At 45.8% G+C, this 72089-nt stretch overlaps 1 protein-coding gene across 1 annotated transcript; it reads left to right on the top strand.

The window, feature by feature from the left end:
- The first annotated feature begins 14849 nt into the window (after window positions 1-14849).
- Window positions 14850-69094, top strand: LOC144784287 (uncharacterized). Its single transcript, XM_078662970.1, has 2 exons — window positions 14850-15082; window positions 67169-69094. Exons 1-2 carry the CDS (start codon window positions 15046-15048, stop codon window positions 67975-67977), a joined length of 846 nt encoding a protein of 281 aa, XP_078519096.1. The 5' UTR covers window positions 14850-15045; the 3' UTR covers window positions 67978-69094.
- Window positions 69095-72089: the final 2995 nt, after the last annotated feature.

Here is a 72089-nt window from a genome sequence, read left to right as displayed (position 1 = left end):
GGCACATTTCTCACTAGATAATCGTACGAATTCCTCACATATAGGAGATGAAGCACTAGAAAATTCCAGTGCTTTTGGATACACATAAGGTCGTATTCGTCTTTTTAAAAAAATATATGTTTTCTTTACTTCATATGACAGTGAAGCCTTAGTGTGCTTTACGCATATGACGTAATTGTAATGGTCCTGATGAATGCTGAGCCAAGTTGGGCTCCCAATAGCAGAAACATGTTGACCTCTTTTTGTTTTCACTCGTAGGACTGGGTGGTTCAAATTAACACAATCACCAATCCGTCCGACTTTTTCACCTATTTTAATGAAGTTAGAGCTACCACCTAATAAAGTAATTTTTCTGGGGAGTAACCCCACACTTCTTTTAACTCACCTATTCACTTTTTCTGAAAGAAAAAAACCCAATGAAGACAAATGGCAACCAACTGTCTTGTTGGTGCCTGAGGGTTCTTTTTCTTCACGCCACATGATTCTGTATGAATGATCGAAATCTATTGAATGTATTCTTGTAATGTTATTAATTAATTTAACCCTCTTCTCATTGTCACTCTTTTGTTGATTTATTTTTAAGTTTGTGGCGAGTCACCTGCGCAAGCCTTTAGAGAAGGAAGCTAGGGGGTGCCTGCGAGGAGAGTGTCCGAGGCCCACGCTGGAAGGTAAGGTGGCCTTGACCCCTGAGTTAGATGCTAAGATGGCCACCTTCCTGGCGAAGTTTATGAAGGACCAGCGCAAGGGCATTGATCGCTCCTGGCGGTCATGCCAAGACAAACTGTTAGACGCGGTTGCGCCCGCCACGAAGATCCTCGACATGGCGGAAGAGGCGAAGGCCACGGGCGCAATCATCTCGCCCAAAGTTTTGTCGAACTGGGCACAGCGTGTCATAATCTTTTTAGGCAACTGTGCCCTGTCGACGGAACGCCGGCGTTCATTACTCATTAAGTTGGACCCCAAGCTGGGAGACTTGGCTTCCTCGGAAGCGGGCGCTGTGGCCCAAGGGGGTCTCTTTGGCGAACCATTTATAAAGGAGCTGGGAAAATTTGTGTCCACATTTACATCCCTGGACAAGGCCCAGTCCAACATTAAGTGTGTCTTTCAGCAACGTTTCTCCCAAGGGGCCGGTTGTGGTAGGGGCCGCTCGACCGGCCGTGGCGGACAGAATGGCACTAATAGAGGGCAAGGCTCCGGTAGAGGCCAGTATCATACCTTAGCCAACTTTAACAACTTCTACCCCACTTGGGGACAACGCTTCGGCGGTCGGGGCTACCGGAAGAACGCTGGACCCACCAATTTCAACGGTAAGTGTCATCCCTGCAGACCAAGTGCTCATTGGCGGCCGGCTAGCGGCCTTTTACGAGGAATGGGCGTCGCTTACTGCAGACGCTTGGGTCTTGCAGACGGTACGGGGGTTCCATATAGAGTTCTACGATCTGCCCATCCAGGTGGGTTTTCCCCGTCCTATAGTTTTCTCCGATGCAGACGCGCGATTGATAGACGAGGAGGTCTCCGAGTTGCTGCGCAGGGGAGCCATTCGTCAATCAACGCGTCACCCCGCGGGTTTTCTCAGCAATGTTTTCCTGGTAGACAAGACGGATGGGGGCAAGCACCCGGTAATCAACCTCAAGGAGTTCAACGGGTGGTTGGTTTACCGACATTTCAAAATGGAAGGCATTCACCTCCTGCGGGACGTGCTCCTCCCTCGGGATTGGATGGTGCGGTTGGACCTCAAGGATGCTTATCTGGTGGTCCCCATACACCCCCCTCACCGTCCTTTCCTGCAGTTTTGCTGGAGGGACAGAGTGTTCGAGTTCACCGCTCTTCCTTTCGGGCTCTCTTCGGCCCCGTGGTGCTTCATGAAGGTGTTGCACCCGGCAGTGGAGTACCTGCGTGGTCAGGGCATTCGGATGATTGTCTACTTGGACGACATTCTTCTGATGGCCCAGTGTCCTGTGATCTTGGCCTCTCAGCTACAGCAGGCGGTCTCGCTTTTCCAGGCTCTGGGGTTCATCATCAACAGTTCCAAATCGGTTCTGGTTCCCTGTCAGAAGGTTACCTTTCTTGGGTTTGTCATAGATTCCGTCAAGGCTTCGCTCAGCTTGCCCTCGCGGAAGATGGCCAAGATCCAGCAAATGTTGCACCAGACGATTACAAAAGACTGGACCTCTCTGCGGCAGGTGGCCAGGGTGGTAGGGTTTCTGTCGTCCTCCATCCAGGCAATCTTCCCAGGGCCGTTACATTACAGAGCGCTCCAGCGGCTCAAGGCCCAGCATCTTTGGAAGGGTATGTCCTACGATCAGATGGTACCCCTCTCGGCGGAAGTGAAAGAGGAAATGTCACGGTGGCTGTCACACATGGAAGCGTGGAATGGTCGGGCGATCTTCGGGTCGCTCCCGGACCTGGTGATAGAGTCCGACGCCAGCAGGTCGGGTTGGGGTGCCCGGTGCGGGGACTTCTCCACAGGCGGCGCGTGGTCTACAGAAGAACAGCAGTTGCACATCAACTGTTTGGAGCTTCTGGCTGGGTCTTTCGCAGTACGCTGCTGGACCAAGGATTCAGCGAAGTCCTGTGTGTTGTTGAAAATGGACAATGTCTCAGCGGTTCGGTACGTCAACCATCTGGGAGGTCCACGTTCCCGGGCTCTGGCGAATTTGGCGAAGGAGTTCTGGGACTACTGCCTTGCGCATCACATCTCCGTAACGGCAGAGTACTTACCGGGTCAGGCCAATCAGGTGGCGGAATGGCACTCCAGATACCTCCGAGATTCCAGCCAATGGAGGTTGGACGATCAGGTTTTCCAGTGGCTGAACGATCGGTGGGGTCCGTTCTCCGTGGACCTGTTTGCGTCCCGGTTGGATCACCAGCTTCCACATTTTTTCAGCTGGAGGCCGGACCCTCTAGCGGAAGCCACGGATGCCTTTCTACAGGACTGGAGTCAAGAGAGACCCTTTGCATTTCCTCCTTTCTCGATGGTGATGCGGACGGCGGCCCAGGTTCGCCGTCAGGAATTGGAGTTGGTGTTGATCACACCGCTATGGAGGTCTCAAGTCTGGTTTCCAGTTCTTCTGGAACTTTCTTGGGATTCTCCAATCCTACTCGCCCAGCTTCCTCATCTCCTGCTCAATCCAAATCGAGAGCCATATCCTCTCATCACTCGCGGTTCTCTCCACCTCATGGCATGGAGGCTTTCCGGCGCCGCTGGTCGCTCCCGGGCTTTTCGAAGTCAGTTGAGGGCTTGTTGTCAAAGGCCTGGCCAACCAGTACGGCGAAGCGCTACAAATCCGCTTGGACTAAGTGGATGCGTTGGTGTCTTCGAAGGGATTTGGATCCCCTGGTCGCGGGAATCGTTCCCATCTTGAATTTTCTAGTCGAATTGGCATCCAAGGGCCTCGCGTACAGAACAATTAACGCTATGCGTTCAGCTATTTCAGTGGGCCATCATCCGGTGGATGGATCACCTGTGGGGGAACATCCATTTGTTTGTAGGCTCCTGCGGGGTATTCGTCTTTCGTTGCCCCTAGAACCTCGATATTCGGTCCTTTGGGACGTGAATGTGGTTTTGAACCTTTTTTTGTCCTGGCAACCGAACAAGTATTTGTCCTTAAAGGAACTTTCAGCAAAGCTGGCTATGCTTTTGTGCCTGGTGTCTTGCCGGAGGGTCTCGGATGTTCATGCCTTGGACGTTTCAGCATGAGTTTTTTCCCCGGAGGGGGTTACTTTTACAGTGGGGCGCCGCACAAAATACATGTCACAAGTTATCTCGTACCCGGCCTAAGTTGTGTGTTGTGCAGTGCTTGAAGGCTTATGAGGATATAACTCTAGAGCTTCGCCCCCCGGGCGAGCAACAATTACTGATTGCCTTGCGAAAACCACACAAAGCAGGCTCTTCCCCCACCATTGCCAGGTGGGTGCGATGGGTCATGCAAGAAGCAGGCATTTACACTAAGCGTTTTGGAGCTCACTCGGCCAGGGGAGCCATGGCTTCTAAAGCTTTCTCCGTAGGAGCTCGTTTGGAGGATTTAATGCGAGCGGCCGATTGGTCCTCAGATTCCACGTTCAAGAGGTTTTACTTTAAACCAGTGGTGGATATCGCTCAGTTAGTGGTGAGTAAGCTTTAAACTAGCATAATCCAAGCCTCCGGTCCTGCCATAGAATCGAAATTTGCCTAGCTAACGTAACGGTAAGTTTCAATTCTATTAAGGGCACGGAGGCGAGGATTATCCCACCCAGGAGTTCGCTGATGGAGAACCCACCCGTATGGCATTAAGTACCCAGGTTTATGATTGTACATATGTCATGCCAATTTACTGCTGATCCTCTGTTTAATGGTTGTAAGCAAGGTTATTTTTGCAACGCTTACGCTGTCGTTGTTTCCTGCTAGGGAATGACGGATCCAAACAGGACCAATGAACAAGAATGCGTAATCTGCGCGAAGAAAGAGGAGGAAGAGTGAAGAGGGACTGACTATCTACCCTTTATGGACATAGTGGAAGGACTTCATTATGGACTATTACTGCGGACTCATGGGAGTTGTGGTTTTGTCTGTTTACATTCATTGTGTCAATCTAGAAGCTTCTTTGTTTTTTACATATTAGCATGGTTTGAAGCTTTTCTGAGGCTGCAGTATTGTGTAATGATAATAAATAGCTAAGAAAGAAAAGCATAATCCTCGCCTCCGTGTCCTTAATAGAATTGAAACTTACCGTTATGTTAGCTAGGCAAATTTTGATTCCACACCTTTCACAAATCGGATGGCACCCGGCCGTCCAACGCACACGCCCTCAGTGGCGTCGGGCGACTGGGGCCGACCGACCCATGCAAGGGGTTAAAATACCTCCTGAGTGTCTGGATTCTCTCCCTCTTTCACTCGCTATCCTCACACACACAAACATGAACACACAATCAGGCAAGCACCCAGACACAAGCGGACACTCACACAAATTACTCAGGGGAGATCAAGAGGTGGCTTTCTTAATTGCTGCTGTCAGCGGGATGCCTGGATTCCATTGTGTGCACACATGTACACGATAGTGTGAATGTGAGTGACAGCAGAGGGCCTGAATGGACCCCGCTCTGTCAAACACAGCGTAATGGTGAACACTGGACATTATGCAAATGAGCCCTGCTGAATAGTTTAGAGGTGGCTCCGCTTGGGCAACAGAGGCGCTTTAGCTGTCAGACAACCTTGTTCGTGCTCGTGAGTACTAGCAACAATGAGCCTACCTTTGAGTTCTGGTACTCTGCTTGGCAGCAGAAAAGTGCCGGTACTCAGAGCGATAAAAATAAGAAGTTCCGAAACTCAGTACCTGTGAGTACTGGCCAGTGGTCAAAGTGGGCGGGATCGGAAGGGCACGGCTTGCCCCTACTTCTGTTATTAAAAAGATTCCGTTCACCTACTTTATCTTTTCAAAACTGTGTCCCAGGATGGCAGAAATAGCAAAGGCATTCAGATAAGGCTCTGCTTGCTTTTGTGGATGTTCGGGGAAGGAAGAGAAGGAAAAGAACTCTATCTCTTCCTTACTGCCCAGAGAAGATACGGACAATGTCCTCTTCTTTTCTGTGCTGGCAGCTGCCGCCCCTTCCTATTATTCCCTCTCTTTCTGTCTTGCTCCTTGCTTACTGAAAGCTGTGGCTTGAAGAAACAGTTCACAACCTCTCTTTCCTTCTTTCCTTTAGTTGCTTCCCAGTGAAATGGATCCAAAAAAGAAAAACACTCTTGGGGGAAATGCCCTTTTTCCGACATTTTTCTAATCCAAAGTGCAGCCTCGGGATGGAGAGAAATAAAAGGTTTTAAATATGAAATATAAATACATAACTAAATAAAGCAAGACATAGTGGTTGCAAAGTGGTCAGATTGGTTTTATTCAAATCTAAACCCATTAGTCTCACTTTACAGACTTTGCAGTGAAGCGCTACTTTTGTTTTCTCGTCTTTCTTTGAACAGCATCGTTGTCCCCAGGTGCGGAAGTGCACCATTACTGGATGTATTGCAATACCTGGTTGGTGGGTGGATTGGAAAACAAAATGTGTATCATAGCTCTGTGTTTGTGGATGTGGTCTTTTTAAACCATATTGCTTACGTTTTGTAAGGATACAAGCAATGGACATTGAAACGGTTACCTTCAGGGCCCTGCACTCATGTCCTTAACTTGTCAGGTAAAACCACTCTGAATAGTAAGTGAGAGATCGTTAAGGTAACCCTGTTGTTTCTGCTTACATTTGACATGCTTTACTTAAACTGGCATTCCCAATGAGTGTCTGCTTTTACTTTTTTTTTTAGGCAGCATATTACTCTTATCACGTGCATAATCTAAATTGAGCCACATCCAAGTTTATAGCAGGCACAATTAGGTTGCAGCCGAAGGCAGTGCGAGTTTCTCTCAGTGGGGCAGTATGGTGTTCAGTGGGGGAGAGGATGTGGCACTATGGCCAGAGCTGTTGAATTTGGAACTGGGGAACCGGATTCAGCCTTCATGACCAGTCCACCAGACCACTCTACTGAGGGAGCATATTCCCATGCTAGACCTTAGAAGGCCCCACTAGACCTTAGAAGGCCTGATGTCTTAGCACAAGCAGGTGTACCCTAGTGGTGTCAATTGTGAGTTAACCTGAAGGCCCGTCCACCACAATTCATACTAAAGTTCATCTCCAAACTTGCGGGCAGGCCTATGAAGCAGCACACCCTAGAGCAACAGTGATCCAGTCACTGTGACCCTGTCAGTGAGGATACCTATTTCAGGTGGGTGTGTAGTATTTGCAAGTATATTATGGTTTTTAAAAAACTTGCTGCCTCCTTCCTGGCCTCCAGCAATTTTCAGCAACAATACTAATGTCATGATAACTTTGGTAATTAATGTTCTTCCTTCGAGAGAGATCAGAGTTTTGTATTGTGGAAGGGTTGACTCCTGGAAGGGTAGCACAGAGGGTTAATGTGCCTGCTGCAAAGAACATGTACCATGCAGATCACAAAGTGCACATAATGTTAACTAGGTTAGTAGGTTACTGCTTTAGTCCGAGAGATCCTTTTGTTACTTGCAGTTTATAAGTTCAAATCCTAACATAGAACAGTGAGCTATTAAACTATACTGCCTACTAGTATGGTTGTCGTGTGGCTTCTACACCTTGTAGTCCTTTGTCTTATGTAACATTTCCTATACAGTGATTTACACATGTATAAATGATTGTGTCTGTGTGTGAGTGTGATGTAAAGTGCTGTGACACCGTACACTGGTATGAGTGGCGCTGTAAATCAAATTAAATGCATCTGAAAAAGAGTGTGGTTTTGGAGATTTGAGGGGGACTGTTAAAGGGTGGTAGCAGGGCTCGAGTCGGGGTACCACGTGGGTGGACGGCATCCCCCCTCACTTTTCCGGGGGGATGCCGTCCCCCCTGCCAAACAACTGGACTTCACTCTTTGGCCTCTCTGGGACGAGGAGCTCGGCACCTTTCGTGACGTCACTTCCTGACGTGACGTCACTTCCGGTGACAGCGTCCCCCCACTTCTTTTTTTACGACTTGTGCCCTGGGTGGTAGTGAGGGAGTCCGAGGCGTAGGTGATCATTGGGGGCACCAACAAACATTGTTGCACAGGGCGCCACCAGCACTAAAGCCGGCCCTGCCATTGAGGAAAGTCTGCCTCACCCATTGGTACCTCCATTGGCTTGTTTCAGTAGTAGTAGCTGCAACTCACCAAGGATCGGCAATTCAGGATTTGCACGCACACCAAACTAAGTTTGCAAACTTCACAGTCTCTCTGCTTCATGCACAAGCACTTTTAACATGGGCTATCTGCTCTGGAGCCACTGGAATTATGCAGTAATGGGGCACAATATGATGCTGCAGTGTTGACTAAATTATGCAACAAAAAAAGGCTGCAGTGTAATGCAATATATTTTCTTATACTTTATTATTTAGACATTTTTACACATGTTAAGTCTCTGCAAAGATTCTGCCTCATTAGCATCAGTATATCATACAAATGCAGCAGTGAGAAAGGTGATCAGTCAACCTTTGCAAGGGGCCAGTCACTTTGCAGCAACTCAAGTCACCTTTTTTAGTAACTTTTTATCCGTTTGAGCTACAAAAATGATTTGTTAAAACTGTAAGATTATGCAGTGGATGATGTATTATTATGTGGCAAATGTGGCAGAGCCATAATTATATAGAAAACATTTGCAAACTAGGATATTTTGCGATTCATGTTTGAACTGCTCTTGTCGAAGATGGGAGAAGTGCTAATGAGAGAAACTACATGGCTTGGAGACAAATGGCTTGTGACTCCACTTTTAAGCGTATTTGGGACACTGTGTGATTGGAATTATATCCCACTTTGTGAATGTATTTAAATGCCAATTTCTCCTATTAAACCTTAAATAATCAAGTGTATCCATCGGTTGAATTAAATAACACAATAAGCTGTAACTGGTCGGTGAAATGCCAAACAAATACTAAAAATTGGGATGTTTTGCACATTCTGACCACACCTCTGACTCCGCCCACTGATCCAACTCTTGGGTTATCCCCACCCTCAGAGTCTCTGCCCACAGTTCCCCTACTTCGACCACTGGTACGGTACTGGTCCATTTATTTATTTATTTTTTTGCATATTTTATATAGCTCAAACTCCACCCACCTGAAGGTATTGGAGCACTATACATGAGCACCATTGTTGTACCTGTAATTGTTATATATTTTGCATGAAGTTGTATAGCGTAGTATGTTTTCCATATCCATGACCTGACATCACTTGGTGTCATCGTGGAATGTTCGTAGAGTATTTATGTGACGTCACAGTGACAGTCTGACAGTTGACAGCTGACTCTTTCGTTGTACGCTGTTCTTCCTTCTGCGCCCAGCGGGCCCTTGTTAACCTTTTAATTAAAGTAATATTATACTTCCATTGAGTTTGTCTTAACTCCCACACTACAATTGGCGACGAGGACTTGGGATCAGCGAGGGCCTGCGGGTGACATATCTGAAAAGTTAGAGGGTTTGATTGAAGAAGCTCGCTATCGGATTTTGAATCGAGGGAAGAACGAAAAAGAAATTAAGCGGAGTGAGTACCGTATTGAAGCTGAATGACGCTGCCGGTGAGAGAAGCAAGCTGTGTGTGTTAAATGGAGCGCTGCTGATACGCCTGAGATGATTAACTGCGTAAAATAAAGAACAAGCGCTGGGAAGTTTTTTAACGTTAACGCACGGTGTGAACTTGAAGAGTTCAGTGATCAGCTGGCATTTTCGGCAAAGTGAACTGAAGTGAGAGTTCGGGTTTTGTTACCTGACGATTTGGCGCGAATTCCTGTCAGTACCTGGCAGAGGCTGAAGACGCTCAGATTCTCCTCAGCTGTACGCGTGAGGCATGCTGGGATAGGTAAACAAGAATCCCATTGGACAACGTCATCATACGTCATGAGCGTAAACAACGTGAGGCCATTTTGAATGTTGTCTTTGCCTCTGTGAAGAAATTGACGAGGCGGAAAACGAGCGCTGATGTGTAAATGCAATTCTGAGAGCTAAGTGTAAGCGAAGGATAAAACCCAAGTAAGTCCGTGATTAATGTGCATATAATGTAACAACAGTAGCGGAAGTAGGATTCCTTGGCAGTATTGAGGAGTTGTAAATGGAAGCTTAGTTTGCTGACTTGAGAGAAAGGAAACATACATTTAAGATCTCAAACAAAGAGTGGAGGAAGCAAAACGGCAAAGAGGATTATAATATAATAAACAGAACTTTAAGAAATATCTGTTCTAACAATCCTGAGGAAGCATGGCTGAATGCAATAATATATGTGCACCTCCACGTTTTCTGGATGTCCCTGGTAAACCTACAATGAAGTGGAAGAAGTGGGTTAGGGCGTTTGAAAATTACATCATATCTATTGATGGGAAAGCTTTTGATGCTGAGAGAAAGTGTTCATTACTTTTTGGATTGCTAGGAAAAGCTAGGCAGGATGTATTTGACAGCTTGCCCGAATATGAAAGTCCACCAGGAACTTTTCTACCGTTAAATGAGTACCAGGAAGCTTTAAAGAGGTTAGAGAAACAATTTGATGAGGAGAATAACATTATGGTGGCAAGGCACAAGTTTGCTCTGAGGAAGCAACAAGAAGGGGAGACAGTTGATGAGTACATTGCGTGTTTAAGGATCCTAGCTGTAGAATGTGAATATGAGGAAATGACTGACGTGTACATAAGAGATCAGATCGTTTTCTATTGTTATTCTAAAAAGGTGCAAGAAAGATTACTGGCATGCAAAAGGCCAACCCTGCAAGAAGTTGTAGATATTGCTAGGGGGATCGAGAGGTCACTAGTATCTACTAAAGAGCTATCGTTGGCTGGAAATAACACTAATGTATTTTATTTGCAGGATAAAAAGAAGGGTGAATGCAAAAGTTATGAGAAGAATTGGGGTGAAAGAAAGGTAGGAGGTAAACACCTGAGTTGTTTCAGATGTGGATCTACAGATCACTTAGCAGATTTCAAGAATTGCCCAGCAGTTGGTAAAAAATGTATTAAGTGTAAAAAGTATGGTCATTATTCTACCCTATGCAAAAATAAATGAACGAGTAGTAATATGAACCTAAACACTGTGGGAAGTTTTGATGAAGAAATGTGTGCAAATATTGTTTTGTATGTCGAAATGGTGGATGGTAAGATTAAGGGTCCTGTGGGGGATGTAAAGATAGGGGAGGTCGAGCTGAAGTTCACCGCGGATTCTGGGTCTCCCATAACTACCATTTCGGATACCCTATTCATTGAAAAGTGGCAGAATGTTGAGCTTACTGAGTCGGATGTAAATCCTAAATCATTTGGGGAGAAGGAGATAAACATGTTGGGATATTTTAATGACACAGTTTGTTTCAGGGGGAGAACAATAGAAACTAAAATCTATGTGGCAGAGAAAGGGAAGATATTAGTGGGATGGAGAGATCTAGCCCAGCTAGGTGTCATTTTGAAACCTGGAGCCGAAGACCCACTTGTCTTATGTGAGGAATGGGTGAACAGTGTATGTGTAGAGGAGGAAAAAGGTGATTTGACAATAACACTGGACAAGTATAAGGATGTGTTTAAAAATGAAATAGGATGTGGCAAGGGTTTCAGTCATGACATTAAATTGAAAGAAGGAGCCATACCATGTAAGCATAAAATGAGGGCGGTTCCTTTGTCTATAAAAAATGAGTTGAAATTGGTACTTGAGAAATTAATGAAAGAAAAAGTAATTGAGGAAGCAGATGAGTCAGAATGGATTTCTGCCATTGTTGTTTCCAAGAAAAAGAAGACCGGAGACATTAGGTTGTGTGTGGATCTTAGGTCTCTAAACAGAAATATAATTGTAAATTGTCACCCCCTACCAAAAATTCAGGACATACTCCAGTCAGTGTCAGGTTCAAAATACTTTTCGTTAATTGACTTGAGAGCTGCGTATCATCAAGTTTGTCTGTCTGAGAGGTCTAAAAAATTAACTACTTTCATAACACCATTTGGAGCGTATAGGTATGTGCGGCTTCCATTTGGATTAGCATCTTCCTCTGGTGTGTTTCAAAAACTGATGGACAACCTGTTTGGGGGAATGAAAGGAGTAGAGGCCTTTCAAGATGACATTCTTTTGCATTCAGCATCTGAGCAGGAACATATGAATCTAATTGAAAAGGTGCTGGAGGTTCTGAAAAAGAAAGGCATGACAGTCTCAAAGGAGAAATGCAAATTTTTGACGAATAAGGTTGAGTATCTGGGTCACATATTAACGGCTGAAGGTATCAAGCCAAAAGAGGACCTTGTACAGGCCATAAGGGATGCACCAGAACCAAAAGATAAGGCAACTCTTAAATCGTTTCTTGGCCTCAGTGAATATTATGCAAAGTTTATACAGAAATATGCAGATAAGGTGGAACCACTCAGGAGAATATTAAAAAAGAATGTGGTGTTCAAGTGGTTGAGTGATCAAGAACTGGCTTTTAGAACTGTCAAAGAGGAAATAGCAAATGCTTCTGCTTTGAAACCGTATGACCCAAAACTGGAGAATATAGTAACTGTGGATGCCAGTGCTGAAGGAATTGGCGCTGTTTTCTGTCAGAAAGAAGGAAGTAATGAAAACACTATTGCTTTAATTTCTAGGAGGCTGAATGAGACGGAAATCAATTACAGTACTATTGAAAAGGAAACTTTAGCGTGTGTGTGGGCTGTACACAAGCTTAAAGACTATCTATGGGGTAAGAGTTTCACTTTGGTCACTGACCATAAACCTTTGGTATACATGATGGATGGCGAAGGAAGAGGTAATGGCAATGCCAGCTCAAGACTGATAAGGTTAATGTCAAAACTACAAGAATTTAATTTTAAAATAGTGCACATAAAAGGGGGCAAGAACAGTAGAGCGGACTGCTTGTCACGATTGCCCATATGGAGTCAAAAAGAGGAGGTGCAAGATGACACAGAATGTGTGGTGGCGCACATCGATGCCACAGTGATGTGTGAAGGATCCATAACTGAGAAAGAGTGGCAAGAAAGTGTGGCTAAAGATACTGTATTAGAAAAAGTGAACAATTATGTGCGATCTAATTGGCCGCCCATAAGAAACATGCCAAGAGAACTGAGAAGTTACCAACAAGTAAGTGAAGAGTTAGTGTTAGAAAATGGTTTTTTGAAAAGAGGTGAAGTTTTCGTGCCACCATATGAACTCAGACAAAAAATCATAAAGCTGGCACACAGGGGACACCCTGGTATCACGGCTACTAGGAATATTATAAGGATGCATTACTGGTGGCCAGGTGTGGACAGTGAGATAAGAAACCACATAGATGTGTGTGAGCAATGTTTAAAGTCTGATAAGCATTGGAGGATGCAAAAGAATGAACTACAAAAGGTTGAAATCCCAGATGGCCCCTGGGCAAAAATTGCAATTGACTTTGCTGGACCATTCAATTTGTTATCAAATGACTGCAAATACTTGATAGTTTTGACAGATTACTACTCAAAATGGGTATGTTACAAATTTGTGAATGCTGTCACTACAGTTGTGGTTATTAAATTTTTGAGAAAGATCTTTGACAAAGAGGGACAACCTAAAATACTGGTGTCAGATAATGGTTCACAATTAGTTTCAAACATGATGAAGAAATTTTTAGATGATTCTGGTATTGTTCAAGAAAAGACACCGTTGTATAGTCCAAAGAGCAACGGCCAAGTCGAAAGAATGAACAGGTTCTTCAAGGAAGGGATTCAAATGGCAATTGCAAATGAAATGGATGTCAAAGAGTTTATAAGGACAAAGATGAATACGTATAACAATACACCTAATGAAACTACCAAACAAACTCCATTCTTCTTGATGAGAGGTAGAGTGTGTAACAACATTATGACACCCAAAATAAGTGGATGGAAAGTAACGGATGTTGTATCGACAGAAATTTGTGAAAAAGAGCTCAAAGTTAAAGAGAATATTGAAAGGAAGCAAATGAAAGCCAAAGCATACTCTGATAGGGTGAACAGAGTGAAAGACAAATGTGTGACACCAGGAGATTGGGTGTTGGTTAGAAAACCTGGATTAATAAACAAGGGTGAATCTAAGTTCAGTAAACCTATGAAGATTTGTAAGGCTTCTAGTGGTGCTGTGTACATAGAAGGCGAAGGATGGCGTAGTAAGGACGATGTAGTAAGACTGAAACGAGGTCAAGAGGAGATAATATTGAATAATGAAGGAAAGGAGGAAGGGAGATGTGGTGATAGTGTGCTTGCGTGGGAAGACATATCTGAGACGCTAAACCTGTCACATGCTGCTGCCGGACCCAGTGGTTCGCCGCAGATGGGAAGACGGTCTAGGAATTCATTGGTCGAAAATAATGAAATTGCTCTAGCCCGGGAAGACTCTATAATGTGCCCAATTCCTGAAGAAGTCAGTTCTTCCACAGCAGTCAAGGAGGACTCTGCTTTTACACCTATAGTAGGTAGAACATCCAGGGAGGGTAGAGCTGTAAACCTGCCAAAAAGATTTCAGGACTACATAATGTGGTAGGGACTGTTCTGTTTTCAAATGTGAAGAAAAGGAGGTGTTGTACCTGTAATTGTTATATATTTTGCAAGAAGTTGTATAGCGTAGTATGTTTTCCATATCCATGACCTGACATCACTTGGTGTCATCGTGGAATGTTCGTAGAGTATTTATGTGACGTCACAGTGACAGTCTGACAGTTGACAGCTGACTCTTTCCTTGTACGCTGTTCTTCCTTCTGCGCCCAGCGGGCCCTTGTTAACCTTTTAATTAAAGTAATATTATACTTCCATTGAGTTTGTCTTAACTCCCACACTACAACCATATTTTACATTACACATTCAGGCACGGGGAAATTAAGTGATTTGCCCAGAATCATAGGATGTGGACGCAACCTTGAGGCTCGATCCCTGGTTTCCAGCACCAGCATCGGGCGTTTATGCCGACGGACCACCACCACTGGTCCTTGTGTAATGTAACTGGCGCTCGTGTAAAGCTGCGTTCGCACTAAATTAAAAAAAAAACTGCATCAAAATGCAAAGATAGAACATGACTGGGTGAACCACTACACTAACTTCAGAGACCAGACATTGTGAACACAAAGGGGACTCCATTCTGCCACATTTTCCTTCACCGGCATCCACGAGAGTGTCACACTTTTTCTTTCCGCTCAGGGCAATATTCGAGCTAAGGTCGCACCCGCCCGTACACGGAGAAGATCAATGAGTGACTAGAGATCCAATGATAGATACATGGAGCGACCCGGCTGAATTCACTGCTTGTGCTGCCTCTGCCTCTGCTGATTCGGAAGTGTAAAACCGTTTCCGCTTCCTTTGTTCTGTGTAGTTTCCGCTCCCATTCTGCTCAGAAAATCGATGTCAACTACCATATTTCTTTCTCTCTGCTTGGTTGTTCTCCCGGTTAACACTCCCAGGCACAATTTGCTAGATTGCTTTTCTCCTTCCCGTGGACATCTGATTCAGGAAGGGATAAGGACACGATTCTGATTTCTGCTTTAGATCTTGCACAGCGGATCTGAATAATTTCCTGGAAATGGAAAGGGAGGTTGTCCAAATGGGGCTCGCAGCAAGTAAGTGATCTATAATGTCGTACTGTGTACAGTAAAAGCAAGAACTCTCATATAGGTGGTTTTTAACAGTCTAGATTGCACCTCTCGTCGGTTGTGTTTTGTGTACTGAGGGTAAGAGGGCCTCCGTGGTAGGTTCTGTATGTTTTGTTTTCATGAGGTTGTGTTTGTATTGTTTTAAGTCCACTCCCGAGAATTGTGTGTCCTGCATGTAAATATCTCTCTGTTATTTGTGGATGTGCTGTGTGCAGTCCTAGTAATACTTTTCGTGTGAGAAGTGTATAGTTTAAGAGTCGGCTTGGAGTGTTCTGTGTGCCGATCCAAGCTGTGGCGTTCCTGGTGTGCTTTGAGCTGTGCACTTAAGAATCTGCTGTGGTATATTTGTCTGTGCAGATAAAATGTATCTTGCGATGTGCCGTCTGTAGTGCTGTCAAGAGATCCCTTTGTGTGCATTTATGAAACCCTATATGCCGCCATGAGCTGCTTCTGTGTACATGAGTTCTCATGGGGAATGAGGAGTGCTTTGTAAGATATAATATCCCCTTTTGTGAGTTTGTGCAATGCTAGCAAGCGTTTTCGTGAAGTGGACTGTGTGCTGTTCTACTTAAAGCTTGCCTGTAGAGCGATGTTCAAGGAGAGACGCCAAGTAAACAACAAAGCACACAGCACAGGCTTAACAGTCTTTAATTGTTGATGTATGATCTCTGAACGAATTTGCTAGTATTGTCTTTCTGCTGTAGTGTTCTCAAGTTTTAACTAATAATGTCACACGAGTGTTTACAGAAAACTGAGATTAACTTGTTATTTTTTAACACAGATCCTATTATAAAGAGCCCTTTGCAAAGACTGATCAACTGAGCTTGTATATCTGTTGAAGGAGGGGCGTGTGTGCTAGGTTTTATGAAGAATTCGCAACATTCAGACAGTGTGGTGGGTGGTTTGATGCTTGGGCTAACGAGCTTTCAGAAGCATAACCAGAGGTGTCATACAAGCACAACACCAATACGACCTGTAGCAGCACCACCACCCAAAATATGTACTGCTCCCTATATACACATTTGTTGCTCCTCAGAAAAAAAACGAAGAAATTATTGGAGAAAATCAAGAGTGCCATGGTTATCAAACCTACACAGGTGGTAGTGTACAGGAAAGTTAGAGTCCATTCATATACCAGGCCAGTTCCAAAATGTATGTAATCCAGAACGTCTTTATTTTCATTGCATTGCATCTCATAGCAAAAGCCAGCGCTATATAAAACTCTTCAAATAAATAAATAAATAAAAGACAGTCGACACGTTTCGTTCTGTACACGTGAATCTTATCAGGGCTGCAAGAAAAAAAAAATAGAAATATATAACATAATGAATTTGCAAACATCTAGCCTAACAAATGAAACTGTGAAGACCATATACAAGGGCAGAGTGGGTTATGACAAAAGAAAACTCACAAAGACATCCCCATCCATTAAAAAGATACATTTAGTGCCTTAAAACCAGTTAAACACCTCAATACATGAGATGGCAAATGCCACTGTCATTATGAGACTTCCACTGTAATTGGAGCTGTGCATGTAATATACAAAATATAAATATAACCCAATGTCCATGTGTGCCCCATCTAACAACAAAATCCTCCATCCTAAGTAATACCCACTGTAGAAACCTTAGTGTCAAATTGTATATCATACTGGAATGGAGCAAAAGTATAGAATAATTCTGAAGCTGATGAAGGACGTACAGCTTGGCTAGTTATGGCTGCTGCTAATTTGAATTTCCAAATATTTGAAACTAGCACACATTTTTCTAAAGGTATTTTAGATTTTTTATAAAACCCACTCCCAATTACATGAAATTGTTCAGTCATCTTCAACGCATCTGTGGCTACATTGTTTGTGAGCTCAGCTAGTCCCAAGAGCTCACCAGCTGCAGCCTGGTAAAATCCCACCATCTCTGACAGAAGAAACGATTATTTTCTCATTTTCTGGATGCAGGCACAACACCCACTCCCTTCCCACTGCTTTTCAGAAACTAGACTAGGGGCTATATGTTCGAACACATTTTCCATAGACACAGAATGGGTAAAAACCTTTGATACATCTGGCTCCCAGTCTATGATCACCACCTGGCAGCGGCAGCACTCGCTCTAAACGCATTCTCTGTGCTAAACTGTTTTTGATTTCTCAGTCTGGATTCGCAGAATGTCTTTCTCTCTCTCTCTTTCTCCTCCTTATTGGCTGAAACTACTATCTCCTCATTAGTTATTATTATTATTAAGCTCATTATTGCTTGATTAACAAAAATCATTGCAATTAAACCAATATAACCATCGAACAGTATATGAAAAACGGTACCACAAATATTATTAACCATTTACCAATATCATTTATGTACTATAAAATCAATCAAGTTTATCAAGCACAAAAAATGATAAAATCTGTCAGAAATGGGCTAGATCATTGCATATTAAAGTGAAAACGTGCATCAGACAGTAGTTCCATTGTGCAAACCGATTATGAAAGTGCATCAATAATTACTATAGCAGGATACCTTCTAATTATTACCCTAGCAGCATGAACACTAAGTTCAACAGAATCCCAAACAGTGCAAATGGGCAGAATAGCAATACATTTAAAATTCTTGAGGCCAAGGGATATAAATATAATACATCTCAAACAGTCAATAGCAAACATTTTTCGGCATCAGCTAAAAATGTTATCAGTTGGCATAGCAATGGAATTCACCCGCCTGATAAGGAAATAATAAGGGCCTTGCGAGTTGATCTATTCTAACCCCAATCTTCAAAAATAGTGCTTTAAAAAAGATGCACCAAATTTTAAGTAATTTAGGACACACGCATACTATATGCAATAACGATTCACATTGGCCATCCGCAAACTCAACAATTGGTATCAGGCCACTGCTGAATCCAAGGCGGCGTGCCCTCTTTTGTGGGGTTTATTCCCACTCGTAAGTTTAAAAAGCATTTACAATGCAACGGACTCGCCTTTGCCAAAGTTAGAGCTATTGGCATTGTAAATGACAACATTTTTTTATGTGTTGGTTTTGAAAACAGATAAATAAATGGCATTGTCATTTACAATGTCATTAGCTTAATCTCTCGCAAATGCGAGACCTATTGCATTTGCACACACCCACAGAGAGCCCCCCACACACACAGAGAGCCCCACACACGCAGCCCCACACACACACAGCCCCACACACACACACACAGCCCCATACACACACACACAGCCCCACACACACAGCCCTACACACACACACAGCCCCACACACACACACAGCCCTATACACACACACACACAGAGCCCCACAAACACACAGAGAGCCCCCCACACACACACACATACAGATCCCCCCCACACACACAGAGAGCCCCCACACACACACAGAGCCCCCATACACACACACACAGAGAGCCCCCCCCCACACACAGAGCTCCCCCCACACACACAGCCCCCCCACACACACAGCCACACACACACACAGCCCCCACACACACAGCCCCCACACACACAGCCCCACACACACAGCCCCACACACACAGCCCCACACACACAGCCCCACACACACACAGCCCCACACACACCGCTCCACACACAGCCCCACACACACACAGCCCCACACACACCCAGCCCCACACACACCCAGCCCCACACACAACCAGCCCCCCACACACAACCAGCCCCACACACACACAGTCCCACACACACACAGCCACCCCCACACACACACAGCCCCACACACACAGCCCCCCACACACACAGCCCCCCCCCCACACACAGCCCCCCCACACACACACAGCCCCCGACACACACAGCCCCCCACACACACAGCCCCCCACACACACAGCCCCCCACACACACAGCCCCACACACACACACAGCCCCACACACACACACATCCCCACACGCACAGAGCCCCCACACACACACAGAGCCCCACACACACACACACACAGAGCCCCCCACACACACACGGAGCCCCCCCCACACACACACAGAGCCACACACACAGAGCCACACACACAGAGCCCACCACACACACACAGCCCACCACACACACACAGCCCACCACACACACACAGCCCACCACACACACACACAGCCACTCACACACACAACGCCCCCCATGACACACAGAGCCACACACACACACACACACACACACACACACACACACAACGAGAAACAGGAGGGGCAGAAAAGCGAGCACAACAAGGCAACAGGGGGTGCGGGGGGGGGCAGAAAAGCAAGTACAACGTGGGGGAGGGGGCAGAAAAGCGAGCACAGCGAGAAACAGGGGGGGTGGGGGGCAGAAAAGCGAGCACAACGAGGCAACAGGGGGGTGGGGTCAGAAAAGCGAGCACGAGGCAACGGGGTGGGGGGCAGAAAAGCGAGCACAACGAGGAACAGGGGGTGGGGTGGCAGAAAAGCGAGCACAACGAGGAACAGGGGGTGGGGGAGAAAAGCGAGCACAACGAGGAACCGGGGGGTGGGGGCAGAAAAGCTAGCACAATGAGGCAACAGGGGGGGGCAGAAAAGCGATCACGAGGCAACAGGGGGTGGAGGGGCAGAAAAGCGAGCACAACGAGGAACAGGGAGGTGGGGCGCAGAAAAGCGAGCACAACGAGGAACAGGGGGGTGGGGGGCAGAAAAGCAAGCACACTGAGGCAACAAGGGGGGGCAGAAAAGCAAGCACAACGAGGCAACATGGGGGTTGGGGGGGCAGAAAAGCGAGCACAACGAGGAACAGGGGGGTAGGGGGGCAGAAAAGCGACCACAACGAGGAACAGGGGGCTGGGGGGCAGAAAAGCAAGCACAGCGACGCAACAGGGGGGTGGGGGGGCAGAAAAGCTAGCACAACGAGGAACAGGGGGTTGGGGGGGGCAGAAAAGCGAGCACCACGAGGCAACAGGGGGGTGGGGGGGCAGAAAAGCGAGCACCACGAGGCAACAGGGGGGTGGGGCAGAAAAGCTAGCACAACGAGGAACAGGGGGGTGGGGGGCAGAAAAGCGAGCACAACGAGGAACAGGGGGGTGGAGGCAGAAAAGCGAGCACAACGAGGAACAGGGGGGTGAGGCGGTAGAAAAGCGAGCACAACGAGGAACAGGGGGGTGGGGGCAGAAAAGCGAGCACCACGAGGCAACGGGGGGTGGGGGGGCAGAAAAGCGAGCACCATGAGGCAACGGGAGTGGGGGGCAGAAAAGAGAGCACAATGAGGAACCGGGGGTGTGGGGCAGAAAAGCGAGCACAACGAGGAACAGGGGGGTGGGGGGCAGAAAAGCGAGCACAACGAGGAACAGGGGGGTGAGAGCAGAAAAGCGAGCACAATGAGGAACAGGGGGGTGAGGGGGTAGAAAAGCGAGCACAACGAGGAACAGGGGGGTGGGGGGGCAGAAAAGCGAGCACCACGAGGCAACGGGGGGTGGGGGGGCAGAAAAGCGAGCACCACGAGGCAACAGGGGAGTGGGGGGCAGAAAAGAGAGCACAATGAGGAACAGGGGGTAGGGGGCAGAAAAGCGAGCACAACGAGGAACAGGAGGGTGGGGGGCAGAAAAGCGAGCACAACGAGGAACAGGGGGATGGGGGGAGCAGAAAAGCAAGCACCACGAGGCAACAGGGGGGTGAGGGGGCAGAAAAGAGAGCACCCCGAGGCAACAGGGGGGTGGGGGGGCAGAAAAGCGAGCACAACGAGGAAGAGGGGGGTGGGGGGCAGAAAAGCGAGCACAACGAGGATCTGGGGAGGGGGCAGAAAAGCGAGCACACCGAGGCAACAGGGAGGGGCATAAAAGTGAGCACCACGAGGCAACAGGGGGGTGGGGGGGCAGAAAAGCGAGCACCATGAGGCAACAGGGGGGTGGGGGCCAGAAAAGCAAGCACTCACCGGCTGGGGCGGAGGACTCGGCAGCTTCTCTACTTCTTCCGGCGGCGTTCCAGCAGAAATGGCTCACCGAAAAGCCCCGACATTTTCGGACTGGGGGCGTGTTTTTCATTCTTTCCTCTTCCCATTGGCTGGAATGTAAAATTCCAGCCAATGGGAAGAGGACAGAAAGAAAAGAGAAAGAAACTAAAAAACACCCCCCCGAATCCCAAAAAGACGGGGCTTAACCGGAGTGATGCCCCTCTCCTCTAATGGCTGGCCTACGTTTAGGAAGCCAGCCAATAGAGAAGAGGGGCGGGTTCAAGTCCCACTCTGGAAAACATCAGTTCTCCCCAGCGAGACTGCGCAAGCGCAGCCTTCGCTAGGCGGTGACCTAAAAATGCACCTTTAATTTTTGCTGAGAAATGATCAGTTAGGTATGGCTGAATGCTTAAAGGCTGATGTTAATTAATCACAAACCGTGCATGATTTTATGTGTCGCTGACCTGTGTTTTTAGTGTACAATGTTAAGAAATAAGGTTTCCACAAATATTTGTCATTTGCACATCACCAACTAAAGTGTTCTGATTTGTTTTGCTTCTGTTTAAATCTTTGTTTGCATCACACTTCCAAATACAAAAAAATCATAAGTTGTTGTCAAGATTTTGGAAGATCTTCTCATATATTTGTTTACGCACTGTATGTTTTTTCCAGCTGTCTTGCTTGTGTGCTTCTCTTCCTCCATAGCTCAGTGTTGCTCTTTCTTGCCTTTTTGCTTCTCAGCTGCGCCTCTCTGTGATTCATTTGCATATGGGTTCCACCTCCTGCAATGCTTTCTCACCAGTGTAGTTTTCCCACTCTGCTCCACCACATTGGCCTTTCGCCCCTGTGCTTCTCTCCTCCACCCCATGCTCTGCTTTGCTTTCTCGCGTTACTTATCTCCAGATGCGCCCTCCATTTTGCTTTTCCTCCCTTCTTGTTGATTCGCCCTACTGCCACATTCCATGTTACTTCCTTCCATCCGCTTAAAAGGATGTCTTTTGCACTACTTTTTTTCTTTTTATTTACTGATCCAATTCAGATTGGTAAATAAAAAGGAAAAAGAGCACCTGTTATTCATCCATAAAACTTTATTCGACTATAGCAGGTCATCATACAGTTATACACTTTATACAGCGAAGAAAAAATACATTAAAACTGCATAGTGTTGTGGCAGCGGATGATACGTTTGAGAACGGAGCCGACAACAAAACATGTTTGTCCTCGGCTACTAAAATGCTGGCCTGCATGCGCTAAAAGTTTTATCTTTCAATCAAGACAATCAAAATTTCCTTGCATACATTTACAGAAAAAAGTAAAAAGCAACAAAGTTTGAATTGAGACACCATCAAAAGGGCATACACTAGAACAATCCCCCTCAAATTAGCCCAGAAGGAAACAGATAACATTTAAGCAAAGAGCCCGTTCTAAACATACAGTGTAATGATCTTTTCCACTGTATACATTAAATAAAGTTCAATATCAGGGGTATTCTGTAAAATAATATGTTTTGTGTTGATAGACTTAGCTAGTTATTTTTCTTCTCTCTTGAGATGTTTAAACTAAAAAAAAACGGTACACTTTAGCCAAGATGTATCTGGTTTTGTGACACTATATGGACTCTCAAAAAGAGAAGGCCTGGTCAGTTGTCCAAATTAATAGTTAATATATTCAACCCCCGTTCATAACTAAGACAGTCCCCTAGGACCTGCTGGTTGAAGGTTGCAGGAGGGTTACTCCAGATAGCCAGTGCATTAGAGAGGAAAGTTTAATTGAGTCCTCAGTGAAAGATAAACCTAATTCTCATGGCAAATGAAGTAGGGTGTTTTGCGCAGGCGTCCCGCCCTGGCAGCTATCTTTGCTCCTCTCGCTTTCCAAGTGGGGGGAGAGCAGCCAGCGGGCTGCCGCATCACTCCTCCTGCACACTTGCCTCGTGGCTGCTGGCTTGCCAGTACCATCTCGTCACAAGTCCATTACTCTCCTCGGGTAAGCTGGTTGGGAGAACGCTATCACTATATCCATGTTGTTCCAAGTTCTTCTCCTTCACAGTGTCCTCATGATTATTTACATGACCCAATCCAAAATGGAGGCTATTCCTGCCTTTAGTGTTTTTTACCAATCCATCATGGCAGCTGTACCTTTCTGTGACGAAATTTCTGTTTTCCAGTATAAAAGGCCATTTTACATTTGGCTCCCTGCATTGCAATACTACTACTTCCTCTGGGTGTGTTCCTCGCTCCTGTTCTTGTGAATCCTGTTCATTGCTCCTGCAGTAATCAATCAGTCAAGGATTTTTAAAGGCTGGCAGATCACCCGTGAGGGTCTCAAGGTGCTGGAGTTCCCAACTTCTTTTTTTTCCTTTTTTTTTTTTTAAACGGCGGGAAAGCAAGGAGAAAGCACTCAAAAAACGGGGAGGGGGACAGCATGGAGAAAGCAGTGAAGACGAATGGAGAACAGGGAGAAGGCACTCAAAAAACAGGGGAAAAGCAAGGAAACAAAAGGAGCAAGAGTGATGCAGCAGCACAGGGAGACCTGGGCCTAGGTCCTTCTCAATGAGGACGCGCTGCGGCCTCCATTAAGTAGGTACGGGGGGAGGGAGGTATGCTGGAGGCGGTGGGCAGGGCTAGGTGGAGGCAGGAAAAAGGCAGCAGGCAGGAGCAAGACATGGCTAAAAACCACTGGCAAAGCCAATAGTCCCTAAGGCACGACCTATTGTCTTTGCTAATGCTGGTTTCCTACAGCTGCGCAGTCATCACTTCTAAGTAACAAACCTTTTTCTCCGCAACAACCAGTCAGCCTTGCAGAGCTTCTTAGTTTGGTTCTCTAAGGGTTTGCATGATTTTGTGTTTAAAAACGAAGACCATTTATTAACAACCAACAAAATTGTTCCACGTAACTTCTTTTTTTCTGGATTTTGCAAATGATTGTATTAAAAGTGTATTTCTTAAAACATTATGACAACTGCTGTCTAGGGCCTCTACCTGCAGGATTAGTGTAATCTGTAACATCCCCTTATCTATGCAAAGATGTAACAGTTGATCCAATCAACTGCTGACGCATAAATCCACATATTCATTCACTTATTCAGCTATTCACCCAACCACTTACCTACTCATCCATCAATCCATGATCTCACCATTTAAATTTCCATGCATTTATACGTTCATTCAACTGTTCTTCATTCTCACATTCACTATCTAGCCTTTCACATACACAATGTATGAAGAAGCAGTTTTGCAGATAAAATCGCAAGACCTGTTGGCTTGCCAATTCTTTTTTCTCTTTCGGCTATTTTATTTTCCTCTATCAGTCCTTTCCATCCATTCTCAAGGTTGGAATATGAATCCAGATGCTAGTTGATGAATTCCTCGTGTTTTTTTGGTTCGCTCACATCAATCTCTATTTTAAAGTACTCAAACTGTTCCCATTATTTGGTGAATGCTCTTCTTCCCCTTTCTTAATTATTTTTAATCCCCTTTATCATGGAGCTGTCATAGTTCCTGTTTGCGCTTTTTGCTTCAAAATATATTCACCTGGCTCTTGCGTATTTTGTTTTTTCTTTTTCTTAATCCCTTCGTTTGAGTGACTTTACATTCTCTGGTAGGTCAAGTAGTCTTCCGTTTCATGCATGTTGTTCTCTCCACTTGTTTGCCTTACTCGAGCCATGTTTTTTGTCGAAGTTCTGAAATTATCCATCATGGGGCCACTTCAAAATCCAGCTTCCCGTTGAGTACTCCAATTGTTATCAATGATCTCAAAATCCAGGTACCCGTTGAGTACTAAAATTGTCATCAATGATTTTGACCTCGTAGACTGCCTATTGGTTGTTTAAAGAGAGATGAGCAGCCTGGTTGTGTTAGTTACAGATCAGCTGATACATTTCTGTATTCGCCTGATGCTTGCATATCCGGCATTATCAGCACTATGCAAATACTAAACCAACAAGCAAACAAACCAAGGGCGCCAGAGCAGGCTACAAAACATGTATTTCTCTCTGCGTTTTCCCAGCTGCCTTGAGCTTTATCTTTATTGCTTTGTGTGGCAATGTTTGCATTTTATATCTGATTTCATTAGCTTTTAATGTGGATTGCTACAACTCAACTACACAGCGCTGTTTTTCTCCCATCATCAATAATAATGTACTGCCTTCCAAGTTTCCTCTCTAAGATGCCCATTTGAACCCAGTCCCCATTCCTCTTCCTCATAAGTCTTAATTCCGAAAATCTGGAATCTACTTTTGACTTCTTACAACGTTTAGATAGATTTTCGACTTTTTGTGGTTTACTAAATTGACTGAGGCGTGTTCCTGATTATCTGTGAACAGCACAGTATTTTAAGAAAATCTTGTTAATCAAAAATGTACCTATGCGGAATTTACGCCTTTCTGCTCTTACATTTGGTTGGTGGTAATTCCCTAAGTGGAGGTATAGATGTGTGGTAGTGAACAAACCTAGAAATAAATTGAGAAGTTCGGTAGAGAGATGATGTGTAGTACGGAAAGAAATGAGGTAGAGAGGTATAGAGTGGTGAAGCAGAAAGGGCCTAACAAGATAGAGAGGTTAAGTATAGAGAAAGATGAAGTAGATGGAGGAGCGATACAGCAGTCAGATGTAAACAGCTGTGAGATGCAGATAGAGGGGTTAAAGATGGGGGTAGAGTGAAGGGCAAACAAATACAGAAGTAGTGGTTAGATTTAGAGAGTGGTATAGAGAGACCTGAGTTTGTGACTGCAGGTTGGAATAAATAGAGGTCAATGGAGAAAGAGACCTGAAGTGTGGGGGGGGGCAGGGTTATGAACTGAAAGATGGTAGACAGACAGTACTGGAATCGGGCAGCGACACATTGAATCATTTATCACCCTCCACTATGGCACCCCCATTCACATACAAGTTGCTGAAGTGGATTACCCAGTCATCAGGTTGTACGCAAAAGTCCATACTGTTGGGGGACCGTTCAAACATGTTGATGCCGTACCCCAAAAAGTGTGGCTTTCTTTAGGGATCAAGGCTTCATGAAGGGTTGATCAAAATGTATCTTCCCCCTTCAGCTTGGCCTTGGACATAGCCTACCTATACCTAGTCCTATGGTTAATAATATTGGGGCGTATGTTGGATTTGACTGCCAATAGGAGCTCACTCTTTGCTGACCTGTAATTGCTATTAAGCCAAGGATTAGTCTTTGGCCTCCTCAACCCACCTTTTGATGTTTTACCTAACAAATCCCTAACCTGTGCAAATAGTTCGATGTGGCTCACCCTCCATACTTCTCTCCTTAAATGCTCGTTAAGGGATGGTAGATGATCTACTTTGTTTCCTATTCTAGCAGCAACTGCCTTTAGGGTTAGGGGTTATTTTTTCCACCCATTTCCATGAGATATTCTTCTGATTGTTAGATGTGGAGAGGCCATCCAGATCCCAGGAGCCCCAAAAACAAGGTTTTATCCTGAAATTGTCAGATAGGATTATGGTTAGTGCATATTCTACGCCACTGCATTCTACTGTGCGGCATTATACACCTCTGAATTCTATGCCACTGGACTCTGTCACTGTACTTTGCAATACACTACGCCAATGCACTCTACACCATTCCACTCTTTTCTATGCCACTGCACTCTACTCAGCACCACTGTTCCCAGGAACGCGCGCGGCCGCGCTCGCGCGCACTTCCCTACCCCCGAGCGCACAGTCCCATGTGTGGAGCGCGCACAGAGGGCACATCCCGCGAGAGTATTCGCACCACCGCCGCTTTTAAAACGTGCGCGCCGCGAAAAAACGGGCATTTCCTGATTGTGGAGGACAGCAGCGGAAGTGACCACTTGGGAGTGATTGAAAACTCTAATGAGGCCACTTGCTGGCCTTTTGTTTTTGCTGGGTTCGCTTTTGTTTTGCCGCCCTGTAGTGCACGCACTGTTGTTTTTAAATTCTTTTATTTGTAAAGCGAGGCTGCGGGCAGATTGAGTGCTTTTGTTAAACTATCCATGTTAATCGCAGCCCCTTCACAAGTCGCGATTAACATGGATGCTTTAACAAAAACACTCAATCTGCCCGCAGCCTCGCTTTACTTACACAACAATGCAGTAAGTTTAAAAACACCTCTTGTGGGCTTTTCAGCGAAATCTGCCCGGTTTGCAGACTTGCTCAATCTATGATCACGGCGGCTGCCATTTCTGATGTTAATCTCCTCCGGCTGAGCAGTCAGTCACCCAGCCTTGCCATGGCCCGGTGTATCCTCTATGCTGACTATTTCACGCTCGATTTGCGGTACCCCAATTCTCTGTCTGATGCTTTGTGTGGAGCTCTGCCTCAGGAGCAATCCTCCTCCACATGTGCCGGCACCATGCGTCACTTGTTTCTTTTGTTGCCAAAATTCTTCCTCAAAATAAAAAAAAACGTTTTCGCACGTAGTTTTAACTGACACACAAACAACTGACAGCAAAAATAAACGTGTCTCATTTTCACAACTCTTTATCATTTGTGAAAAGAGGTGTTTTAGTGCATTTGTATCTTGCAGCTTTTAATTTGCCTTTGCCTTTGCAATTGCATGAATGTTACCACATCTGGTTAGTTTCAGGCATGCCTTTTACCTACTCCATCCCCAACTTTTCGCCCTTAATCACCATGCCGCACTTTTTCAACACAGCCCATGGTGAAACTCCAAAGCGATGATAAATCCAATCGCCTGAAGCAGATTGTGGAGGAACAGCAGGAGGACAAATGAAGATTCGCTCTTCTGTGTCTTTGTGGAGCTGAAAACATTTAATTCACGGGTACTAGTGAGAGACCAGGGGCACGAGAGAGGAACACGAGTCTGCTGTATGCAATTAAGCAGAACGAGCAAAATGCACTTAAATTGTAAAAGATAACACTTGTAATTGTTCCTAAATAGAAAAGATCAATTCTACTTCGAAATGCAGTTTTAATTATCACTAGCAAAAGCTCCTCCTTTCTTCTGTGCGTGGAGACAAAACACGTTAGTAGATAGTTGGGTTTCCACAGAACCATCATTTCAAAATTGCACTCAAAGGAGTTAACTTGAAACTCACAACTAAAATAGTTTGAATTCTCGCAGTTGCAGTTCTGTTATAAATTCATAACTGCACAAACCAGAATGCAAAGAAACGCAATGACTTGGGTACTTGTGACTTAAAAATCTGGTGGGGCGGCTTGGGCACTCTGCAACTGGGAATGTTGTGCCATGAAGTATAACTAAGTTTGAATTACGCAGATAGGCTCCAAGCCCTATTCCTTTGGCATATTGTTTTAAAGAAAGTTGTCATATCCGCACCTGCAAAATTCTTACTGGCAGATCACCATTCTGTAGTTACTGGGTTGGTTGCGTATGCTCAAGACAGCAGTTTTGGAAATGAGTTCCACTGATATTGACAGTCTTGACCATCTCATTCAGTTTCTGTTTGTGAAAGTAAAGTGAGGCTGCAGGCAGATTGTTTTCTTTTATTTAGATATCCAGGTTAATCAAGATGTTGATGCCCACCTTAGAGCGGCACGTTAAAAAAAGTGCACAGGAGCACATTTTAAGGATGGAGTGACCCGGTTGTAAATTGTGGTGTACAGGACCTCCTGAAAAGTTTATTAATTAAAATAAATAAATGAATGCGATAGTCACACGTTACGTATTCAATGAGTAACCGCAATAAGCAGGGAGGGGCAGAGCGCACCAAAGGAGGAAGGTTATAAAAAGAGAAAGCACTACTTACTCTTTTTATGTAACTTGTGTAATTACTGCTATTTAACTTTCTCACCTTCAGCTACTTTATCTGTTGTGCTTCATATAATGGTATTGGATAGCCTCTCAGGGCAGGTACACAGCTTTTTCCAGCCTTGAGAACTGAAGCACAAAGTTGGAGTCTGTACAGTGATGCCTAGGCTCCAGCTTTCAGTTTCTTGCTTTTTCACCTCATCTTGTAATACGGTAGGGTGCTGAGAATGAGGCTCTTGCCAACCCCTCTCCCCGTGATGAGATGGGAGGGGATGAGCTGACATCATGGCGGATGGGTAGCCCTGGGCATGGTAGAGATACCACAAAAGCGCCTAGGGCTACCTGTACCAGGGACACCACAGCATGCCACTAATGTGGAGGTCTTGAGGCCTGGCAGGATCTTGAGGCCAAGGATAGGATTTTGCTAGTCCTGGTCAATCTCGCCGATGACAGTTGCAGGTGCCTCTATGCACCTTTGCAAACCATGATTTAGTGCCTCAGGCCGCAGCAAGGGTGAGCATATTTTTTATTATACTAGTGAATAATATGTTATTATTAATTACTGGTATAATAAGAAAGGGGGCCGAAACAAGGGCGAGAGCTACTGAAAATAACAGGTTTCATTCTAGGAAACCAGTATACAGTGAATCAAGAGGAGGAATTTCAGAGCTGCTTTTCTCTTTCACTTGTCATTGTAGGTTCTTTTCCCAGGAATCCTGACCTAACCGTTTGTTGCCCCTTCGATTTGTTCTAGATTTCTGATTGATTTTATGATCAGAGTCAAGGACCTAGTTGATTGACAGCAGTATTCTTGCTACCAGTTTTTACAGCTAGTGTTTCCAGTTTTCACCAATGCTACTGACCCTTCAAGCTTAAAAATGCTTAATGTACCACACATTTCTCCAAAAATGAGCCTCCTGATGCTAACCAAGCAATGCTGTGTGAAAGGTCACGCTCCTCAAATGTCGGCCACTTTTTTGGGGCAGCCTGGGCCTATTTTTGGTCCCAATCTGACCCTGACTGCCGTAGTTGTTTGTCCTCCCCGTACAAAACCACTATAGGGTGCCACCTTCCTTATTGGGGCCAACAAGAGCAAGGCATCGGTCGCCACGCCAGAGAATTAGTGGTAAGTGACTGCAAGTAGCCCTCAGGAACTGAAATCGGGCCAGGCTCAGGCAGCGGAACTCTGTTACAGAGCTTCCATTTTGCTTGGTCGTGTCTCCACCCCCATGAGCATTCCCTTTTATATTCCTGTAGTCTAGAAACATCTATTTCCAGATCGAGATGTCTAGTTTATTGAGTCTTACAAAGGTTGTGGCATGTTTTATGAAGTCACCTCTTATTACTTCTTTAGCAGCATCCCTGGACCCTGATCATAGCCCAGGACATTTCCTCGGGTAAATTTTCCTCAAGATAATGTTCCAAAGTCTCTCATACGCTAGCTCTCAGTGAAGGATGCTGAAATGCTATTTCATTAATCATCTATGTGGGAATTGGGTTATTCCTTCTGCTCTCAATCGAGATAGACAGTGTTACTTGGCCATGGTCAGATCATATTTTAGTGATTATGACTGCCTCTGACACAAAAACGAGTGGGACAGGGGGCAGAAGGGCACAAAAACGAGTGGGACAGAGGGCACAAGGGCACAAAAACTAGTGGAGCAAAAGGGGCACAAAAACAAGGAAAAAAACGAGGAGGGCAGAAGGCACAAAAACGAGTGGGACAGATGGCAGAAGGGCACAAAAACAAGTGGGACAGAGGGCAGAAGGGCACAAAAACAAGTGGGCAGAAGGGCACAAAAACGAGTGGGACAGATGGCAGAAGGGCACAAAAACGAGTGGAACAGAGGGCAGAAAGGCACAACAAGCATTGAAAATGCAATAGGTCTCGCAATAGAAGAGTTTGACATTTTTCGTTTTGCATATGGATGAGTGGCGTTGCGTGGATGAGTGGCGTTGCGTGGATGAGTGGCGTTGCGTGGGTGAGTGGCGTTGCGTGGGTGCGTGGGTGAGTGGCGTTGCGTGGGTGAGTGGCGTTGCGTGGGTGAGTGGCGTTGCGTGGGTGAGCGGCGTTGCGTGGATGAGCGGCGTTGCGTGGATGAGCGGCGTTGCGTGGCTGAGCGGCGTTGCGTGGCTGAGCGGCGTTGCGTGGCTGAGCGGCGTTGCGTGGGTGAGTGGCGTTGCGTGGGTGAGTGGCGTTGCGTGGGTGAGTGGCGTTGCGTGTGTGTGTGGCGTTGCGTGTGTGTGTGGCGTTGCGTGTGTGTGTGGCGTTGCGTGTGTGTGTGGCGTTGCGTGTGTGTGTGGCGTTGCGTGTGTGTGTGGCATTGCGTGTGTGTGTGGCGTTGCGTGGGTGAGTGGCGTTGCGTGGGTGAGTGGCGTTGCGTGGGTGAGTGGCGTTGCGTGGGTGAGTGGCGTTGCGTGGGTGAGTGGCGTTGCGTGTGTGAGTGGCGTTGCGTGTGTGAGTGGCGTTGCGTGTGTGTGTGGCGTTGCGTGTGTGTGTGGCATTGCGTGTGTGTGTGGCGTTGCGTGTGTGTGTGGCGTTGCGTGTGTGTGTGGCGTTGCGTGGCTGAGTGGCGTTGCGTGGGTGAGTGGCGTTGCGTGGGTGAGTGGCGTTGCGTGGGTGAGTGGCGTTGCGTGGGTGAGTGGCGTTGCGTGGGTGAGTGGCGTTGCATGTGTGAGTGGCGTTGCATGTGTGAGTGGCGTTGCATGTGTGAGTGGCGTTGCATGTGTGAGTGGCGTTGCATGTGTGAGTGGCGTTGCGTGTGTGTGTGGCGTTGCGTGTGTGTGTGGCGTTGCGTGTGTGAGTGGCGTTGCGTGTGTGAGTGGCGTTGCGTGTGTGAGTGGCGTTGCGTGTGTGAGTGGCGTTGCGTGGCTGAGTGGCGTTGCGTGGCTGAGTGGCGTTGCGTGGGTGAGTGGCGTTGCGTGGGTGAGTGGCGTTGCGTGGTTGAGTGGCGTTGCGTGTGTGAGTGGCGTTGCGTGGTTGAGTGGCGTTGCATGTGTGAGTGGCGTTGCATGTGTGAGTGGCGTTGCATGTGTGAGTGGCGTTGCATGTGTGTGTGGCGTTGCGTGTGTGGCGTTGCGTGTGTGTGTGGCGTTGCGTGTGTGTGTGGCGTTGCGTGTGTGAGTGGCGTTGCGTGTGTGAGTGGCGTTGCGTGTGTGAGTGGCGTTGCGTGTGTGAGTGGCGTTGCGTGGCTGAGTGGCGTTGCGTGGCTGAGTGGCGTTGCGTTGTTGAGTGGCGTTGCGTGTGTGAGTGGCGTTGCGTGTGTGAGTGGCGTTGCGTGTGTGAGTGGCGTTGCGTGTGTGAGTGGCGTTGCATGTGTGAGTGGCGTTGCATGTGTGAGTGGCGTTGCATGTGTGAGTGGCGTTGCATGTGTGAGTGGCGTTGCGTGTGTGTGTGGCGTTGCGTGTGTGTGTGGCGTTGCGTGTGTGTGTGGTGTTGCGTGTGTGTGTGGCGTTGCGTGTGTGAGTGGCGTTGCGTGTGTGAGTGGCGTTGCGTGGCTGAGTGGCGTTGCGTGGCTGAGTGGCGTTGCGTGGGTGAGTGGCGTTGCGTGGCTGAGTGGCGTTGCGTGGGTGAGTGGCGTTGCGTGGTTGAGTGGCGTTGCGTGGTTGAGTGGCGTTGCGTGTGTGAGTGGCGTTGCGTGGTTGAGTGGCGTTGCATGTGTGAGTGGCGTTGCATGTGTGAGTGGCGTTGCATGTGTGAGTGGCGTTGCATGTGTGTGTGGCGTTGCATGTGTGTGTGGCGTTGCGTGTGTGTGTGGCGTTGCGTGTGTGGCGTTGCGTGTGTGAGTGGCGTTGCGTGTGTGAGTGGCGTTGCGTGTGTGAGTGGCGTTGCGTGTGTGAGTGGTGTTGCGTGGGTGAGTGGCGTTGCGTGGGTGAGTGGCGTTGCGTGGGTGAGTGGCGTTGCGTGGGTGAGTGGCGTTGCATGGGTGAGTGGCGTTGCGTGGGTGAGTGAATGGTTAGCTGTTGCTTATGCGACGTATAGCACTTAATACTAAAGTAGGCAGACCTTCTTAGCCTTTGTGAGAATAATAGCAAAATAAAAATAAAAACCAGATCAAGTCAAGGACGCAAACGGCACCATGCTATTGTTTATTTACTCAGATGATATGCATAAAAATGTAACTTGTGAGCACGTTTCTCTAACTCTCCAATAATCCCATTACAACACTTTGTACAAATGAGATTGGGACTCATCCTTCCGAAGTCGAGAAAAATGTGCAACGCTGTGTTGAAGTTAATTTTTTTAATTAACAAAATGCAAATAATGTGGAGAGATTTCAAGTGATTCAGGAATGGGGGCCCTTGTAAAGAGAAAGTACGGCCGGCCTGGGCAGTGATAGGGGAGGAGGGAGGAGAAATGCGAGTCACGGCAGCAGCAGCCTTTGATGTGCCTGCCGGCCGGCCGTGAATAATTAGGGGGTGAGAAATGCGCTCGGAGGGCTGCCTTTGATGTGGTAATGCGAGGCAGGCAGGCAGGCGGCTGGTGGCATTGTGCACGCGCTTTTTAGGGCTTGCGCAAGCGCAATGACCTAAAAAGCACATGCACTTGAAGGAATCGCCAGTGGAATCGCCAGTGGATAAACACTGGATAAGCCCCTATAGAGCTTCGCCAGCTATGCGCTGAAGCGCATCAGCAGGCGAGCCCTAAAAACGAGTGGGACAGAGGGCAGAAGGGACCAAAAACGAGTGGAACAGAGGGCAGAAAGGTACAAAAACGAGTGGGACAGAGGGCAGAAAGGCAAAAAAACGAGGGGAAAGCGAAGTGGAACAGAGGGCAGAAAGGCACAAAAAACGAGGGGAAAACGAAGTGGATAAGACAGAAGGGCACAAAAACGAGTGGGACAGAGGGCAGAAGGTCAAAAAAGAGTGGCACAGAGGGCAGACGGGCACAAAAAACTAATGGCACAGAGGTAAAATACAGAATACAGAAATATAGGGGCAGCTAAGAACAGAAGGCAGAACGGGCAGAGAGGCACGGGGCAGCGAGGGGAACAGAAGGGAAAACTGGGCAGAGACATGGGCAGCGAGGGGTACAGAAGGAAAGACCGGGCAGAGAGATCACAGGGACAGCGAGGGGAACAGAGGGAAGAAAAAGGGGCACGGACCACGTACAGGCAGCGGGGAAGACAGACAACAGCAGTCAGAGACATAACAATGAAAATACAGGCAATACAAAAAATTTGTAAACTGCCTTTAAGACCCTTATTTTGGCTCTGTATGTGTGAAAATGCACCATCTTTTCACTTTTTAAAGTAAACGTTTTGAGTGCCATTTGGTGCCGCAGACACGCACGGTTTGGTTCCTGGCGCACATAGCCATGGTTGCAGCGCACAGAGCCTATCCCCTGCCGCACATAGAGGAAAAAAATTAGAGGGAACATTGCTCAGCACTACTGCACTCTATGCCACTCTACTCTACAAAGCTGCACTCTACAACACTCTACTCTGCAACATTACACTCTATGCCACTGAACTCTACGCTACTCTGTCCTACTTGCATTCTATGCCACTGCACTCTATGCAATTCCACTCTGCATCACTCCACTCTACGCCACTGCGCTCTATGGCACTGCACTCTATGTACAGCACCATACACTGCACAATTCTATGCCACTCTAATATGCACCACTCTACATTGCTCTACTCTGCACCACGCCACTCTGTGTCACTCTACCTTTTGCCACTCTACTCCGCACCAATCCGAGGTATGCCAGTCTAATTTACTCTGAAAAACTGCAGTCTATCCCACGCGCTCCACACCCCTTTATGGCATTACTTTACACCTATCTACTCTATGCCCCTGCACCACCCCACTCTACGTCACTTCACTTTACCCTGCACAATTCCACTCTAAGCTAATTCACTCTACTCTTAAACAATCTGCTCTACGCCACTGCACTCTACACTACTCTATTTCACTCTGCACCACTGCACTCAGTTCCCCCCCACTGTAGTGTACACCACTTTACTCTACACCACTATGACACTCTATTCTGCAAAACTGCACTCTCTACTACTCTACTTTGCACCACTGCACTCTGGAGCACTCCATTCTATCCCTGTGCACTCGATGGCACTGTAAACTTCGCCACTCTGCTCTGCACCAATACACACAACGCCACTGTATTCTACACCACTACTGTCTATGGCACTCCATTCTGCACCACTGCACTCTACTATGCACCACTCTAATCCACCTCACTGCTTTGTCCGCCACTGAATTCTATGGCACTGCACTCTGTAACTATACTCTGCAACACTCTATGCCAATGCACTCTACACCAGTCCATTGTACTCTACGCCACTCCATTCTTCTCCACTTCACTCTACTCTGTTCCACTGTACTCAATGCCACTGCACTCTATGCCACTCTACACCACTGCACTATACGCCTCTCTACACCTCTGAACTCTGCAACACTCTACTCTGCAACACTGCACTCTATGCCTCTACTATGCATTCTGCATACTATGCCAATGAACATTATGCAACTCTACTCTGCATCACTCCACTCTACTCCACTTCGCTCTAGGCCACTGCACTCTTCGGCACTATACTCTACTCTGTACCATTCTTTGCCACTCTACTCTGGACCATTCTTTGCCACTCTACTCTGCGCCATTCTTAGCCACACTACTCTGCATCACTGCACTCTTTGTCACTCTACTCTGCGCCCTTCACTCCGCGCCCCTCCACTCTCTGCCCCTCCACTCTCTGCCCCTCCACTCTCTGCCCCTCCACTCTCTGCCCCTCCACTCTCCGCCCCTCCACTCTCCGCCCCTCCACTCTCCGCCCCTCCACTCTCCGCCCCTCCACTCTCCGCCCCTCCACTCTCCGCCACCCCACTCTCCGCCACCCCACTCTCCGCCACCCCACTCTCCGCCACCCCACTCTCCGCCACCCCACTCTCCGCCACCCCACTCTCCGCCACCCCACTCTCCGCCACCCCATTCTCCACCACTCCACTCTTCACAACTCCACTCTGCACCACTGCACTCTAATCTACGCTACTGCCTTCTACGATGCTGCCTTGTACGCCGCTGAATTCTATACTGCTGCACTCTATGCCACTAGACTCTGCAACACTGTACGCCAGTGCAATTTACATAAGTCCACTCTACTCCATTGTACACCACTCTGCACGACTCCACTCTATGCCACTCCAGTACACAACTCGCTATGCCACTACACTCTATAACACTGTACTCTACGACATTCTCCTCTATGCCATGCTAAACAGCAGCCACGCCGGTGTACAATATGGCTAAAACACAATAGCAAAGTCAATAGCTCTTGCATAGGCAAGACCTATTGGATTTGCCAATGCTTGTTTTTAGGTCTGCGTTTAGTCCAACATTTTGATTTTACAAAAAAGATGTGCATCATACCATTTCATTTTTGCTGGCCCTCTTCATCCACCCGTGTGTTGTTCTGTCATTCACATTGACATTTCTCTTCTACACTCTACAGCAGAGGTCTTCAAACTTTTGTCGGTTGAGCTTTTTTAGATGTGGGGCCTCCCCCACCTCCTGACTGAATTTCTGGAATCTGGTGCACTACATAATCGACTGCCACATGCATATCAGGGGCCATAGTTGGCACATAATGTTTAACACAATAAGAGTGTTCAGTAAACTGCAGGTTTGTTAATGGGTGTGGTGAAATGACAGAGGCTTATTACACAGCTCAAAACACAACTATCCAAGATAAAATGTGCGCAAATTCTTTTTACAAGGATGCTTTGTTTTACACATGACCTAGATTAATAATAACACCACCAACATAAATGTGATGGGTGTGCCGGTTTTTAGCCACATAGACTGTCAATCTGTGGATGGATTTTTGCTAGTTCCATCCTCAGGTTGTGCTCCACATCCAGTCTTGAACGGTACTTAGTCTTTTATACCGCAAGTGCTGAGAACCCAATCTCACATAAATTGGGCGAGCTGAAAAGGCAAGAGAGTTTTGATAGCCGTTTCTCTCAAAGCTGAATATTCTGTAGATATTTTCAGCAAAAACAGTGACTGTAAGGGAGACAGTGTTATCAGATTTTTCGAGCACTCCCAAGCTCAGAGTTGGTACACGAGAAATAATTCTTCTCTAGAAACCATTAACAAATGTTGTAGGCAGCATTACTATGGGATAATTGCCCACCACGCAGTTATGGATCCGAAGAGAATGGCGAAAGTCCACAGAGAGGGCGCTGAAAGAACACCTAATTGAGAATTCCTTAGAGGTACGATAAATTGCTTGCCTGAAGCAGTGAGGGTTTAGGACACATCAGGCTTATTTAAAAAAAAAATAGAACTGATAATAAATTAATGATGTTGCCTATTTTACTTCAGAGCAATGTTGACTGACAGACTTTGTGGTAGCAGGGACATTTTAAGGAGTTTGGGTGCCCTGGGCCAATACTATTTTGGGGGACCCTGTTCAGAACAGCTTTGAGATTAAATGATTAACTTTCAGCTCTGCCATACTCTATTTAGCCAGGCTACTAGCAGTGCAAAGCCGCTCTGGTCGAAATTCTAAGTGTTTATATCTAATGTTCAGAGATAGAGATGTGTGTTTTCACTGTTGTAACAAAGCAGCAGCCCACTCATTTTACAGCGAATAATATCTGGGATATCCTTCAATTTCTCATATGCGAGGACCCGTTTTGATCTAAAATAAACTTTTTTATGGTTGTTGCATGAAACAAAAACATTTCTCTGCAAATAGTAATAGACTCTCTCACATCAATCACATTAAAAAGAAATGAAACAAAACAGTACTTACAAGAATCTGTTTAGGAATTATTCCAGGCCATCAGGGCAAAAATAGAGCTGTCTCTATCAAGAGACCCCCTGAAAGCCTGGATTGCAGTGCATGTAAATATGTCCTTTTGTAAATTAGGATGAAAACCTTGATGGGGTACAACATGCCCATACTTGTGTACCGGGGCGCAACTAGACCCGAACTTTGGGGGTGGGGGCTAACACTCCCATCCAGGGCTGGCCCTAGCACTGGGCGCACATAGTGTAACGGTCTGTTTTGGCGCCCCTCCCCCATTTCCTCCTTCTCCATGAATTTCCTCACTACCACTCACCAACAATGCACCCCATCTCTCTATAGCACCTTTCTGGCAAACATTTCATTTTTTTTATAGCGCTTCTCATGGTTTACCCACACTTAGTTCTTTGATCTGCATGGTACACGTTCTTTGTAGCAGGCACATTAAACCTCTGCACTGTGTGGGTGTCAGGAGTACCCATGTGAGTGCAGGGTGAGCCATGCAACAGTGTGAGAGTAGGATAAGAATAGTGACTGCAGGGTGAGTCAGGTGACCATATGAATTTGGGTGCGGATGTAAGTGCAGAGTGGGACAAATTAATGTATGGTTAGTAATGGTCTTATTTGAGTGAGTATGCACATTGAGCAGTAAGGGGGACATGTGAGTGAAGTGTTTCATGAGTGCAGGTTGAGTAATGTGCTTGTGTGACTGCAGGGTGAGGTACAGGGTGAACAGCTAAAGTGCATTGTGAGTGTAGAGTGGTCACTGTGAGTTCAGGGTGAGCGGTGATCAGTGTGAGTGCATGGTGATCAGTGCGAGTGCATTGTGAGTGCAGAGTGATCACTGTGAGTGCAGGGTGAGCGGGTGAATGGTGTGAGTGCATGGTGATCAGTGTGAGTGCAGGGTGAGAGGGTGATCAGTGTGAATGGATTGTGATCGCTGTGAGTGCAAGGTGAATGGTGGGAGTGCATGGTGATCAGTGGGAGTGCATTGTGATTGCTGTGAGTGCAGGGTGAATGGTGGGAGTGCATGGTGATTAGTGTGAGTGCATTGTGATCACTGCGAGTTCAGGGTGAGCATGAAAGTGAAGGGTGAGAATGAAGAGTGAGTTGTCTGAATGCAGGGTGCATTCCCAGACACTTGAAGGAAATCAGCAGGTCATTGACGGCAGCGTAGGGTTTCAGATATGTTAAACTGTTGCTAATATGGCATTAACCAGGAAATAAATGTGCTGGTCTTGCAACAAACTTCCAGTTTTATGATTAGGGTTGCCAGCTCATTATTTTGATGTCCCACGCAGTACAAAAATAAACAGTCACCTAAAGCTGTATTGTCAGCACTTGTCTTTGCATACTACGAACAACAAATATAAATAGTAGCACTTTTAATTGTGTTCTAGGGCTGCCTGAATGGTCCATGACTGATAATAAAATGGAACAAAGACAGAAAAGTCACATTACAAATGTATACATACTTATTTATTTGTAAGCATATTTGGTGTCAAGACAAGCAATTTGCAAGCTGTTTAAAAAACACATGGCTGGCTGACATTTTTCTTTTGGTAACTTGAAGCCCTGTGGGCATTGGGGCGCCTGCCTATGTAAATTTAAAAGAAACTTTGTCTCCTTTCTGCTAAGAGCTTCCTCCCAGGACAAGGTTAAACTGGTAGAGCTGAAATGCTTCAGCTGCTTTGGGATGTCTCCTTTGCTAAAACTGAAAGAAAGGAACAGGCAGTCATTTCAGCTGCAGTGGGAGGCAAGGAGTCTCCTCTGCTATGAAATCGAACGCAAAGGAACAGGACTGTCTGTTCGTTTGCTTTCGTTTTTAGCAGAAGAGACCACTGCAACTGAAGCGTCCCATCTCTACCAATTAACCCCCTCCTGGGAAGGTTAACTGTGAGTTCTTTACATGACAAAAGCGCAAGTCGTGCCTAATCTATTTCCCCTCCCTCCCCCCTCCAACCCTCAGTTACCGGAGCTCGCCAATAAACAAATTCCCATTTGAAATGGGTGAAGACTTGCGAAGTCTCGGGACAGTAAAATACTCTGAAAGGGAAGATCTTAGTGTGGAGTGTGCTTCCCACCTAAGAGGGTGTCGCGACACCCTGGGGGGGGGGGGGCGCGCCCCACAGATTGAAGAGCACTGCTCTTCAGCATTAAGCAAGCACCAGTGGGTCAGCCCTGTATATCCATTGGTTAGCTGCATTGTGAGTGATAGCATTCTGCTCTTTCACAAGGAGCAAATCTGCACACACAGTAGTTCCCTTCTGTGCTGAGGACAACTATGGCAGTGCATGGTTTTCAAGACCAAAAAATAGGTTTGCTTTCAGCCATTTTTAGGTCGAGACTGGTCAGTGCATGCGCAGCTCGGCGAGGCATGCTGAAATATAGACTGTGGCTTGTAGCACCATTTTTTCCATTCATTCCTGTTTGTGCCCTTCATAAATGCATCCTTTTGGTTAGTCAGCATGCTTAATTGGTCCCACCTTTTTGTGTTTCAAACCCTCCCAGGAGACCTCCCCTGTTACAAGTGGTCATTTTGTGATTCCGTTGAAGCGAGTAAGGGGAAAAAAGTGGGTAATAGGAGGGTAGGAGCACTGTAACCTCTGTGGGGTGTTTAGGGTGTGCTAGAGTGGGGGTGTGAAGCGAAATATTCACCCCTACCGGTGTGTAAGTGGTGGGCTATGGAAATCAATTGAGGTATTGCGTAGAATCTGATGTGGGTAAGGTGAGCTGGTGCGGGACTTGGGGATTAAAGCTTGAGCCCAAATTGTGTGTCTTATGCTGTGAAGTCATGTGCCGTTGCCGTTGCCGCTGCACTACAGTTGTGGAAGTAGTGTCAGCATGTTTTTATAACTACTAGGACGAACTACTGGCCCGTACTGGTGTGAAAGTCCTGGGGTATGGAATATATGTGAGGTATTGTCTAGAGTCTCATGCTGCTAAGCTGAGCTGCTGCCGGACTCAGGGATTAAAGCTTGAGCCCAAACTGTTTGTGTGATATGCTGTGAAGTCATGTGCTCTAACCGCTGTGCCACATCTGTGCAAGTAGTGCCAGCATGTAGTTTTAGCTACTTGGATGAACTTTTGTTTAGAACATTGTAGCTTGTGTATGATGCTTAGGTGGTGTTGTATAGGGAGTGCGAAGGTAAATCAATACGGTATTTGTAAAGCGCAAACTATGGGTGAGTAGAGCTGGGGATCAAAGCGAGAGGTCTGTGCTGCAAAGTGAGATGGTCTGGCCACTGCGCCACAGCTGTGTGGAGAATACATTTTGGCGAGGGTGCGGGAGTTGGCGTTATATGGCCCTAAAATAGTGGGCCTAAGTTGTAAGTTATAGGGTGGCTCTAAAAAGAGCCCTTGTGTTCATTAGTTGGAGCTACATATAAGTGCGGATGCACAGCTTTAAGTTATTCAGGAAAACTCAGTTTCCCTGATCTGTGAAGTGTACTCATCACTTCTGTATATATCTGCCATATCAAAACGTATGCTGGTGTTGTAGATGGAGCCCATTTTGTGGTCTCTGAGGTATGCAGATACAGCTCTGTTGACTTTTTTCTGAGATTTTTCAATCTGAGGACAAAATTGTTTGGACCATTTCCACTTCTGTCTTTGGCATATATTGGAATATACAAAGACAGTTTGAGGCAAAAGTAACATCAATTGTCCAACGGTGTCCTTCATAAGCATTTTCAAACCTACCCAAGTCAATGTCCCTAGGTCGTTTCCACCACAGTGCACAATCATGAGGTCAGGGTGTTGGAGATGCAAACAGGTTTTAACCAAAGGCAACAATTGGTGCCACTTCAATCCTCTCTGTCGAAACCATTTAATATCCACATTTTGTAAACCTAGGTCTAAATCAATACGTCTCTGTTCTGCATTCCTCTTGCACCAGAAAACATAGCTATGTCCTACGATCCGAACTAGCATTTGAAGGTATGGCTGGAAGGTATGGAAAGATGTCTGTAGCTCATGCAGTTCCTTCATAGAAAATAGATATATTTAAAGATGGGGAACTAGTTTCTTTTCGCTTACAAAACGGTACCTGATTGGGAGATGAAAAGCATTGTTTTTTAAAAGTAGGGTTGTACATACGTTTTGTGGAAAAGAATCTTTGTGATTGGTTAAGAAAAAGCGGTTTGCACGTGGAGTACATGTTATAGGATAAAATTTGCTCAACTCAACCACACCTGCTGCTTGCATTTGGAACGGTAATTGCAAACACAACAGTGATGGACAGAATGTGGATCAATGTCACACATTCACCCCAGTCCAAAGATCTGGGCCCAAATCCATCGTTTTTCCACTCCACACCACCCTGGGTTAGACAATGGCGATATGCAAATCAGCGCTGACCCTGTGCCCCATGGGAACAGTCCAGTCCGAACTACAAAAGCCATGTCCTTCCCAGAACGGAATCAAGCATCCGAGGACCGGCCCGGTTTCGAGGTAACACCTCTCAGCAGCCCGGCTAGCTTGACTCCAGTGGTGTGGAGTGCCTGGGACTCACGTCTGAGCATCCCCAGTACACTTAGAGCGGTAATTGCAAACATAACAGTGATGGACAGAATGTGGATCAATGTCACACATTCACCCCAGTCCAAAGATCTGGGCCCAAATCCATCGTTTCTCCACTCCACACCACCCTGGGTTAGACAATGGCGATATGCAAATCAGCGCTGACCCTGTGCCCCATGGGAACAGTCCAGTCCGAACTACAAAAGCCATGTCCTTCCCAGAACGGAATCAAGCATCCGAGGACCGGCCCGGTTTCGAGGTAACACCTCTCATCAGCCCGGCTAGCTTGACTCCAGTGGTGTGGAGTGCCTGGGACTCACGTCTGAGCATCCCCAGTACACTTAGAGCGGTAATTGCAAACACAACAGTGATGGACAGAATGTGGATCAATGTCACACATTCACCCCAGTCCAAAGATCTGGGCCCAAATCCATCGTTTTTCCACTCCACACCACCCTGGGTTAGACAATGGCGATATGCAAATCAGCGCTGACCCTGTGCCCCATGGGAACAGTCCAGTCCGAACTACAAAAGCCATGTCCTTCCCAGAACGGAATCAAGCATCCGAGGACCGGCCCGGTTTCGAGGTAACACCTCTCAGCAGCCCGGCTAGCTTGACTCCAGTGGTGTGGAGTGCCTGGGACTCACGTCTGAGCATCCCCAGTACACTTAGAGCGGTAATTGCAAACACAACAGTGATGGACAGAATGTGGATCAATGTCACACATTCACCCCAGTCCAAAGATCTGGGCCCAAATCCATCGTTTCTCCACTCCACACCACCCTGGGTTAGACAATGGCGATATGCAAATCAGCGCTGACCCTGTGCCCCATGGGAACAGTCCAGTCCGAACTACAAAAGCCATGTCCTTCCCAGAACGGAATCAAGCATCCGAGGACCGGCCCGGTTTCGAGGTAACACCTCTCATCAGCCCGGCTAGCTTGACTCCAGTGGTGTGGAGTGCCTGGGACTCACGTCTGAGCATCCCCAGTACACTTAGAGCGGTAATTGCAAACACAACAGTGATGGACAGAATGTGGATCAATGTCACACATTCACCCCAGTCCAAAGATCTGGGCCCAAATCCATCGTTTTTCCACTCCACACCACCCTGGGTTAGACAATGGCGATATGCAAATCAGCGCTGACCCTGTGCCCCATGGGAACAGTCCAGTCCGAACTACAAAAGCCATGTCCTTCCCAGAACGGAATCAAGCATCCGAGGACCGGCCCGGTTTCGAGGTAACACCTCTCATCAGCCCGGCTAGCTTGACTCCAGTGGTGTGGAGTGCCTGGGACTCACGTCTGAGCATCCCCAGTACACTTAGAGCGGTAATTGCAAACACAACAGTGATGGACAGAATGTGGATCAATGTCACACATTCACCCCAGTCCAAAGATCTGGGCCCAAATCCATCGTTTTTCCACTCCACACCACCCTGGGTTAGACAATGGCGATATGCAAATCAGCGCTGACCCTGTGCCCCATGGGAACAGTCCAGTCCGAACTACAAAAGCCATGTCCTTCCCAGAACGGAATCAAGCATCCGAGGACCGGCCCGGTTTCGAGGTAACACCTCTCATCAGCCCGGCTAGCTTGACTCCAGTGGTGTGGAGTGCCTGGGACTCACGTCTGAGCATCCCCAGTACACTTAGAGCGGTAATTGCAAACACAACAGTGATGGACAGAATGTGGATCAATGTCACACATTCACCCCAGTCCAAAGATCTGGGCCCAAATCCATCGTTTTTCCACTCCACACCACCCTGGGTTAGACAATGGCGATATGCAAATCAGCGCTGACCCTGTGCCCCATGGGAACAGTCCAGTCCGAACTACAAAAGCCATGTCCTTCCCAGAACGGAATCAAGCATCCGAGGACCAGCCCGGTTTCGAGGTAACACCTCTCATCAGCCCGGCTAGCTTGACTCCAGTGGTGTGGAGTGCCTGGGACTCACGTCTGAGCATCCCCAGTACACTTGGAGTCAAGCTAGCCGGGCTGAAGAGAGGTGTTACCTCGAAACCGGTCCGGTCCTCGGATGCTTGATTCCGGTCTGGGAAAGATATGGCTGTTGTAGTTCGGACTGGACTGTTCCCTTTTTTATTTTATTTTTTATTTTTATTGAGATGGATTAGAATACAAAAAGAAAAAGAGAAACAAACATACATACATTTAGGTTATCAGCTGGATAAAAGAGGGAAATATACACGGAGGTTTTAAAAGGTCCATTACAATCTAAACGCTTAATTCTTATTTACACACGTTCACATACTGATAAAGTACCTCAGATCTTACAAAAGGCAGTAACAACCCCTTATCTAAAACGGATTTTACAAGCCGGTTTTGATTCAACAATTTATCCTCTTGTTTCCCTCCATTTATTAAGGGGTGCCCAATTTTTTTTCCCAAATTCTTTTTTTTTTTGTCCCTTAAAATTATATAAACAATCCTCAATATTATGGATCCCAAGCAGTCTAGTTAACCATATCTGAAATGATGGTGCTATTGGATCTTTCCAGGCTGCCGCTATTAAGATTCTTAATACTGCAACACACAAAAACACAAAAGCTTCCGCCTCCTCTGTAATTTTAAGATTTTCATCCCTGCCAATTAAAACCGTCGTTGGGGATAGAGTAATGTGGCCCTCTAGCAGCCCCGATAAAACCTTCTCCATTTCAGTTAAAACCGGTTTCAGATTTGGACAGGAATAAAACATATGAATTAAATCTGCTGGGCCTTGATCACATCTTGGACATCTGTCCGTATCCCTTTTACCCCATTTAAACAGTTTCGCGGGTGTGTAGTATATATTAAAGATCATCTTATAATGTTGAGCTTTTAAATTAGTTGCTCTTAGAATTTTCTTATTCAGCGCCAGTGCATAGTCCACATCTACATTTGGGTCCCCAATTTTACGAGCCCAAGCATTTTCCACATGTACAACATCCTCTTCCATGGCCTGTAATAGAAAACCGTATCCTATTTTGATCTTCCTACCCCCGTTCCTTATATATTGCACAATCGGGCTAACCTCCTGAATAGAGATCCTGGGTCTTATGGATTTCACTGATTGCTCTAGCTGGTTGTACAACATCCAGTGGTTCGCTGAAATACCGTATCTTTGTTGTAAGGTCTCAAATCCCAACATCTCATCCTTATTCATAACATCCCCCAGATACCGAATACCCAGCCTTTTCCAGAGAGCACTATTTCTATTCTGTCCCAGATGTAAGAATGGGGTTGAATCCCACAGGTCTGTAATTCCATTAATCTTGGGGATTTTAAGAAATTTCAACATTAGCTTCCAAACCCCCCATGCACCTAGCATCACCTTACTTTTGCTCCTCTTAAAAAATTGAACACTTACTTCCCGGGTTATAACTCCATTAGCTTTTTCACCTAATACTAATTCATAAATTGTAGGGACCCTAGGGGAATCATCAGGGATGTTGAAGCATAGTAGGTGTTTCATATGTAACAGTAAACATACCCAGTGATATAGCCTTAGATTGGGAGCTGCTAGCCCTCCTCTCTCTATTGGTAGTGACAATTTATCTAATGACCTTCTTACTTTCCCATATTGCCAGAGAAACTGTGAGAAAACTGATTCCATTTTTTTCATCAGGGATTCATCAATTAACAAGGGGATAGCACGAAATAAATACAACAATTTCGGGAACATTTTCATTTTGAGCACATTAACACGGCCAATCAGGGAGAGATGTAAAACGTCGATCCTCCTTAAATCTTTCTCAATCGCCGCTAATACTGGCACATAATTATCCTGAATTATTTTACCCACGTCAGCATTAATTTTGACTCCTAGATAAATTGCATCGTCAACATATCTTTGATCTCTTTTCGGAATATTCTTTGTACAAATTATTATAGTTTTATCAGTATTAAGTTTGTATCCTGAATAAATCCCAAATTGCTGAGCCAGGTTATTTAATTCTTGTATTGCTGTATCCGGCTTATTTGTGACAATTGCCAAATCATCAGCATACGCTAATATCTTAGTAGTATGACCGTGAGATATAATAGGGGAAATTTTCTCTGACGCCACAATTTCCCTAATCAAAGGATCTATATATAAAGCGAATAAAATGGGTGAGCACGGGCAACCCTGACGTGTACCCCTTCTAATCGTTATCTCTTCTGATTGAAGCCCCATAGTGGTAATTCTGGCCACCGGGTTCGTATACATAGCCTTAATACCTTTCCTGCAGTTTTCTCCGAAGCCCCTTTTCTCCAACACCTCCCACATAAAGTTCCAGACAACCCGGTCAAACGCCTTCTCGGCATCCAATAAAATCATAGCCATGTCACCCCCTGCAGCCGTAACAGCGTCAAATAAAGTAATAGCCCTGGCTGTATGTTCGGTGGTACCTCGCCCTGGGACAAACCCATGCTGCCAGGGTGACACAAGTTGACCTATAATCCCTCCTAATCTTTTAGCCCAAACTTTTGAGTATAATTTCGCGTCTGTATTTATTAAAGATATCGGTCTATATGAACCGGGATTATCCTCTGGCTTACCCTTTTTGTGAAATACCACAATATTGGTCTGCTTCCACGTATCAGGGATGACACCTGAGCATATGACTCCGTTAAAAAGATCCTCAAGTATTGGGAGAATTTCTTCACTCAGAGCTCTATAAACCTCGATTGGAATCCCATCTGGGCCTGCTGCTTTACCCAATGCCGATTCACTTAGAGCCTTCATTATCTCCTCACTTGTTATACTCTCTTCCAATCGATCCCTATCTTCCTCCCCCAGCCTAGCTGTTATAGAAAATTGGTCTTGTGTAGACGATACCACCCCCGGCTCCTCATCATACAGTTTTTGATAAAACTCTTGAAACACCTGTACTATAGAATTTGGATCATTATAATCTCTCCCATTAAATTTCATCTTACTAATTTTATTCCTATTCAAATCCTGTCTTATGCGCAATGCTAATACTCTCCCAGCCTGCTCTCCTGTCTCATAGCGCCTAGCTCTTTGAGTCTGGTATTCGCAAATCTCCTTTTGGGTAATTATTTTTAAGAGATCCCCCTTAATCCTGGCCATATTTCTTGTGGTCTCTCTACTGTCTTTACCAGTTATTATTTCATCAATATGGTATCTCTCTATTTCTGCCAAATCTGCTGTGAGTTTATCTGTCTTGATTTTATCCTCTTTCCTAATTCTCGATGAACAGCTGATCGTCTCCCCCCTTAATGCGGCTTTAAACGACTCCCAAACTCCATTTCTGGAGGCACTATATCTATTGCAATTAAAGAATTCCTTAGCCCATCTTTTCATATGTTTTAAGAACCTTTCGTCATTTAACAACTTTCTATCGAAAGTCCATCTGGATATTTTTCTTAGGACACTGGGAACTTTATAAGAGAGTATCAAAGGGTTATGATCAGAAATTATTCTAGGTAATTTCTGAATATTAACCTTACCTATCTCCCCTAGTGTAATAAAAAAATAATCCAACTTGGAATACTTTTGTGCTGGATGAGAGAAGTACGTGTAACCACAATCCCCTGGCATCTTTTCTCCCCATACATCTAACAGGCCATGGGATTGTATCATGGAACTTATCGCTGTGTTAACTTTTCGTTTGCGGCCTGTAAATCTAGCCCCCTTTTGCCAGTCCACCGAGATATTCATGTCCCCACATACTATCATTGGGGCTGTCCAGTTGGCCAATTCCTCTTCTAGTTTGTTGAACATCATAGGATCATCCTCATTTGGACCATATATTACGCATAGTGTAAACCCCAAACTCATTTCTGCCAATACCCATCTCCCCGAGCCATCCGTTTTTATGCGTTTCGCGCCACCCAGGTGATTCTTGGCTAATATAGCCACTCCTCTTATCATTGATGTCTGGGTGGAACACCCAATCAAAGTAAACCCATACAATTCCAAGACCTTCCTTTTATTCCAGGGGATATGGGTTTCCTGAACACATACTATATCAATATTATTCGATCTAACCAGATGGCTCAATCTCTGCCGCTTCTTCCAGTCATTTAACCCCCCTGCATTGATACTACAAATTCTAATGTCTGGCATATTTTGCGAGTTTACCTTTCCCACAATAACTCATATCCAGATACCTGATATCAACCTGAAAACTATTCTTTTCCATCTCATACTTTTTCATTATTTTCGCCCCCCCTTCCCTCCCACCCCCCACCCACTCCTCCCTCTGCACTCTCGCCCTCCCCCTCCTGGGCTCCAACACCCTCACCCCCCCGCTTGTCTAGAGGCGCTCAGACCGCTGGTCTGTGCACGTGATGGATGCAACTTAGTGTGAGGAGAAGTGGCCATGCTTCAACCATTTTCCTTTTATATACATCTCTCACCTTTTTTATTATATTTCTTTTCCCTTACCATTTTTTTCCTTTTTTTGTTTCCCCTTTTTTTTTTTTTTTTTTTTTCTGACCTCCCTCAGTGAAAACACCTCGCCCAAAAAATGTTCCCTCCCCTTAAAGATATTTCAGTAACTCCATTTACACTTTACTGGTACATTTGGTACATTTTGGCACTCCCGATACTCCATCTATGACTGCAAAAACTCTTTGGCTTTAATCTCTGAGGAGAAATAAAATGTTTTTCCACCCTGAATTACTTTCAGCTGGGCGGGGTTGATCAAATATGCCTGCATGCCCTTGTCCTGAAAAGGTTTGATCATTTGCCGCAGCCTCCAACGCCTCTCGACTGTGATATGGCAGAAGTCTGGACGGACAAAAAAGGTATATTCATCTACCGTCTTTTTTTTGTCAGGCCTTGCCCTTTCAGAGATTGCTTGTCTTAAATTGAAATTGCCCAAAAAGATTAATATCGCTCTGGGCTTATCTCCCTCTTTAGCCTTTTTGTAGATTTTGGGTGGAATACGATGCGCTCTCTGAATCTCCCTATCGAAATCCCAGTCTTTCAGCTCTTTGAAGGCGGACACAAAAAGTTTAACGATAAATGCTTTCATGTCTGTCCCCTCGGCCCCCTCCGGAATACCCAGGACACGCAGGTTATTTTGCCTCGATCTGTTCTCTAACGACTCCAATTTCCATTGAATATCAGTAAGATGTTTTGCTTGCGTGTCAACTTTATCAACTGCTGCTGCCGCATCAGCTTCTGTAGATACCACTCTATCTTCCAAGTTGGTCACTCGTTCCCCCAGGTTCACGCAGGCCTTAGTCAGTTTTCTCACCACCCCTTGCATTTTTCTAACGGCAGCCTGCGATTTCCGACTTTCTTGCCGTGTTTCTTCTCTATGAGCCAGTATCTCCTGGTGAATGATCTCCAAGAGTGACATTTGTGCTGAGTCTCCTTCCGGGCTATCTGCTGAGGCATTCAATTGTGATATTTCTTTTTTTTGGTTAGATACTTTGGCTCTCACTACCATTTTAACTGCTGTGTTTGGTGGGCTGGTTTCCTCGGTCTCTAAATCGCTACCAGTCTCTATATCACTGGTTTCTTGCCCCAAACTATCCTCTCCTTCCTCGGACCATTCACCGCCTTCAGATACCGAGAAAAATGCCTCACTCGGTGTCTCTTTTTTACTGCAGCTACTCCCCCCTGTGTCATCTTCCAGGATCTTTTCTAAGCCTTGGTGTGTTAAATTGCTATCCCCCAACCGACCTGCTGCTGGGGTCTCCGATTGTTGTTCTTCACCTTCCACCGTTATTATTGGGTTCAATTGCTCAGCAAGCTCATCCACTATAGTGTCAGGGGATGCCTCATCAATCCCAGCACTAGGGGCAGCCTGTAAATTATCTTCCTTTAAATCTTTTGAATCTTTGGCCTTATTTAGCTTTTGGAAAATATCCGATATTGGGACAGTACCCACATTATCCAGGTTTCCCTTACTGGCGGCCTGCTGTGCTGTTTTTTTAACTTGAGGGGAGCCTTGCTTTTTCCCCTTACCGCCATCGTTGTCCAATGCCTCCGCTAGCACCGCTGCTGCCTTCCTCCTAGCCGCCGCCTTAGTGCTGGCGCTTGACTTGGGAGCCATGATTGCCCTCCGCCTCTCCTCTAGCCCAAATGCCTCCTTACCGGCTGAAGAGTCACCGTTTTCGGCAATCTCTGTCTCCGTCTTAGCCAGCAGAGCTCCGCCGCCCTCCAGAGTGTAGCTTGTCTGTTCCTCCCTGCTACACGGGAGGCTGGAAACCGCCTTTACTTGCTTCTCGGCGTAGAGCTTCCTTCTGCGCTGAATACGCCGTTTCTGAGCCAAGCACCGCGATGCTCCCACGCTGAATACCAACTCCGCAGCCTCCGCTTGTGAACGGATGACAGCTCCGCCTCTGAGCCGCCGTATCAGCTGAGCAATCTCCAGAAGCAGCCGCTTCAGCGGCTGACTACACGTCAGTTTCAGTTTCATCCAGCCGCGTTCGCTTGGATGTGAAATTCTTTTTCGCCCGATCTCCTCCGTCCTAGGTTGTAGGAGACTCGTATTTTACATTACTTCATTTCACCAACTCCAGCTTTGTTGGGGAAATACGGGGTCTTAGTCCTGCATAGCACTCCTCCTCACACGAGCTGCTCTCCGACCGTCTCACACGGTCGCCATCTTGCCTCCCCTATAGTTGTAGTTCGGACTGGACTGTTCCCATGGGGCAACAGGGTCAGAGCTGATTTGCATAAAGCCATTATCTGACCCAGGGTGGTGTGGAGTGCAAAAAAACGATGGATTTGGGCCCAGATCTTTTGACTGGGGGAGTGTGTGACATTGATCCACATTCAGTCCATCACTTGTTGTTTTTTGCAATTGCCGCCCTAAGTGCGCTGGGGATGCCCAGACGTGGGTCCCAGGCACTCCACACCACTTGGAGTCAAGCTAGCCGGGCTGAAGAGAGGTGTTACCTCGAAACCGGTCCGGTCCTCGGATGCTTGATTCCGGTCTGGGAAAGATATGGCTGTTGTAGTTCGGACTGGACTGTTCCCATGGGGCAACAGGGTCAGAGCTGATTTGCATAAAGCCATTATCTGACCCAGGGTGGTGTGGAGTGCAAAAAAACGATGGATTTGGGCCCAGATCTTTTGACTGGGGGAGTGTGTGACATTGATCCACATTCAGTCCATCACTTGTTGTTTTTTGCAATTGCCGCCCTAAGTGCGCTGGGGATGCCCAGACGTGGGTCCCAGGCACTCCACACCACTTGGAGTCAAGCTAGCCGGGCTGAAGAGAGGTGTTACCTCGAAACCGGTCCGGTCCTCGGATGCTTGATTCCGGTCTGGGAAAGATATGGCTGTTGTAGTTCGGACTGGACTGTTCCCATGGGGCAACAGGGTCAGAGCTGATTTGCATAAAGCCATTATCTGACCCAGGGTGGTGTGGAGTGCAAAAAAAACGATGGATTTGGGCCCAGATCTTTTGACTGGCGGAGTGTGTGACATTGATCCACATTCAGTCCATCACTTGTTGTTTTTTGCAATTGCCGCCCTAAGTGCGCTGGGGATGCCCAGACGTGGGTCCCAGGCACTCCACACCACTTGGAGTCAAGCTAGCCGGGCTGAAGAGAGGTGTTACCTCGAAACCGGTCCGGTCCTCGGATGCTTGATTCCGGTCTGGGAAAGATATGGCTGTTGTAGTTCGGACTGGACTGTTCCCATGGGGCAACAGGGTCAGAGCTGATTTGCATAAAGCCATTATCTGACCCAGGGTGGTGTGGAGTGCAAAAAAACGATGGATTTGGGCCCAGATCTTTTGACTGGGGGAGTGTGTGACATTGATCCACATTCAGTCCATCACTTGTTGTTTTTTGCAATTGCCGCCCTAAGTGCGCTGGGGATGCCCAGACGTGGGTCCCAGGCACTCCACACCACTTGGAGTCAAGCTAGCCGGGCTGAAGAGAGGTGTTACCTCGAAACCGGTCCGGTCCTCGGATGCTTGATTCCGGTCTGGGAAAGATATGGCTGTTGTAGTTCGGACTGGACTGTTCCCATGGGGCAACAGGGTCAGAGCTGATTTGCATAAAGCCATTATCTGACCCAGGGTGGTGTGGAGTGCAAAAAAACGATGGATTTGGGCCCAGATCTTTTGACTGGGGGAGTGTGTGACATTGATCCACATTCAGTCCATCACTTGTTGTTTTTTGCAATTGCCGCCCTAAGTGCGCTGGGGATGCCCAGACGTGGGTCCCAGGCACTCCACACCACTTGGAGTCAAGCTAGCCGGGCTGAAGAGAGGTGTTACCTCGAAACCGGTCCGGTCCTCGGATGCTTGATTCCGGTCTGGGAAAGATATGGCTGTTGTAGTTCGGACTGGACTGTTCCCATGGGGCAACAGGGTCAGAGCTGATTTGCATAAAGCCATTATCTGACCCAGGGTGGTGTGGAGTGCAAAAAAACGATGGATTTGGGCCCAGATCTTTTGACTGGGGGAGTGTGTGACATTGATCCACATTCAGTCCATCACTTGTTGTTTTTTGCAATTGCCGCCCTAAGTGCGCTGGGGATGCCCAGACGTGGGTCCCAGGCACTCCACACCACTTGGAGTCAAGCTAGCCGGGCTGAAGAGAGGTGTTACCTCGAAACCGGTCCGGTCCTCGGATGCTTGATTCCGGTCTGGGAAAGATATGGCTGTTGTAGTTCGGACTGGACTGTTCCCATGGGGCAACAGGGTCAGAGCTGATTTGCATAAAGCCATTATCTGACCCAGGGTGGTGTGGAGTGCAAAAAAACGATGGATTTGGGCCCAGATCTTTTGACTGGGGGAGTGTGTGACATTGATCCACATTCAGTCCATCACTTGTTGTTTTTTGCAATTGCCGCCCTAAGTGCGCTGGGGATGCCCAGACGTGGGTCCCAGGCACTCCACCCCACTTGGAGTCAAGCTAGCCGGGCTGAAGAGAGGTGTTACCTCGAAACCGGTCCGGTCCTCGGATGCTTGATTCCGGTCTGGGAAAGATATGGCTGTTGTAGTTCGGACTGGACTGTTCCCATGGGGCAACAGGGTCAGAGCTGATTTGCATAAAGCCATTATCTGACCCAGGGTGGTGTGGAGTGCAAAAAAACGATGGATTTGGGCCCAGATCTTTTGACTGGGGGAGTGTGTGACATTGATCCACATTCAGTCCATCACTTGTTGTTTTTTGCAATTGCCGCCCTAAGTGCGCTGGGGATGCCCAGACGTGGGTCCCAGGCACTCCACACCACTTGGAGTCAAGCTAGCCGGGCTGAAGAGAGGTGTTACCTCGAAACCGGTCCGGTCCTCGGATGCTTGATTCCGGTCTGGGAAAGATATGGCTGTTGTAGTTCGGACTGGACTGTTCCCATGGGGCAACAGGGTCAGAGCTGATTTGCATAAAGCCATTATCTGACCCAGGGTGGTGTGGAGTGCAAAAAAACGATGGATTTGGGCCCAGATCTTTTGACTGGGGGAGTGTGTGACATTGATCCACATTCAGTCCATCACTTGTTGTTTTTTGCAATTGCCGCCCTAAGTGCGCTGGGGATGCCCAGACGTGGGTCCCAGGCACTCCACACCACTTGGAGTCAAGCTAGCCGGGCTGAAGAGAGGTGTTACCTCGAAACCGGTCCGGTCCTCGGATGCTTGATTCCGGTCTGGGAAAGATATGGCTGTTGTAGTTCGGACTGGACTGTTCCCATGGGGCAACAGGGTCAGAGCTGATTTGCATAAAGCCATTATCTGACCCAGGGTGGTGTGGAGTGCAAAAAAACGATGGATTTGGGCCCAGATCTTTTGACTGGGGGAGTGTGTGACATTGATCCACATTCAGTCCATCACTTGTTGTTTTTTGCATTTGGAAGGCACAGTTCGAACGTAAAACAATCGTGAACTTTTAACCTGCACGTGCCGTTAAATGTTCGAGAAAATGTTGCAAAAAAATATCGTTAGGTTTAAAAAAAAAGTATGAACTTTTAACCTCCACGTGTTGTAGAATGTTCTAGAAAGTGTGTTGATAGAATACGTTGCATTTCTGACTTCGATGTGTACTTGAATATTAAAAAAACTGTTTATAGGGAAAAGTAGAAAGACAGTAATAGAGAGAAGTTTTGAAGCTAAAAGAATCAAGGACATATTGTAATTTGTTCTTGATTACCTACTGGGTCGCCAGTAGGTAGTTATCACTGTTACCGGTCTGAAAGTGCAGTGTTGCTCAGAGTGGCATGATGCTGATATGATATGGTGCTACACTCAGGTATGAAATCGCGAGTCTAAACCATGTGGTTATTGCTGTAAATTGATGTGGTCTGGTGTTTGTAGCATATGTGTGCAAGTAGTGTTAGTAGGCATTTATACCATACAGGGAGTGGGAAACGAACTACTGACTGCTACTGTGTGTTGATAGTATACCGGAAGCGGGAAGCGAATTAGTTACGCCTACCGGTGTGAAGAATTGGTAATTAAACCAAGCTGATTGCTATAAAGTGATGGGCTCTGGGCGCTGTAGGATACTAGCCGCTGTAGTCTAAGTGTGTAAGTAGTGTTAGTATGCGTTTATAATATATAGGGAGTGGGAAGCGAACTACTCACCCCTACTGGTGTGAAGACTCGGGGATTAAACCGTGAGCCTAAATTGTGAGCTCATTGCTGTAAAGTGATGTGCTCTGGGCGCTGTAGCATACCTGTGGAAGAAGTGTTAGTTTACGTTTATACAATATAGGGAGTGGGAAGCGAAATACTTACCCCTACCGGTCTCAAGACTCGTGGATGAAACCATGAGCTCATTGCTGTAAAGTCATGTGCTCTGTGTAGTATTCAAATGTAAGTCATAGTAGAATGTTAGTATGTAATTCTACTAGAATCTAAGTATGTAATGTTAGAATGTAGGGCTGTCATGAGGGGAACCTTGCGGTGTTTGTAAGCGGTGCCGGATTAGACGGTTGCTTTGCTGTCTGCTCCTGTTGGTGGTTGTTTCAGGTATCTTGTTTTCTTGTAATAAATCTACTTATTGGATCCACTGCGGTCTGCCTCTTCACTATATAAATTTAGCGAAGAGCGGGAGAAGGCAAAAAGAAGGCACCACTCACCAATATTTCTAAATTGCTTGCGTTGTGCTGAAGACCCTTTTTCTTTGTGTAGCTCTTTCTACCCATGCCAGGGTCGTCGGCTCATTAAACTATGTCATCCGACTTCTGGTAGGATTTATATTTTTATATTTTGAGCTTCCTCTGCTTCTTCACTACATTCTGGTCGCTGTACTACACGTGTGTAAGTAGTGTTAGTATGCGTTTATACTAACAAATGCATCATGGTCCTAGGGAGGGCGACCTCTCAGGCGGAGCTCATACAATGTCCCGGGGGGTGTGCATTCGCGGGACCTTTGTGTTTGCTATTAGATGGTGGTGCATGGTTTCCACCCTGTGATAGCAAATACTTGTTCGACTACTTGAAGCAAGAGGAGGAAATCCTCGTATCGCTGTTATAGAGGGGATGCTGATGGTGAAAAAAGAAGAAACAAAAAAAAAAAAAGGGGTCTTATTTGTTCTTTTAAATTAGGCCAGTGGTGGGTAATGTTCCGTGGCCAATCCAAATATTATATTGCGGGGTCTCTGTAGGACTGGGGATCTTAATGTCACATATAAATTAGGCGCAGCAGGGCACAGAGATGTTTTGCAGCCTAGGGGAGCGCCACCTTCTCGGGTATTGTTTACTAATTGTTCGGGGGGTTCGAGGCCAACTGAAGTCCGGGGATCGCCACACTCCGGGTCTTTATTTAAATATGCCGGGTGGGCCTCGGCAGTCCCTGAAGCCTCTGTGGTCCTAGGCGCAGTGCCTTATTTGTTCTGTAATCACACGTGCAGTACTTATGGTATTATAAAGTGATACACTCATAGAACTCTTGCAGTTGTTCAATTACCCAGGCTTCATTTGTCTAATAGTACGTTAGATTATGTTTGGTAGATGCACTCTAATATTAAATAATTTTGTCCTTAAAATCTCCTACTAACAGATGATTTTCACAATAAATAATAAACAAGTGTTGTCAGAAAAAGAAGAGCTATACACTCATTTATTTGAAAAAAGTAACTTTTATTAAAACACAAATAAATACAAATGTAACTTTAATAGGAGAAACAGTAGAATAAAAAAAACGTGGGTTGGACTCCAGTGGAAGCAGCATAGGAAACCTCCAAGACAAAAATGAAACATAAGTATGTGTGCTATGTGGAAGAGGTAAAGAAAGGTAATCCGAATGAAAGGACCATAATGAGAATGGAAGGGAAGGCGAGTGGGTGGAAGGGAGAAGGGGAGGGAGAGTCAAAAGAAGAGAGGGAGGAGGAGACAGAGCGTCGGCCGATTGCACCCAGCCCTTAGTGTTTACCCTCCTGTCACCCGTTTGTCTAGGACGCTGGGGTCCGCGAGAAAGAGTGTGGTTCAGCAAGTCCTTAAAATTAAATACATGAGGCCAGAGATTATGGGCCATATTATCAAAGAAGGGCGATAACATTATTGTCACCTTATCGTCAGGAAACGGCCGCTAAAGCGGCAATAAGGGGTTGATAATATGCCCTTGTGAATTCCCATAGAAGCCCCGGTTCTGGTGTGAACCTGGGCTTCTATGGGAATTCACAAGGGCATATTATCAACTCCTTATCGCCGCTTTAGCGGCAGCTTCCTGCTGCTAAAGTGGTGATAATGTTATCGCCGTTCTTTGATAATATAGTCCTACATTATTAGCTACGGGGAAATCGCTTGCATGCACCTGTGCACCCAGGGTGCTGCTCCCCAACCCCTTCCCCCACACTGTGCTCAATTGTAGGTCTTGCACACTGAGGGTTCACTGCTCACTTTCCACCACTGGTGTGTCCCACGACGTGTTGGTGCAAGCTCCTAGTCCGGGGTACGTTTGTACGATAGACCACGTCTCCGGTCGGGGAAGGTGTCTTGATACCACGATGGAAGGTGTCAGAATGCCAGGGCATCATTGCGGGGTCAGCTCCCGCTCCGCCCTTCTTGAGGCAATCAATGGCAGAAAAGGGAGAAATAATTTAATGGTGGAAACGTCTGGAGGTAAATGAAGGTTTATTTCAAGCTTGATAGAAAATAGAAGTTGAGTTTATCCTTTGTTTTTGAAGTACGATCTACCAATTGTTAGTGGTAATCGTGGTTCAAAGAGGAGTTGGAGTGCACTAGAATACACAAGGTTAAATAATATTATGTTATACCTACGTTCACATACAAAGGAACAGAGCGCATGCTAGAAGCATAATGTGGGTGTGTAATGCAGTGGCGGGAGCCTGTGTGCATGTACACTTAGTAAGGAGCTCACTACAGTGTCCTAAAAGCCAACACCACGTGTCTGTAGGGCAGCGCTGCCAACTGGCTCAGGCCTACAGTACGGTCCAGCAGGTCCTTTAAAATGAGACCGATGTGACTGAATGAGGTCAGAGATCACATCATTACGCTCGGCAACATCGCTTTTTCGCACATGCGCACTCAGGGTGATGAACCCCACCCCTCCCGCAGTATCGCGCTCAACAGGTGTCTGTAGGGCAGCGCTGCCCGTAGGCTCAAGCCTACCTTATGGTACAGCAGGTCTTTAAAATGAGACAGAGATGTGACTGAATGAGCTCAGAGATCACATCATTACACATGGCAATATCGCTTATTCGCACGGGCACACTCTGGCTGATGCATCCCACCCCTCCGCAGCACCACACTCAAGAGATGTCTGTAGGGCAGCGCTGCCCACTGGCTCAGGCCTACAGTACGGTCCCAGTACAAAAGGGGGTGGTGATGGACGGAGCATCTGAATCAATCAAACACTCACACCCAGTCAAAAGATCTGGGTTTAATCCATCACCGTTCTTTAGCCCACTCTGCCATCCCAGTTCAGACATGCTATATGCAAATAAGTCTGACCCTGTGCTTCATGGGAACAGTCCTGCCCGAACTGCCAAGCCATGTCTTCCCTGGACCGGAAACAAGCTTCCGAGGACCGGTTTCTGGCATTCCAGCCGTCTTCAGCCCGGCTTGCTTGAATCCAGTGGCAAAGTGAGCATGGGACTCACTTCTGAGCATACCCTGCCACACTTATGGCGGCCAAAAGCGGTACAAAAGGGGGTGGTGATGGACGGAGCATCTGAATCAATCAAACACTCACACCCAGTCAAAAGATCTGGGTTTAATCCATCACCGTTCTTTAGCCCACTCTGCCACCCCAGTTCAGACATGGCTATATGCAAATCAGTCTGACCCTGTGCCTCATGGGAACAGTCCAGCCCGAACTGCCAAGCCATGTCTTCCCTGGACCGGAAACAAGCTTCCGAGGACCGGTTTCTGGCATTCCAGCCGTCTTGAGCCCGGCTTGCTTGAATCCAGTGGCAAAGTGAGCAAGGGACTCACGTCTGAGCATACCCTGCCACACTTATGGTGGCCAAAAGCGGTACAAAAGGGGGTGGTGATGGACGGAGCATCTGAATCAATCAAACACTCACACCCAGTCAAAAGATCTGGGTTTAATCCATCACCGTTCTTTAGCCCACTCTGCCACCCCAGTTCAGACATGGCTATATGCAAATCAGTCTGACCCTGTGCCTCATGGGAACAGTCCAGCCCGAACTGCCAAGCCATGTCTTCCCTGGACCGGAAACAAGCTTCCGAAGACCGGTTTCTGGCATTTGCAGCCCGGCTTGCTTGAATCCAGTGGCAAAGTGAGCAAGGGACTCACGTCTGAGCATACCCTGCCACACTTACCGATGAAGTAAAATGTGTAATGTATACAGGGATTGCGTCGCTAATATGGAATACCTAAAAGCCTTTTTTGGGTTTTTTACATTCATTTTTGAAATATTGTTCAGTGTTTTGGGCATAAAGTTAAGGACATGAATATAGAGACTGATAGAAACCCGTTTCAAAGTCTTGTTTTAGTCGTCGGTTTAATAGTCTTTGAGGACTGGCCACATTTACAGCCCTGGCAACTTGCAAGAGGCAGATTTCAATTCCGACATCACTGATTCAGACTTTCATTCTTCAGAGTTCGATATACCATTAAGTTAGAAAAGAGTTCAATCAGATATTTATAGCTCAATTACACTGCAGGAATGCCTTGTTTACAATTAACTTGTTTGGCTAAGAGGCTTACACGCATACTTTCGACCCTTCCCTGCAGCTCAACACACAATCTGCCCCTGCTCCAAAGCCTCTCGTCCCTCCTCCGCTGCTACCCCCTAACGCACACACAGCTCACACCACTTCGCCACACCTCATAGACCCCCTTCCCTGCAGCTCAACACACAATCTGCCCCTGCTCCACAGCCTCTCCTCCCTCCTCCGCTGCTCCCCCCTAATGCACACACAGCTCTCTCCTCTTCCCCACACCTCACCGATCCCCTTACACACAGCTCACACCACTTTACCATACCTCACAGACCCCCTTCCCTGCAGCTCAACACACAATCTGCCCCTGCTCCACATCACTCTGGGACACCACCACGTGTCCCACGTCACTCTGGGACACCACCACATCACTCTGGGACACCACCACATCACTCTGGGACACCACCATATCACTCAGCCCAACCACAGCATCACTCAGCACCACAACAGCATCACTCAGCACCACAACAGCATCACTCAGCAACACAACAGCATCACTCAGCACCACAACAGCACTGTCCTTGCTTGCTACCAACAAGCATTGCCATAGCCAATAGGACTCGCATTAGGAAAGTGTAAGCTATTGGCTTTGTGAATAACAATGCTATTAATTTATATATTTTCAAAGCCAACACATATTAAAAAAAAATGTTATTTACAATACCAATAGCTCACACTTTCCTAATGCGAGACCTATTGCATTGCAAATGCTTGTTTTTTTTAAATGTATTTATTTTTTATCTACAGTGGACACTCATTAGTGCACATGGGTGGACACAGATGTCGGACGTTTTTTTTTTTAATGTATATTTTTATTGATTATAACACAAGAAAGAAAATATACATATCAGGTGTCATTTGGTGAAATACATTCCAGCTGGGGACAGGCAAATAAGTTGAGGAAATACACCACAATCATGGGCATCAAAAAAAAAGATCAATATCAGCTTAAAGCTGAAGCAAAACAATAAGATGCAAAGGACCACAAGTATATCGCAACAGCACCCGCCCACCAGGAATACAGGATATACGAATTGGACATGCGACACCCAGATATGATGGACAAAAGATCAGGAGAGTATGCCACATTTCTTGTGAAGAAAGGAAAAAGGGAATAGAAAGGTCATAGAAAAAAATAAAGGAAAAAAAAAACCACAACCCTACACCCCTGCCGATGGCTACGACCTAACCCCACTAGCAGCGTGCCTTTCGCCCACTAAACTACACCCCAAGGAAGGGAAAAGCTGGAGGAGGAGATATGGTACAAAACGATACGGGCTCCCAGATTCCCATCCCCCCACCAGAAGCAGACATCCCCTACCGCAGCGTTAAGCAAGTTATAGCAGATCAATAAAAATTCAATAGGGGAGCCACAAACAGAGAAAGGACCGTCCCGCCGGGCTTCCGGCACCACAGAGGCAGCCCATCCCGTTTCGAACATAGCAGTTACACAATACCCAGACAATCCGAATCCCACCTGGCCCTCGCTCCCACAGACACAACCCGGCAAAGCCAAAAGAAAACATTGCAAAGTCAGCCCTGGCCCTGACGATCCATTACGCAGACCCCATCAAGTACGACCAGGCTGCTACGATTCTTCATGCGAGCCCTGACCATTCGAACCGCCATCACAACAAGAACATCCAAAGACAGAAACGGCTCAAAGTCGCCACAGAAGGAGTGATACCAGGATAAACGCCGGCAAACTTCAAAAGTCAAACCAGGTCCACTGCCCACCAACGATAAATCAGCAAAGCGTTTTTGAGCATTCTCTGAAAGAGGCGAGGTATGAATCCGATAGTCCGTGGAGAAGACACACTGAAGTACAGAAATAGTCACATCCATCTCGGGCGGTATCGACCGAGGGCAGAACACACAGCCAGTACTTTCGGGCTCGCTCGCCGCCATCTTAGGGTCGCAAGAAATTTCCAAGTCCGACGTCCGCACTGGGTCCTCGGTAGCAATCGGAGCTTGCTCCGCGGGTAAGGCATCTCGGCTCACGACCAACAAAGGGTCGGAGTCCGGTCTCCGGCAGATGTGATCAACCGTTAAGACCATCCTTTGGAAGGTGGCGGTGACTCGTTTGCGGAGCTCCCCAATGGCGGCCATTACATTGCGCAGCGACGGTGTAGTTTCGGCCCGCTCCATCGCCCCTCAGCGAGCGACCGGGCGGGTATCTGAACCCCGGAGGTCGACTTCTCCGGGGCACCAGGCAGAAACAATGTAGATGACAACTGTGGGCGCTACCAAAGCACGATCGCAGTACCGTCGCCGCCAACGAGGAACCAAGCCCATCAACCCCGGGAGCTCAAAGGGGCTTCCGGGCAGCGGATCCCCGGTCAAAGCAGTCGATATGGAAAGCCGCCGTAGTTGCAAGAGAAAGCTGCCACCAGGTCACCATCCAAAACGGAAAAGAAAGATGCCACTTCGGGAGACCGGAACCACCCACGTCCCGCGGCCGATGTTTGTTCAACTCCAACCCGGCCGGGTTATAACTCGAGGCCCCGGCTTCAACTCTGAGTTAGGCCAAGAATGGCGCACGACGTATCTTCGTCATCCGAGCAGCTAGAAATTCCGGGATTGCACCTTTAGAATCAGGCGCACTTCAGCTGCACGGGAGTCCGGTGGGAAATCAGGATGGGAGTCAGGATTCATGAGCCTCCGGCGGAGGTCGGCGGAGCCGGGAGCTTATCCATCTTGGTTGCTAGCGTAGCTCCTCCGATGTCGGACGTTTTTAAATGTTTTGTAATAAAGTTTCACAAAAACCTGGACAATACCAGCATTGGTAAAGCCAAACTGTTGGAAGCCATCACCTTGGCTTTGTCATTGCTGGGTCTTAGTCTTATCGATTGTATCCAAGTCTCTCTATGGGTCCAATTGATATGGTGACATTTAAGCCAATCAAAGAATCACAAATGATCTAAAATCAAAAGGTGATATTTATTTTGGTATTTATAGAGGACATAACGAAAAAAATGTTAAAGTCTGATTCGAAGATTATTTTTTCCCAAGTGTAACATTCGCCCCAAAACATTGGTCCTTAAAAATTCTGCTTCTGTTTTTCTAGAATCAGGAATCATTGAATTTTAGACAGATGAAGGGCACATAAGATTGTAAAAATTTACCCATATGCAGGATTTTCTGAATTCGTAAAAGTAACAGCAGGAGTGAGAAAGTATGCCCTCTGAGGGCCAGACTATAAACATGCAAAAAAAGAAAATGCAAAACCCGCAAGCTCCCATGATTGTAGGTATGCCACAGCATTTTGCTGCTAGTTTCCATCCATAGAAAACAAGTAAAAGATCTCATAATAGGTAAGAGTGAATGCTTTTCTGGATCGGCAAAGGAAAGAGTACACACCATGCATGTTGACATAGTAGGGCCACGTGGGCTTCCTATAGCAGCCCGCACCGTGAGGGAGGTGTCTGGAGCTGTATCGGCTGCCCCTGCTAAGTCCCTCTTGGAGGGGAGCCGGTGGGGGGGGTGCCGTCTGAGAGGACGCCAAAGCAACTTGGGCTCCCTTCCAGAGCAGCCCACACCATGAGGAAGGTGGTTGGAGCAGCGTGGTGCACCGCCTGCGGTGAGAGTCCCTGGCCTGGCCGAGCAAGCTCCCTGGGGATAGGCCAGAGAAAGCGACTCTGCTCCCCCCGCACACCGAACGATGAGACCAGGACCAGCAGACGTCTTCACCACCGGGTCTGGTCAGGCGGACTTTGCTCCAGCTGTGCCGCGTTTGCGCAGGCAGCTGCAAGGCGCTGTGAGAAAGAAGGGAATGGCCCAGCAAGGCCCCGCCCAGAGAGCATACCTTTGGAGGATTGAGTCCCTGCAACCCTTCGCAGCTGGGCTGCACGATTGCGGGCGGCTGCTTTACTATCTGACTTTGGGGCACTTGTGAACTGTGAATTGGGTAGTTGCAAGAACGTTGCGACATGGGACGCAGCCTAAGTGGAGGCACCGCTATTACCGAAATAAACTTGTTGCATTTACCCACTACGCAAGTAACTAGAAAGAGCACATAGTCTCCGAAGGCACATTGGGAATTACCGGTGGGAGCATTGTAAGGGTGCAGGGGAGCCGCACTCTGAAGGTTCACAGGATATCTTGAAGGGCTGTTTAAGGACCATGCAGAAGCTCTTCTCCTTTTGCTGGGGTGGGACTTGGTCCCCCAGCAGGCAGTGCTAGAGGCACGGAGGTGATATCAGTCCTCCCGACGCCTCAAGTCCAGCTCTGCTCTGCAGCGCTGGATACCTTGATGCCCCTCTAGCAGCTCTTTTCCATTGCCTGGGGTGGGACTTGGTCAGGCAGTGATCGCGGCCCGGGAGGTGTCTCCTCAAATCATCATGGTCAGGCGAGTGGGACGGGTAGGAGGTTGGAGACCTAAACTAGGAGAGGGTGACTGCATTATTATCAATTTTGATAAGGCTGACATTGCAGGGAGGTTGTTTCATGGAGGCCCTAACTGGGGCACTGTGGATATTAGAGTCTGCCCCTTGGCTTCTTTTATCCCCCTAAGGATGTAACCCAGGATGGAGATCACAGAGATCTATGTAGACCAGCTTTTCTATGAAGAGGGGGGGTCTGTGAGGAGGGAGAGGGGGTTCTGAAATTAGAACTGAAAGTGGAATAGAAACAACAAATAGATTCACCCCACTAAGTGAGCTGTATAACAATGATTGACTCGTATCACCTCCCTTGTCACTAATACAATCTAAGGCTAATTCAAGAACTAATAGATCTTGCCTCATTAATAAGAAAGCAGTTAGCTCAAATACATTTATAAATGTTCTTAGTTGGAATGTAGCCAGCATAAAAAACAAAAGAGATGGCTCGACGTTCACCTCAGGATTGAATTTGTAACCACTGTTATATCAATATTGATCTATTGTACAGATAGTATTATCCATGAACGCATGCACTGTGCCGCCTACTGCTAAATGTTATTTGTTTGTATTTATCATTTAATGAAAAAAAAATATATTAAAAAAAAGAGATGATGTAAAATGGGTTAGTATGTTAAGGGAGCATGATGTGGTGGGCCTGCAAGAAACTTGGACGACCGATAACACTTTTTGAGTGGATGGTTATTCAAGCTTCTTTGAACCTGCACAACCTTCCTCTGCGGGTAGAGCTAAGGGTGGTTTACTGACTTTAATTTCTTTAAATGAGTCTGGTATATATTGTAAGCTTGACACAGGTTCCCGCAATTGCTTAGCGGTTCAAATGACACCGGCAAATGCACCGATATTACTAATTGTGAATTTCTACAATTCCTTTGACAGAAACTCTTTAAATGATCATTTCTATAGTTTAAAATGTTTTCTAAAGTCATGTAAAGTTAAGCAAAATAGTCCTTATTCAGTGATAATTTTAGGGGATTTTAATATATATTTGTGCCTGAAAGATTGCCATGTTGTTAATTATCTTGGCCCCGAGGTTTGCTAAAATTTGCATTTGAGCATACAAAGCAAGGCGGGTTGCTAGAGGACATTGTGGCTGATCTTGACCTTTTATACCCAAGTGCTAATAATGCCAAGGACTGTATCCCTCTCTTTTAACGGAAGTGGTGTAAACTCCACAATTGATTATATTTTTATTAAGACAAGCTTGTTAACCCCGGTCGCATCGTTCGCAGTTAAATGGCCCCCTTTTAGCGATCATAACACCAGCTAAGGTTGGGTGGGCTGGGATACTGAGGACATCGTACTGCCCGGGGTGGGTGCTACTAGAGATAATGTAAAGTTAAAATATCAAGGTCATAGGCTCAAGTGGTGCAAGCTAGTCCCGGAACAGTTTCTCAATGAGTTATAAGAAATTTCCAGGGATGATATTAGATCTTGCCTAGATAGAGCGAACAAGGATTCTTAATAGTCTATGACCGGATCTGTCAATGGGTGGCTGGCACTCTGACAAAGCCCTCCAGGAAGGACAAGGAGGGGGGCGAGAGGTGGTTTGATCATAATTGCACAGATGCCCTCCAAAAGTTGCTTAATGTATTGAAGCAAGTCCCCAAAGATAAGGCTCAACTAGTCATTCATAGGTAAAAAAATTTAAGCAATTGTTAAAAAGTCATAAAATAGAAATTAAAAACAAAGCTTGGAATGACCTGCAGTCTGTAGATGTTATCAGACATAGTACTAGGTTTTGGGAGATTCTCAACTAGCCATTTGTTAACAGGCGATAGTAACTACCCATTGGATTGCACTATCCCCGAAGTTCAGTGGTTCAGCTATTTTAAACATATATATGTTGACCAGGTCGATGCGGGCACCTCATCCCCCTTGTTTTTGGATGAGGGAAAATATACCTGGGTTTTGAATGAAGTTGAAGTATGTGAGGCTATAATACAAATGCCAAGCAATAAAGCCCCATGCTGATGGTGTCCCGGACGATCTTTCTAAGTTAAATGTGAGGCTATGGTCCAAATTAATGGCACATGTTTTTAATGTGGCCAGTTTACATGGTCTGCCGAGGTCTTGGTCATGATCTATTATTATACCAGTTTTTAAGAAGGGTCAGAGAGAGAATCCACAATATTATAGGCCCATATCGCTGATTGATTCAACAGTAAAAAGTAATGGCGAGAGTGATCCTTAAAAAACATACTTTTAGTCCTGCAATCAACACCTTCTTATATAATTCATCAGGAATTGGGTGTTGGTTTTGTTTCAGATCTGATTGGTATGGCCCCACTTTTGCAGTGGATTACGATTTGGACCAATCCAGATCTGGAGCTGAATCGTAAGATCACTCGGGATTGCTTATCTTTAGATAAAGCAAGTGGCATCCCCCGGCTAGCATAAATTAAGAGCTTGACAGTGAAATTAGGGCGGCCTGCATTATTTGACTACCCCTACAGGCTAGTGAGAGAGGTCCTGTTGTGGGTGACAAAACCATTTTTTATGTATGATGCAAATAGAGAGAGAGAGAGCTCCTCAAACCAACAGTACTAGCACATACTCTATTGAAAACATTAGAACTGTACCTACATAAAATTACAAAGCCCTACCACCGCTTCCTTTTAACAAGATTTGGATTTAACCTTTTGCACTTTGTTTTGGGAGAACCAGAGGGGTTGTGTAAGATGGAAGATTTGGGCCTTTGGTCTTGTGATACTTTCTCCACCAAGAACACTTTGCACTTTATAATGTTTTGCAACAATTATCAAAATTTTCGCATAACGCTTTTTAATACCAATATTGAAAAATAAAGGTTTTATGTAGACTAGGCCTGCATTAATATATTTACAGATGTTAAATAACTCGTAGGTGTGTTTTAATAATGCCAGCTTTTTAGTTGCTGCGGCTAGAGAAAGGAAAAAAAGGTATTTCTGAAGATGTTTTGAGTTAGTTCTTAAACAGTAATGATGGCTAATGATTTTATTTTGAGTTTTTTGGTATATAGGACCACGTTTTAAAAGAAATATGTAGATATACAACCCTCTGTAATGACGGCATGATTTTTATTCTGATGTTTTTCAGGCTTAAGATTATGTGCCAAATGTAATACATGTATGTTTTTAATGGTTCTACGATTTTATGTATTATGGTTTTAAAATTAACCGAATAAAGTGATTTTGACTGACTGACTGAATGCACACCATGGGTCATGGAGGTATAAGGCTTGGGGGAAATGTGTTTCACATGTAAACATAAAAAAGGTGCAAAAACATATTTCTGTCATTTATACTCACAGTGGGTTCCAGAGCTTAGAAAATCCATTTGAGTGGTGTGCGTGGTGGGCAGACGTTTGCATAGAAATCTGTGACTTACATAGATTTCGGTGCATACTCATTTTGGGTATTGTGATGGACAAGAACTATGTAAATCTATACACATCACATATATTACTCTACTGTGAAATCCACCCTAACTTTGAAATTTCACTCAAATCCATTACAGTCTGGTCAAGAGTATTTCCCTGTACAACTGCTTTAAACCAATTTTCTTTCTCAAAAGAGCTTGAGGGAAGTAATAAAGGCAAAATAATCTAATGACATGTAACTTCAGATAGTAAGAAATAAATTCTATGCTTGTTTTTTGCTTGAGTCCTAAATGTTTTATTTATTTGATTGTTTCCTTATTTTTTTTGCAGTTTACCAATCAAAGAATGGCTTTATTATGAATCAAGATCTCTATAGATGCAGAGTCTGTGAAGAGAGTTTCACTTATAAATCACATCTTCTAATCCATCAGAGAGTTCACGCCAGAGAGAGATGTTTTTCTTGCACAGAGTGTGAGAAGAACTTTTCAAGAAAGGATAAACTTCTTTCCCATCAGAAAATACACACCACAGAGGCACCTTTTCCATGCAAAGACTGTGAGAAGAACTTTGCTCAAAAGGATAAACTTGTCATCCATCAGAGAGTCCACACTAAGGAGAGACCCTTTCTGTGCACAGAATGTAAGAAGAATTTTTCTCGAAAGGATAAACTTCTCATTCATCAGAGAATTCACACCAGAGAGAGACCCTATCCCTGCACGGAGTGTGAGAAGGATTTTTCTCGAAAGGATAAACTTGACATCCACATGAGAATTCATACCCAAGAGCGACCCTTTCCCTGCCACGAGTGTGGAAAGACATTTTCCAGAAAAGATAATCTTCGTATCCATCAGAGAATTCATTCTAATGAGAGACTCTTCCCCTGCAAGCAGTGTGAGAAGGCCTTTTCCCGAAAGGATAAACTTCTTATCCACCAGAGAATTCACACCAGAGAAAAGCCCTTTCCATGTGCAGAGTGTGAGAAGAAATTTTCCAGAAAGGATAAACTTCACACTCACCAGAAAATCCACAACAGAGACAAACTATTTCACTGCATAGATGGAGACGGCTTGACTCGGAACGCCTGGGAAGAGACCTGCAGGCTTCTTCTGCCGTCTGTGAGCAGGCCCACTCTTGTCTGAATGCTGCTTAGCAATGGTTTCCACGTCTTCTATAAATTCAGCCGAGAATATTTTGAAAAGGAGGTGCTGAGCACTGAGGTGTTCAGCAGTACTACTACACTTTCCTTTTGAGAAAAAAGGGAATCTGCAAGTTCATGCCAATTGAAAACATGTTCCTGGATTCCAAGAAATTGCAAATTATGTTGCTTCTAATGTTTATGGCCAGAATAATCATTGCTTAATAATTTATTTCCAACAGTGAATTGCTACACCTACTCAAATAAGTGTCAATCAATAGATGCTTCTAATTAATTCATTTCTAAGACTAATGGTATAACTGATTGCATGTCTCAAATATTGCATAGTTTAGTTGTCTCAGGGCTTGAGTGTGAGTTGTGAAGAAATCTATGAGGAGATTCTGAATGGCCAGATTAGAGATAAAGCCCAGAATCTCTGCATGGAATTCTGGCAATTAGGATTCCAACCCCTTGGAAATAGCAGCAGACCGGGATTTAACCAGGTACAATTCCACACAGTATTCTTGATTCCAGGGTATTTAACAGCAAATATTTACCACCGGCTTTGAGCAAGTACTAAATATCTGGAAGGACTCCTGTTTAGGGCAGTGGAGAGAAGGGTTGGATGGAGGAGGGTAGAGAAGAATCTTTCCTGGTAGGGTTAAGTGTTACATGCCAACCCCCATGCCTTTGCTGAGGGTTGGTTTGAGACTGGTGCAGACTGCTCTGTTTCAATGCGATTTTACTAGCCAGTAATCTCTGGTCTGGTGTTCCCACAACCAGGAAATCTGGAAGTGGGAACCCTGCCCGCTTATAACTGTGCTGAGCATAATTCCACACAAGAATTCTGCTCCACACAATTTGTAATCTTGACGTTAGTCTATAGATTCAATTATCGTATTTATCAGTTGGCCTCACATAATTTCTTGCAGGTCATGTTTCTAAATGAATGTGATTTTCAACTGGAGAAGCACTCGCTTTTTTATTTGGTTTGCTTGTCAACACTTCAACCTTTACACAATTTTCAAAAAGCGTGCAGCGGAGGTAGCACGTTTGTCCAGACCGTGCCTCAACTAAACCATCCTATCTTGAGTGTAACACGACACTCAAACTCTCTGCACTGTTGCTAAATGTAGTTCTAAAATTTAGAACATTACCCTTAGTTTCAAACTCACTTTCAAGATAATATTACGCTTTACACAAAGATTTCTGCGCATATTTTATGTTTGTAGTTCACATAATTATCGTTTTTTTTAAAGACATTCTTGTTTGTCATTTTTCAAAACAATACACATATTTGCAAATATTTCAATTTTTATACAACAAAAATTATAAGATCATCCGGAGACGTTTTCTTCATGCCCGATGCATTTCGAGCTACATGAGCTCTTCCTCGGGGGCCTGAAATCTAAGCATGTATGGATAAATTACTTTCTTGAGTACTCAAAATTCATGACATTCAAAAGCTAGCACAATGTGCGCAAATCAGACGAAATCTACCCTTTACCACACCACTGTGTTAAAGTGTAAAGAAATGGGGATAGTTGAAAATACACTTACTGTGTGTCAAAAAGACTGAACTTTTAAACGCGACCTACATGGAAAAAAATCTGCTTTAATCAACGAAACTGCCAATAATCACCTTAAAACCTTGTTAATCAACAAGCTTACAGACCAATCTTACCTCCTAACGTGGTACACTGACTCTTTGTCTTTAAATCTTCCCAATCAATAACTTCAAAATTCAGTCCGCCACCTAGGAAGGCGGTGAAAGACAATGTCAAAACTATAGCTCAGTTTCCTAATATCGAGCTGTACGATATTTTACCGTTTTGAGGTACCAGACCTCTGACATACTCGCTCATCTCTTACCTAAGACGCCTCAAAGAACGCTGTGTACAAAACTTGGTCTTCCTTGTTTACTCGTAACCTCTCACTGAGCCTCCGCTGTACCGATAATCATTTCTACGCGCCAGCGCGTTATGTTAATTATCAAAACTGAAAGCGGACTCGTTTTCAAAAAATGTACGGGTGCCATCTTGGAGTGGTGTCTAATTGGGAATTTAGTAACGAACACACAACGAAAAGGGTGGTAGTGTGACAGATAATGAAAATAAGTGAAAAAATGTGGATATAGAAATATAAAACAAAGTAGAGGATATAAAGAGAATGATACATTTTAAGATTTCAACAGTACTGTACTGTATTCATATTCATTTTCAACGCGCAAGCAGCAATCCTATTATGTCATGAATTTTGAGTACTCAAGAAAGTAATTTATCCATACATGCTTAGATTTCAGGCCCCCGAGGAAGAGCTCATGTAGCTCGAAATGCATCGGGCATGAAGAAAACGTCTCCGGATGATCTTATAATTTTTGTTGTATAAAAATTGAAATATTTGTAAATATGTGTATTGTTTTGAAAAATGACAAACAAGAATGTCTTTAAAAAAACGATAATTATGTGAACTACAAACATAAAATATGCGTAGAAATCTTTGTGTAAAGCGTAATATTATTTTGAAAGTGAGTTTGAAACTAAGGGTAATGTTCTAAATTTTAGAACTACATTTAGCAACAGTGCAGAGAGGTTGAGTGTCGTGTTACACTCAAGATAGGATGGTCTAAATGAATGTGCCCATCAGCTGACTGCCAAATAATTCACCACTAAAGCTTTTGACATAAATTATTATGCCCATCAATCAATCTTTTCATTTTCATTGCTATTGAGTCAAATGAGGCTTGCAAAAAAACGGGTCCAAAATCAATCATTGCCTACTCTATTGTCCCTATGTTTGGGTTCCTTAATGGGTTTTGACTCATTGAATTTGTGAGATTGGAATAATTGTGCCCAATATTCAATTTCATCGTAGAACACTGCGTGACTCTTTAAACAACTGATTTGTGCTGCTTGTTTGATATCTTAATAAGCATGACAAATTCTTGAAATCAAAATGATCTTTGTTCATTAATTGATCCTTCAGTAAATGCATGGTAAGTCTGTTTAAGTGAATGATACATACCCATCAGTTGTTCAGTCAAAAATTAATTGCTGAGACCATAAAGATGAACAATTTTTGTCTATTTATTCCCTCATAATCCTTGGTTTAAATGTGAACTGTAGGGTTGAATTCTCTAATTGACCCCTCAATTCATTGGTAAGCAGAGCCTTTTGATCTTAGTAATTTGAGTCTGTCTGGTACCTCAACAGCTCGATTCTAAGCATATTAACCTTCAGTATTTCTGCCCATCTGGTCACTCCCCATGAGTCCACTACTATGATTGTTGATTCAATGGGTGTGCTCAGCTATTGATTTTCCAGGAGTCCTTTGGCAAAACCACGGCATCACCACCATTGTTCTCCTTATTTGATCCTTCTATGTACGTATGAGGACTTTTATAGTGCAAAGCAACAAGTCACCAAGGTACTGCCATGCAGCAGAACCACAGCATACCCATTCTGCCTCTCACTGGGACCTACACCTCCATTTCACAAATACAGTCTAAAGTTCTTATCACGGCTTAAACACTATGCCTAGTAATTTGCAGTCTATCACTAGCATAACAAACTAATCACATAAGTAACACTGTGGCCCACCACCTTGAAATCAGTAAACATCTGAGCACAGTGATTAAACTATGCGTATTTATGATGTGCTCTTCACTTCCAGCGTGAAGGTGAAACCCATTATAACAAAGCTAATATCACACCTTGTTATTCATGATCTGTTTTACCTGATTCAGTCACATTAAACACCTGCATGCCATTCAAATCATGATCAGGTCAGTGGGTCCAGCTTTGTATGTTAAAACCAGAATTAATGGATGAAATGGAGTGTCAGTCCACCATTTATTAAATCTCAGAACCTCATAGCACAGTCAGCCAAGAACATCTTCTTAGCTGCCTGGAACTGTGAAATAAAGCTTGGAAATGCCATTCTATTGAACGTGTGCCTGACACTCTAATGCCTAGCCACAAAAACGATACTGGATCCCTTTCATTCTTTTGCCTGCTCTTGGTCATAAAACAATTGGGTAATTTTGTCCATTAGAGATTAATGCCAGCAGACTGATGACATTTAACCTGAAATAGTTGTATCATAGCCATGAGATCT

The sequence above is a fragment of the Lissotriton helveticus genome, chromosome 10 (assembly GCF_964261635.1).
Source record: "Lissotriton helveticus chromosome 10, aLisHel1.1, whole genome shotgun sequence".
In the NCBI taxonomy this organism is placed as follows: domain Eukaryota; kingdom Metazoa; phylum Chordata; class Amphibia; order Caudata; family Salamandridae; genus Lissotriton; species Lissotriton helveticus.
This window is presented reverse-complemented; position numbering and strand designations above follow the sequence as displayed.

Excerpts from the sequence above, each read along its gene's own strand:
- LOC144784287 (XM_078662970.1), top strand. The coding sequence starts at position 15,046 with ATGGAAAGGGAGGTTGTCCAAATGGGGCTCGCAGCAA. Across the intron at positions 15,083-67,168 it reads CCAAATGGGGCTCGCAGCAA|TTTACCAATCAAAGAATGGC; the intron begins GTAAGTGATCTA and ends TTTTTTTTGCAG.